Consider the following 69,681-nt stretch of genomic DNA (forward strand, 5'->3'; position numbering starts at 1 on the left):
AATGTGCTTGTCCCACAATATGGACATTTCAAATATTAATTATTATCATGATAATTGCTGTCATTATTGTTTTTAATATCACAATTGCTATTATCATTCTTATTATCACTTTTATTATTGATGTTATATTTGATATTGTGATTGCTATTATTGTTAATAATAATATCAATAATATTAATACTATTAAGGAGATTTAATTATTCACTGGCTGGAAGTGATTTCCTTTCATCCAATATCATCAATCAGTCCGTCCGTGAGTTTACAAATCGATAACTTGAATATTCTCAGTGGGATCGGTAGCCTTGAGAAGTTGGTAATTACAGCTGAAAGTAAGTAATTGAATCTGATCAGTTTTTTTTATCCAACCACACAGGTGGTTTATGAAAGTGACATTCAAAATAAAAACACCGGGGCCCCTGACTATTCTCACTATCCTTGCTATCCTCGCACGTTGCTTTTCGACTTTCACTGATTTGTACCCAGTGTTTGATAATCACTGACTGATTTTTGAGTTCCTGTTGTTTTGAAATCTAAAAAATATTTTCTTCAACATTTTAAAAGCATTGCATTTAAGGAAATTTCTTCCAACACATTTCTGATTATAAGTTGTTTTTTTTTAATAATTGAATGCATGTTCTTACTCAAATCTTACTTATCTTTATTTACTTTAGATGTTCTTCTCAAACATTTTATTTTATTTTATTTTATTTTATTTATGCATTGATTTTAATATTTATTAATTTTATATCAGAAATGGCGGAGCCTCTAGCCTGGAAACAGAAGGAAGGAGTAAAAAAGAAAAGTCCCTTTGATTGTAAATTAATCTCTGTTATTTTTTCCTCTTTTAGGCTCATATTTCCTGTCAAGTAAGAATTAGGCTGCTGCTCCTCTCCATGAATCACTGCGAGATAGAGATCGACAGTGAGGAGCTGTGGTTTCCTGTGACGGCGTTAAATCAACCGGCGCTTGTTTAGAAATCATGTTCTCGACAGCATCGGTGGCAGTTGTTTAACCAGAAACACACACACACACACACACACACACACACAGTGACACTTCAGGATACTGAGCTTTCATGCCCCCTTTCTTTGCTTTTTTAAATGATCCAAAATATTTGCACTTAAATATATGTCAAAAAATGTTAAACAAAACATAAACAATATATAAAAAGATATGAATTCATAATTACTACTACTGCTACTACTACTACTACTATCACTACTACTACTACTACTACTACTACTACTACTACTACTATTACTACTACTACTACTAATAATAATAATAATAATAATAATAATAATAATAATAATTTAAAAAAAGAAAAGTTACCAAAGAAGTAACCTAAAATTATGAAAGTAGTTGCCCATAAAAAATGGTAAATAGAAAATAAAATGCAGGAGACATGTCTCAAAAATTTGAAAATTGGAGGCCATTATGAGAAACTACAAGATCAGTGTATTTTTAAAACAACTAATTAAAAACACGTGAAAATAGTTTAGATATGTTAGGCTGCTTGGCTCTTAAATGGATATTTATTAAATAACATTCATATGAAATATCTGTAGGAAACCTTCTGCAGGAAGGACCTCATCGATGAAGAGGACAATAGTGACTGGAACCCTCGAGCCGGGTGGGGTAATCTGGACTCACGGCAGCATCATCTGCTGGGGTCGCACCTCAGACTCCCACCAGCCGGGACGTCCATCCCTCCAAGCTCCAGGGAAGACAATGACTGGAAGGACAAAAGACTCACCCGCCCACACTGTCCACGAAGAGGAGGCACAAACCGGCGAGGGAGGGGGGGTGCTCTGACATCACTTCCTTCTTATTCACATGGGTGGAAACACTTTTTCACTTAAAAGGTAATTTCTATTTTAACATTTCACGCTCATTAAATGTGTCGCTCAGTAGTTTTCATGGGATTTAATGCTACTTTCTGGGTAAAATCCAATTTTTTCTTCATTCTGGGATTTTTCTTCATTCATTGTTATTTGTTTGTGTTTTCCATTTTGGTTTATTATTATTGTCATAATTAAAAAAATGCTATTATTGTTACTAATATTTTTATTGATATATTACCTTTATTATTTTGCTATTATTGTGATTATCCTTACTTTTATTGTTTTTGCTATTGCTTTTTATTATTATTATTACTCTTATCATCATTGCTATTATCTATTATAATCCTCACTATTACTAGTAATAGTAGTATTGTTGTCATTGCTTTTAATATAGCTATTGATATTATTCTGCTATTATAATCAATGTTATTATTATCATTATTATTACTAGATTTCCTCCTGGTATTGAAGAAAGGTCTTTTTTACATTATATGCTATGTTTACAGCTACAAGCTATGCACCATTTTGCTGAATAAAAGTGTCTCTAATTTAAAAAAAAAGTTTTTAATTGATGCGAAGCACCTTTTTTCCAGAGACGTCTGGCTGGATGGAAAACCAGGAGCTGCTGTTTTTTTCACCGCATCGAGTGTCCGTGTTTCCGTGGTTTTTATTTTTAGGGCAGCAGATGAAGTGAAGTGTCTGTCAGACCCTGCAGCAGGTGGGGTTTGGGATGGGGGGGTTGCGTTGGGCAATTTTGTGCGACTGGACGTTCGTCATTGTGTTTTTACAGCCGGCCGTTGGCGAGCGGGAGCCGCTCCAGACATCTTGAGTGGAAGATTCCGGACTGGGCAGGACGGGCCATCTGCAGCGCCAGGCAGCCAAACGCTCTTAATCACGCCGTGGAAATGTTCTGCTGCCTCCCAGTTTTGGTTCTTTAATATTTACACTTCTTATTTTCCTTGCCTCGCACTGTCTGCCATTTCCCTCCCGTTCTCTCTGATATCTCCGCTGCTTGGGGTTCTCTCACACTGATTCTGCAACAAATTTTTCGCTGATTCTCCCCGAATCTCTCGTTTAAAGCTGCTACTTTTGGATGCCCTCTGCTAATTTCGACAGCAATGTCTCACTAATTTATACGGAATCCTATTGATCACAGAATACTTGCCAATTTCTTTAAACCGTTTTTAGCCTTGATTTGAATTTATGTCTGACTTAACGTTGTGAAAAATTTTGGTTTAAATTAGTTCAAAGTGGACAAGTTATTGGAGAAGCCTGTTTAAAAAAAGGAAATAATCAATCAAGTGATCGAAATGTTGTTGTAATGTAAGCAATGTTTCTCACAAATATAATTAATGGTTGAGAAGGCCTGCACTCACACACACTAGCCACATTAGCTCTGTAATAACCTGCTAGCTAGCAGCTACGATATCAGGACCTCAGATGTTAAAGTGTATGATTTTCGGCGTTAAAATTATTGATCATGTTTTTGCATTCATTAAAAAGTTTGATGGGCCAAAGCTGCGGTGCCGCTACCCTGTCAGTCAAGGCCCAGGGCTAACTCATTCCATCAATCATTCCCTGGGTGTCCCCAGCTTTTAAGCTAGCATCAGCTAATGTAGCCAAATGCTAGTTGGCCGTTTGTTGGACACGCGGATTCTGAGGCTGAGCCAATTCTGAGCTGCAGCCAGTTAATAATAGCTAGATGGTAGTTCATGCTTAACCTTACAGGCTAAGTCTTACGGTTGTATTGTCTTAAGCTAGCATCAGCTAATGTAGCCAAATGCTATTTGGCTGTTAGTTTGACAGGCAGATCCTTTAGCCAACCCTTAGCTACAGCCAGCTAGATGCTAGATGTTACTTCATGCTTATCCTGTCTGCTCAGTCTGATGTTTTGCTCGTCTTTAGCTAACAGCAGCTATTGTTAGCCAAATGCTAGTCTGCTGTTCTGACCCACAGCCCAATATTAGATACATGCTAGTTCAATTTCAACACCACAGGCCACCAGCGCTAAGGTTAGCTAATGTTGATAGACCTGCTCTTGCTCATTCCAGCACAGTTTCTGAGCATTAGCTAAACAAATAATTTTAGCCAAACTCTCGTTGACTCTTGAGATTTAGCTTATTTGGATACATTTGGGGAAATTTATTGTTCCTCTTAGGGTGTTTACCCTCAGATTTTGAGGTAATTTTCTTTGTATTTTTATGAAATGTGTGCACAACAGGAAAAAAAAAAACCTACCTCCTGGAACAATCTCCACCATGTTTCCTGACAGCAACATCCTCCAATTAAGCTGCAATAACTAAACAGTGAACCCTTTCACAGCCCCCGGTGAAGACTTCAGGTGCGGCATGTGATTCACAGCCTGCGACGGCGGCACAGGTTGTACGGGAGGTGGTGGCGTCGTCTCTGCGCCTGCTGTGGCGGAGGTGACACCTCCGACTGGCAGAAAGGTGAGAAGTGATTCGTTTTTCTACCTCTTGTATCGAACGTCTTGTTTAGAGGCCGGAAATGATGACATTAACAGTTTGTTTTGCGTCGTATATATGTATATATATATATATATATATATATATATATATACATATACATATATATGCAAATACGTGTGTGTGTGTGTTCACTTTTCATGTTATTCAGTTATTGTTTCCGGTTCTATTTTTAACCCAGCAATGCAATAATGGGGGTAATTTAATTGTGTTATTCAATCAAATGAAGTGGAGGAGTGATGGGAGTGATGTATTATTTTTTCATTTGGCTTAAATCATGTAAAGCGTCTGGTTAGTTTTTAAGTTGCTCTTTGATTTATTTCTTTTCTTTTGTGGGTCAATTTAACCTTAATCGTTAGGTCCTTTTCACAAGTGTTTTGGTTTTACACACAGATTTTGTGGTGATTTAATGATAAAAATTGTAAAATATTTTATTGAAATCACGCAAGTCAAACAGGACACCATACAGACATATACAATAAACAGATTTAAAAGGAACAATGAAATGGAAACAATAGAAGTGAAAAAGTGAAAAAATAAACATATGTATATTTAATTATATATTTTTATTATATAAAATATTATTTATTACATGTACTTGAATGTTATATTTATTTATTATTTATTTATTATATTTTGATTTATTGTTGAGTTTTAGGAAATTTGTAACTAATCTTGAGGAAATCTATCCCCAAAACCTTAACCTAAGTTTTTTTTCTGTTTGGGGGGGGATTTCTTTTTTTTGTTTTGTTTTGTTTTGTTTTGCATTTTAGGGGGGGATTTTTTTTCAGATATTTTTAATTATATTTTTAATATTTTAAAGAACAAGCACAAAGATTATATGAAAAGCAATTTAAATGCACAGGGACATTAGAACAGAAATGAAGCAATGTAAAGTAACAACTAATAAAAAAAAATGCATCTATTTAGCAGCCGGTATTTGCTCTCTTTTGCAAAAGTCATTTTCCAGAATCCTCAGCAGCTCCTGACAAGATGTCATTGGGTGGGGGGGGGCGTGGCGCTTTCCGATGACATCATGCTCTTGTCGATGATATCTCAGCGTTGCTTGGAAGCAGCGATCTCATGACGGTGATGATGATGTCATCGTCTGCCATGGCGGTAACTGAACGCGCAAACCGAACAAAAGCAGCAGTGGGATGAAATAGTTTGCTAAAAGAAAATAACATGAAATGATTTCAAAAATTTAAAATTCATAAAAAACGTGTAAATAAAAAAAAAAACAAACGTAAATATTTAATCCAACTAAAATTTGTCACAATCCCCCCCATTCCCAATTCTTAAATAAAAAGTTAGAACATATCATGAATAAAAGTGCTCTTTTGATTGAATTGGATGAGTCAATGTGTCGGGATGGGTCCGGGGGAAGGCCGGGTGCCGCTGCCGGCGGTCTGTGCGGAGGCTCCTCCGCTCACAGTGTAATAATAGTTGACATTTGGTGCGAAGTGAAGTCTGAGAGACGACGAAGTGGCTGAGCGTCGGAGCGAAGACTCCTGCCAGCAAGCGACGCTCGAAAAAGTTGCAACGGAAAGCATATGCACCGCAATCTGTTCTGTTATTTATTGACGCGCTAATCACCGAGCGCCGCTACATTCCTCCCGCTCTCCCTCCTCGCCGTCTGCACGAAGAGCTCTGGAAAGATTTCACAAGTAATAATTCATAGGCTAATCTCACTCCATGACTCTAATTAACGCGTCATTAAAAGCATAATTCAGATAATTATAATTTCTCACTTTTTAAATGAGGGACGGGGGGGATGGAGGGTCTGGGGGGTGCGGGTGTCTGAGGAGCCAATTTAGTGGGTGAAACAGATTCTGAGTCGGCAGGTGGGAGGAAGGAAGCGCAGACGCACAAAACAAAAGGCAGAAAACACTCCGTTTTGTTTTTTTTTTCGGATCGGTGTGAAGCGTCGCCTCGCGTGCCGCCATCTTTGAACACCTGATCCTTTTTGGTGTTTGTGCCGCGCGTTTACGAAAAACAGCTTCATGCATCGCTCCCCGCCGTTCGCTAGGTGCCATACGCATTGCACATGGCGGAAAGGGCCCCCCATTGGCAGGAGGTGGCGTGGAAAACATCGCCATCCATCCGAATTGACTGGTCAAGGCAGAAGGCCCCTGTACCCCCAGGTTACCATGAACATGGCGGTAATAAATAATCTATGCTAACACACAATGTTGTATTAGCGTAAACACAGCACCTGTAAAAAATACATTTGTACTTTTAACCATTTTCATATTTATATTAATATTTTTATTGTATCTCCATCATAATATTCATAAGTAGTTATTATTATTATCATTATTATTATTACTACTATTATTATTATTATTATTATTATTATTGTTGTTAGTGCCATCAAGGAGAAGTCATATGTCTAAAATTCTAAATAATTCCTAGACTACTATTATCTTTTGTTATTTTTATATCTATAGATTTATGTTCATATATCATTATTATTTGTATATTATCATTATTATTATTTTCATATTTATGCATTACCAAATTTTATTTAATCATTATTATTTTTACCATTGTTATTATCATTATTCAGCCCTAAGGCTGAACCAGTGGCAAGAAAGACATGGAAAACATTGCAATCCGTCTGAACTGACTGGTTGAGGCAGAAGGCCTCAGTGAAATGTGGATAACATGTAAACATGTTGTCAGGCGTTAAACGTGAAATATAGCAAGTAATCCAAAGTTTACTCGCAGAGGGAAATCTGTGTGTGAGCAGAAACAGATAATAAATTATCTATGCTAGCGTGTTAGCATTAATACGACGAAGCACAGATGTTTTTGTTTCCTTGTTTGTGTCGTCAGCAGAAGTCATATGTCTACATTACAGAAAAATTCAAAGAATATTTTTGAAATTAAATCTAAAAAAATTCTAAAACAGACGCGGTGATGGGACAGGAGGATGTTAAATCACCCTGATACTTTGGAACATTGGATTCCAGTGAGTCGAAAGAAAAACAGCAGCTTGGTTATCACTTCGTCTTGCAGTACAAAAAAGGGGTTTAACCTCAATTTGTCCATAAGTAACCTTAACACAGGGTGACCAAAGACATCACAGTTTTTATTTGTATTTTAGATTTTATTTTGACCATTCATCGTTTCTTTGTTCTTTTAAAATGCTTCATGTTGTAGTTTGAAAAAAAGTTTATGATTCACAATTGTGAGTCTTGGAAACCTCATCCCAGAAGGATGGATGAGGGATTTCAGAAAATGGCACCTTCAAATTTTCAGAGAAAAAATGTTGAATAAATGCAAAACTAGCTGAAAACAGGTATACTAAATGCTGAGAAGAAGGAAAGAAATGCCTCCGATCTATGAAAATAAGAATATTTCTAAAAAAGAATGAACAAGAAGAAGCGAAAGAAAAACAAAGAAAAATATCCGAACGACAAAAATAGTCCGTTTTTGACTGTCCTTAATCCGAGCGTCGGTTACAAACACCTGACCCTCCAAGTCCAGTTCGTCCCCGCGGCGAGAACATTTGAGCGAACCCCCCCCCTCCCCCATCCCGCTTGTCACAACAGCGGCTCCAAGTTTTGACTGCAGGGCAGCCATGTTTGGCGGCGAGCCTCGGTCCGAGCCCGCCAGGGAAATGAGTGGCTCATTTGCAGGACGTTAGACATGCATGGCCGCCGCAGAACAGGCCCACTGGAGGTGTAGGAGGAGGAGGAGGAGGAGGAGGAGGGTATGAAGGCGGCGAGTGGCGCCTCCGACCTGCTGCAAACAAGTTGCCGTCACGGCGGATCGCACTTTATCCTGATACCACCGTTGGAAGCCTGAACACAGACTTCCTGCCGGTCGGCGTCCGCTTCCTGTCGCCACCTGCACCGTTTTCTCTCGCTGAAATCCCCAATGACACGTTCGCTTGTTCAGATTTTAGCAACTTTCTTGTCGAGTCTTGATGGCCGGGTCAGCTCGGACCTTCCTGGGAAATAGAAAAACGACAAGGGGAGCATTGGGGGAGCATCGAATCAGCAAGTGGAGGAGCAATCCTCCAAATCCCCGGTCGTCCGGGACTCCTTTGTCCTTCACGGAGCTCCATTACCGATCCTCCAGCTCCGCCTCGGTCGCCGGCTGCCGTTGAACGTAACGGCGGCGCGGTGGCTGCGGCTGTCAGAGCCGCTAATTGTCGCAATATTCAGTTTTCCTTTGGTCTGGAATATGATTATCACCCCAGCGCCGTTGAAACCCAACTTTTTTTGCACTCTCGTCCCAGAAACCTGCAGGATTTCTCCATCCGCACCCCCCCAATGTAACACTTAGAAACAGAAAATAACCCCCTCCCTCGACGTTCCGCCTACCAACAAGGAAGAAGCGCCCACCCCCGGGTGTTAAAATGGCTGGAAGGTCCCTCGGTGGCGGCGGAGGCATCAGCGGCGGCGTCCCTCTCTGCGCTTTATGCAGATGAGCTAACATTAATTAGCACGACGGCGTCAGCGGATGCGGGCACCTGCAGGAGGGGTTTGACGAGCGCAGGTGCTCTAACAAGCTACCAGGAGCTCATTTAAATACAGATTGGTCGGTTTCTAGGTGGTTAATTAGCGACGCCAAGGAAGGATGCGGCGACGATCGAACTCTTTCCTCCCCAGGCGTTAATTTCTCCTACCTGGTAAATATAATTTTTCCACCACCACCTTCCCTTTATTTTGGCGGGATTGATTTGAGATTTGTCAGAATTCAAGGATTTGCAGAAAAATTTTAAATTATAGACTTAAGATAATGACCAATAGCTGCATTATATTAGCTGAATTAGCTTGGATGAAATCAGCAGAATTTATTAATAGCAGTCATTTTACTTCTTTTATTTTAGTGCGACCACATTGAAAATAAAAGGCACCGGGCGGGAAGAAATTTACCAAAATTCAATGATAACTGGAAATTTTCAAATGATAGTTTGGATCAATATGTGAACTAACACTAAATGAATTAGCATAGAGGAAATCAGCAGAATTTATTGATCATTTTTCCAACCCTTTTTGGCAAGATTGGATTAGAAAAAAGCGTCATTTTTCACCAAAATGTGAAAAAAGTGGAAGTGAAAACTTTCAAATTTTAGATTTGAAAAAGGATGAATATCTGCATTAAAAATTTGCTGAATTAGCTTGATGAAATCAGAAGAATTTATTAATAACAATAATTTTCTGACTTGTTTTATTTTGACAGGCTTGTTTGTCATTTAAGTTCAAAAGTTAAAAAAAAATTATGGGAAAATTGTCCGGAAAACTGAATTGTACCAAAGAGATCGGAAACTCCCGAAAAGTCCAGGGACTTTTTCCCATGAGGTCATGTGACCCCACATCAAAGAGGATGGTCCTTTGAATGAGCAGGCCTTTGATCTCCATCTTCACACGTTCACTGGTGTTTCATCTCCTTCCCGCCTTCCATCTTGCCTGTCCTCCTTCCTTCCTTCCTTCCACCTATTCCTTCCATCTTCCCCTGGCCTCCTTCCGTCTCCCCCCCGACTCCTTCATCCTTGTTTACTTCCTTCCTTCCGTCCTTCCTTCCGCCCTTACGTACCTTCCTTCCTTCCCTCCTTCCATCCTAACCCATCTTATTTCCTCCCCCCCTTCTCTCCTTCTATCCTGGCCTGTCCTCCTTCCTCCCACCTGTTCCTGCCTCCTTCCCTCCTTCCATCACCTTTCCATCCTTGTCTACTTCCCTCCTTCTATCCTGACCTTTTAGTTCCTTCCCTCCTTCCTTCCTTCCTTCCATCCTTCCATCTTCACCTGTCTTAGTTCCTTCCTTCCCGCCTTACATCCTAGCCTGTCTCAATTCATCCGTTCTTCCTAAAATACTTCTCCCTCCTTCCTTCAACCCACTCTTGCCTCCTTCCCTACTTCCTTCGCCTTTACATCCTTGTCTTCTTTCCTACCCTTTACTTCCATCCTCGACTGTCTTAGTTCCGCTCCTCCTTCCTTCCTTCAGCTTTTGCCTCTTTCCCTCCCCTCACCCTCGTCTGACTTCCTTCCTTCCTTCCTTCCTTTCTCCCTTCCATCCTCACCTGTGTTGACACCTTCCCTCCTTCCTTCACTTCTCCTTGTCTACTTCCCTCCTTCCATTCTCACCAGTCTTAATCCCTTCCCTCCTTCCTTCCATCTTGTCCTCCCTCCGTCCTCGCCTGCCTTCCCTCCTTCCTTCCATCTGCTCCTGCAACCTTCTCTCCTTCCGTCCTCTCCTGCCTTCCCTCCTTGCTTCCATCTGCTCCTGCCTCCTTCCCTCCATCTGCTCCTCCTTCCTTCCTTCCTTCCTTCCTTCCTTCCCTCCTTCCATCCTCGCCTGTCTTCCCTCCTTCCTTCCATCTGCTCCTTTTCTCCTCCTCTCCGCGGTAATAATCTGTCTCAGGTGTAATTAACACCTCCTCTTCTCGTCTTTAAGCTCCATTTTCACTCGAGACGGAAACAATCAGACATTTGTTTGCGAGAGAAACACGAAGCAGCCGCGGCGATGGAAGGAGAAGGAGAAGAAGCTGTGCTCGTCAGGACGCCATGTTTTTTTTTTTTTTTTTTTTTTGAACGCCGCCCACGTCTGCCTCGCGCTGCACACCGAGGCACCCAGCTCCAGATTTGGACCTGAAAATCAACAAAAAAAAAAAAAAAAAAAAAAAAACGGTCCAGAGAGCGTCCTGGAAAGAGTCGCCAAAAAAAAAAAAAAAAACGTTCCTCGCGTTATTCTGTAGAGTCTATAGATTCTATAAACATACTATGCATCCTGCAGATATTCTGTAGGTGCTGTATATTTCATAGATTCTATATATTCTATGGATATTCTGTAAATATTCTACATCATATATATTATATATATTCAATGGACTCTATAGCTTCTTTAAATATTCCATAGATTCTATAAATTAAGTCTGTAGATTTTATAGATGTTCAATCCATAGAGTCTATAGATTTGGGATATTTTCTTTGGATATTCTGTATATTCTGTAGGTTTAATATATTCAATCGATAGTCCGTGGATTCTATAGATATTTAATAGATGTCCCATATATTCCATAGATTCTGTATATTCTTTAGATTATAAACATCAAACAGATATTCAGACATTTAATGCTCCAAAATCTATAGACGTTCTTTTTTTTCCTGAAGATTTACTATATATCTTTAGATTCTTAAGATGTTCTACAGCTTCTATATGGTCTCTGTATTGGATAGATTTGACATATTCTACAGATATTCTATCAATACTATACTTGCAATAGATTCTATTGAATTCATAAATTATATCACTTTATTCTATAGCCTCTATGTGGTCTGTGTATTCTATAGATCTTATGTGCTCTATACATAGCTTTAAATTCTATAGATCTATAGAATATCCCATAGATTCTGTAGGTTCTATAGATTCCATATCGTCCCGTTCCTACATAGAATATCTGACTCACTTCCGGGCCTTTCCTTTCTCAGAGCTGCAGCGTCAGACGTTCGTCAAGCAGGTGTGCTGGTCACCGGTTGCCGTGCCAACTGGAAGCGGGCGTCCCGTCTGGGCAGGGGGACGGGGACGGGACGGGACGGGGGGGTTGTTGGCTGTTTGTATTTCAAACAGTCGTGTAATTGGTGTTTTCGGGCGTTGGCGGGTCTGTCAGGCCGAGAGAAAAACCCTCCTGTCAAATTAGTAACGGCTCATTTCCACAGGTTTCGTTTTGAACGATTTTTCCTTTCGCGTTGTTGCGTGTTTTTTTTCCGGTTCCTTTTTAAAACTCCATCACACAGAGATTTTCATTTCGCACTTTTTTGGAAAGACACAGTGCCTTTCTCTGAAGGCTGAGGTCCCATCATTTTTCATGCAAATTCTTGCGGTCAGCAGGAGAGGCTGATTTTTACACTGTTTGTTTTCCAAACAGCAACAGTGGATGTTTAGTGTCTCCCAGCTGTGAAGAATCCAGAAGTAAGAGGGGATTTCTTGCAAATTTGTCATGCTGTTTGTATTTGAAACACTCGTGAAAGTCGACATACGTGTGTGTGTGTGTGTGTGTGTGTGTGTGTGTGTTTGTGTGTGTTTCACGATTGTTAGAAACCTTGAATGTAACCTCAGGTGGATGATTTTCCAGAAAATGATGGCAGATTTTTTTTTTCCATTCAAATTTTCATGGAAAAATTAAAAAAATAAAAGTTTTCTTAAGGTTTCCAGATTTTTATCAGAAATGTTTCTTCTTCATCTCCAAACTTTCCCACTATTTGTTTGTTTAAGCACTTTTATGATCGCCAGGTTTTTTTTGTCTGTCTCAAAACAGGCTGGGTCACATTATTGCACGCACGCACGTGTGTGTGTGTGTGTGTGTGTGTGTGTGTGTGTGTGTGTGTGTGTGTGTGTGTGTGTGTGTGTGTGTGTTTGTGCGTGTAATGGTAACATTTTTCCCCCCTCTGTCCGTCACAGAAATCTCTCAATATCTTCCACATTAATTCCTGATCTTGATCTAGCAAACTGATCGGAATTGATTACTGAAGATCAATGGCTTGTGGTGAAACGTGAGAAACGTTGTTAAACATGAGATTCCTGGTGTTTCTGATCCGACGTTCTTGTTCAATCATGAAAAAGGCAGTTAAATCAAGCCACAGGGGTTTTACGACTTAGATAATAAAAACCTTACGCATTTTAATGCGAAGGCCCAGACACTGAAAAAGGCGTGTAGGTTCACGTTGTTGTTATGGCGAGGGGGGCAGTCGGGGCAAAACCCCCAAAAATGAAGATGCCACAAGAGGGCTATTTGGAGACGCCAACTTGAGATGAATAATCTTGACAAAGCGAGGGTCCAGAGGACAAAAAGAGACGTGCGATGTCCATGAAAACACATGAACTTTGTTTCCCAGGTGGGAAGATTTAGAAAAACGCCTCAGCCTCCATGGAGACGGAGAAAGCGCAACACTTTAATAAGCGGGCACGAACACTCTTGTAGGGCAACCATAACAACAATGGCCGCCTCCAGATAATTACTCATGCTCCCCACTGTATTGAACAGGAAGTATCTCTACGCATGCACAGGTGCAATGGCCAACTCTAGAGTACTGCAGAGTACTCCAGAGTACTGCAGAGTACTCCGCAGTACTCTGGAGTACTGCGGAGTACAGCTCTACATTCCCTTGGAATTGCCCCCCCCTTGTACCTCAGAGTCACTCCAAGCAACACCTCGTCCTCAATCTGTACAAATTCTCGATTATTCGCCACTGTTGATGTTTACACTCTGTCATCCCCAAACCATGACAGCGCCATCTACTAGCCTGGCACGTGCACTACGGCATCTTGGGCGCATCATATGGGCCGGTTTTGAAATGCCCCCCTTTTGACTGGATCTGTTTGAGAACGGCAACCAAAAATTTAAAAGGACCATAGCCATGTTGACGGGTGCAGCACAAGAAATATGACGTCAAGTTACTCAAACACCACGGGGGGATATCCGGCGAGCAGCAAGAGAAAGAAACAAAATGGTCGATAGTCGACCCAAAAATGAATTGGCAATCCTGCCTCCAAAGTAGCTTGAAGCTCCTTGACGGAAACACGATTACCTCAAACTCAATGATGGATTTCCTTAAAGTGGAAAGAGAAGGAACTTTACTTTCCTCATATGAGGAAGCAGGTTAAATCATGGAATCATTTCGGATGTTATCCTCATTTCCTCAACCAGAAGGAGCCCCTCCCCTTCGCCAGGAGACGGACGTGGGAACAAACCCGCAGTCGTAGCGCTGTCCGACCTGCGGCATTGAGGTGAAATTAAAATGTTTTGTTTGCCATGATTAGGTGTAATTATCACAATCAGGCCTCAGCAGGCGCCGATGTGCTTCATTAAAACACGCTTTCACACACACACAACCCCCCCCCCGGCCAATCACATCGAGCCGCCCTTGGGGTGCTGATCTGCGTACGGGAGGGTTGGCAAGCAGCGGTTGCTGTCATGTGATCCACCAGTAGCGTAAATGATGTTGCGAACAGGCTTTTCTAGTCCATAAACACCTCTCTGTTTTTAGCTGGGTTTGCCGGCGGTCGTAAATAAGACGGCTGGGCGTGTTGCCATGGCAGCACCATAGGCATGATGCCAATCAAATAGCAGCAAAGTTTGAGGCTAATCGAGGTGTTCAGTGCAAATTAGTCATCTCAGCACCACTTGAACTCCTGCGGGCCAATAATATGCTTTCTCAGGAAGCTGGGGTTAAACAACCAACACTTGGAATATGTTTTAGGAACACTGTCGAGTTTTGGTGTTTCACCTATTTTGTCTCCGCTGGATCAATGACCTGGAAAACTCCTTTGTATTTGGATTATAAGAGATAGTTTTGGTGAACTTGATAAATCATGAAATGGTCTGGACTGCTGATGTAGCGTTAGCTCATGTCAAATACTTGGTGTACATTTGGTCTTTAAATACTAAGCTAGCTGTTTTGTCCATGTATTTAAATAGTAATATATTCTTTTAAATACAAACTTCATATTTCATTACCTTGTGTAGCATTATTCGCTAAAGTTATCTCAAATCATCTACTTTGTCTATCTTGTTTTCGCGCTACAATGAATGGACACCTAGCAAATTATATCTAGTATAGGTTAGCAATATGAGGCACATTTTTATGTTGAAGTAGTACATTTGGATTGTATTAATAGCTTAATATAGCACCTACATTTAACTAGAATTAACAGGTCAAACATAGCAGTTTATGTGTTATTTACTTACTCAACTAGTTAATATAATTACCTCGCTTTAGATACCAATGGCATGTCTGGAGTATTAGCTGTTGTCATTTATGCCGTTTCAGGTTAGCCTGTGTTTAATAGCTCAAGAACAGGGATGGGCTAGAATTGTTTTTATAGCCAACCTCTTCAACCCCGCAGAGCTGGTTGATTGACACGTCACTGATATAAAGTTCGTTTGTGCACGCTTTGCTGACTTTCATTACCGCAGTGGATTGATAGCGTAGCACGGCTAATATTATCAACAGAGATCTACATTATGCGTAGATTATTTAGTTAGCTCCACCGACGCTAACACCCAAGCCAGCGACCACAGCTCTGCAGTCACGTGTAAAAGCACGTACACGTATGTGCATTTAATGACCAACATAATCATCATTACGAAATACTGAAATGCATATGTTATAACACAGGCTGGTCTTTTAGGCACTACATGATGCTAATTTGAGCTGCTTGATGGAGAGAGAAAGTTAAAGATCTAATAATCTTGTTTTGAGCGCCATGCTAGCATGGACTAGCATGTGCCGAACCCCACCACATTGCGTCACGTGATCAGGGCGCCACCCTGGGCGGGGAGCAGCCATCAATCATGTTGAAGGTTTTGGCAGTTAATGAGGAACCCGCTGTCAGCAGGCGTCACATAAAGTCCACATCATTATAACGGCGGTGAATCACTGACGTTTATAGGTCCTGCATTCCGCGCGTTCGTGTCATTGGTCACGTGATGGCAGCCGATGGCCAGGAAGTGACACTCGGACCAAGATGGTTGTTTGTTTTTATTTTTATTGAAAAAAAGTTTGCCTCCGGTAGATAGTGTCGTTCGTTTGGAGGGACTTACACAACTTGGTTAACCCCCCGAAACGCACAGCGCTAATGTTTTAGCTAGCTTATACCCTGTTATTAGTTCACTTAGAACTAGTTAACGCCCAGTTCGAGTTGAAACCACACACAGTTAGGCTGTGGTCTTACTGTCGTTCATATGAGATCTTCCACCTTCGGCAACCTCGACTTGCGACGTTTCGACTTTACGGTAGTAATCTCATAGATGATTGAAAAAAAATAACTCTGGACTTGAAAAAAAAAAAAGACGTAAAATCCGAACAGAAGAATACAAATGCAAGTCTTTGGGCGTCGTTTACCTCCGCTCCCTCACGTTTGTATTTTTTTTCATATTTTTTTCCCCTTCAATAATGCTCCCAAATATTTCGGACTCCTCGGAACATAAAGCCGATACATTAGAAGTGAAAATTCGATGTTATTAAGTTGACAAAGGGAGAAACACACAGCTATTTTTCAAATCTCCTGTACAAAATGTTGTCCTATTGGGGGATTTTCTCATTTTCATGTTTGCTTTTTTTAATCATGGTGGCCATATTTGTCTTTTTTCCAAACGGCAACATTGTCCCACAGCCCCCTTCTGTTTCCAGGATATCCACATGTGTGATTCAGGTTAGGTGAGGCACTGAGGCTATGCTAGCTCCAAAAATCACCTCGGGAACGGATCTCCGACGTAACCCTAGTTAACCCTAGATCTCCAACTAGTTAACTAGTCCACTTTCCTCATCGTTTCTCTCCGTTCCCAGCATGAACGCTACGGCTAGCATGCACTTGTGTGTGTCTTTGTGTGTGTGTGTGTGAGTTCAGCCGCGGTTACACAACAGATTCCTTGGAGTCAGTGGCGTGAGGTAAATGCCTGGGACGTTATTGTTTAGCCGCAATGCAACGCTCGCAACACTCGCACTCCCGGCGCCCGCAGCCATATGATTTCAACACAGTTTCAAACAGCTTATTAAGACACACTACCCCCCCTTCATCCCCAGAGGGTGGGCGGGGAGGGGTTTCCAGCACCTTCCCCGGGGTACCAGGGGTTCGAGAATTCGGTGTGTACCGCACACAAAGTTATGTGCTCGGGATGGGTCGTCAGGGAGCTTTCCGGGGGTCGGGGTTAGTGGAGGGCGCGAGAGAGTGGGGAGTTAATTAAAGTATTTATGAAAACACGGCCGTCTCGTTCTCGAACCCCTAATCAAGGCAATCAACGTAATTGCCGAGTGTTAAAGTAATTAGCATGAGAGCAGGTCTCGTGGCGCTGGAGCGGCGGCCGCTCCACCTCCGTCTGCTCGCGCTCAGACTGCCCTCGGGCCTCATCGAATCTGCGACTGCTGACCTCCCGCGCGTCTGACACGCTTTACCGCACGGCTTTAAGCACTTACCAATCCAAATGTAATTATTTTGTTATTTTCTCTTTTTTTTGGCACTTAATGGGCTAATTTCCTCTTTGAAATGATTTGAAGTCATGTTGTGATTTTTTGTTATTTTTCCCTCCTTTTTTTAAGGGTTTATGCTTAAAATGTATTTGTTGTACTTGTGGAAGTTTGTCTTATGATTGTGGAAATCAGAAAGCAAACGTGGCAGTTTTACAGCAAGCTGTGTCGCTGCAGGTTTACCTGTGTGTGTGTGTGTGTGTGTGTGTGTGTGTGTGTGTGTGTGTGTGTTCATGCCTGCGTACGTGTGTGCATGTTCTACAGATGAATAAGTCAACAGTAAAGTAATCCCACAGTCCCCTTATGAAGACATGTCTTTGAAAAACCTATTGTCCAAATTGTTATATGAATATTCACATGGATTTGTGTCTATGCGTGTTTTTGTGTGTTTCCCCTTATGAGGACACGTCTTCACAAAACTATATATATAAAATACATGTGTGTTTTCTAAAGATGTCCACGGACCTCTTATAAGGACATGTCTTTGCATTACCACCTATTGTTCAGTTTCTTATATTCTTATATAAATATATGTTTGTGTCTATGTGTGTGTGTGTGCGCGCGTTTGCGTGTGTGTGTGTACGCTCTAAAAATGTCTACATTACAGTAATCCTAATGTCCCCTTATGAGGACGTTTTTGCATAACTGCTTATTGTCCAAATATTTATGTATATTTTCATATATAAATATACACACGTTTGTGCGTGAGACTGTTTTTTTTTCCAAACTCCTCATCAGAAGGCTGTGATCAAGATTCAGGCGGAGGAAGTGAAAAGTCAGATTGCAGAATAAAACCAAAGTTCATGTTTTCATGTTCATGTTTTCACATCCCAACTTGTCCAGGTTCTGGGTCTGGGCGTTGGGGTGCAGGGCCCCCCGTGTGTCTGGACCGCCTCCAGATGAACGAGGAGGAGCCGAAAAGACGTGATAATTTGCCGGCGTCAGTCCTGCACCTACACGCTTCGCACCATCTGTTATTTCCCTTCAGCTGCCGCGTGTGAATATATTGATTGGTTTCCATGGCAACCGCCGCAACACACAGGCAGGTAGCGGGCGACGCGGCATTCCTGCACGCCGGCCCAGGCGGCCCGCCATGAGGAGGAGCTCGCTCTTCATTGGGGGTCGTCTTCATCCAGGAGCTCCAAGTCATTGTACTACCTGTGCACGGCGCCGCAACCTCATTGGTCGATTACACTTACCCGTCAAAGTCGACTCTTTTTTTCTACTGCTCAAGTGGTTTGTGCTGTTACCGCCTGAGTTCTCGCTGTTTCTTCTCTCCATGCTCTCCCGCCTGGGTTCTCTCCAGGTTCTCCGTCTTCCTCCCACAGTCCAAAACCATTGAAGACTCCGTAGGTGTGATTTAGAGGGTGAACGGTTCTGTGATTGACAGCTGATAAGCCCCGCCCCTCAGCTTGGATTGGCTATGACAAGAAGTCACATTAGTTTTGTTCACATTAAAGCAGTTTGTCAAATGGAGGATTTTTTTATTCATATTCTTTTGGTCCCGTTGAGTTTTGATTTTCTTTTTTTTTATTTTTACATTTTTTCCTATCGTTTTTTTTTTTTTTTTTTACAGGATTCTCAAACCGATCAGGTCAGTTCAGCCACAGCTTTTTAATGTGGTTCAAAAAAAAGAATAACACACATTCTAATTATACAACAGTTACAGTATTCGTCACAAGACATGACAAGAAGAAAAAAATATGTATTTCTTTTTTTCATTTTCATTTTATTTTTAATTTTTCCAAAAAGTGAACACAGGAAGTACAAATGTTTTTTCCACCATGTTTTGTGTGTGTTTTATTTTTTCCCTCCCATTTTCACAAAAGGAAAGGTTACAGTCAGTGCATTCATTCCTGAAAATGATGAAAAAATAGCTCTATGGAGGAGCAAGAGGAGGAGGAGGAGGAAGAGGAGGAGGAGAAGTGCTACATCACTTGGAGGAGATGAGGTAAATCGGTCCAGAAGGAGAACCCGAACGCAGGCAGACATCACACAGACCTCGGTATTTACACTGCAGATGCATAGAATTCCTCACGTTCCACCACGAGAACATCCAGCTGCTCCGGGGCCGCATTCATCCGCTGCAGAAATAGTCCCCGCCTGGACCTTTCTTTCTCTTTCAGTCGACCTCCTTTTAATCTGGAGAAACAGATGCTTGAAAGTTCACATGTTCTGTCTGCTCTGGAGGTGGTTCCTCCCTGGCTTGAAGGTCGGAGTCCTGCAAAATCTGCTCCTGGATTTTTTTCCTTTTTTTACATTTTTTCATTTTCATTTTTTTTTTCCACCCTTCCGTGTTTCTCAAAAAGAAGGAGACATTTTCCAGAACCAGAAAAACCAAAGCAGAAAATCTTGCTCTGTTTTTCCAGATGTTTAAAGGTCCAATTGAAGAGTGAGTTGACCGGGTTTCAGCCCAAGCAACTACAAAAAAAAGAAACTGAAAAAACAATTGGAAAAATAAACCAAACCACATTGAAATGTGAGAATGTGGAATTTGCCATAAAAATAAGTAAAAAAAAAATCTAACATTTTTTTTTAATCTAAACATTCGCAGGAGGGAGCGACTAGTTGACAATAAATAACCTGAATATCAGCAAATAATTACAACAATCTGCATGAGTGTACAGGAAGAGCCACCCGGATCAAGGAGGAGATTTAAAAATAATGGAACTGGAATTTCTTTGGAAAAAAAAAAAATTAAATGACAAACGTCCGTTACTTCAGGAGGGGTTCTTGAACCTGGGCATCCATGGGGGCAGGTTTTGGGAGCTGATCCTGTTTTCTGCGTCAGCAACGTCTCTCCATCGTCTTTATTTTTTTTTTCTTCCCCAGGAGCCTTCCCTTGGCCCCCCCAGGCTCCTCGCCGTTGACCTCTCCACCGCTGCCGTCTTTGACACCTCTTGCACCCGCGCTCGACGTAAACCCGAGAGTTTGGCTTGCAAGCAGAGTGGAAAGACAATGAATCTGAAAAAAAAACAGGTAGCTAGCTGCAGAAATTCCTCATATATTATTTTTCATGTGTTCACATATGTAGGCTATTGTAATTACACATTTATTGTCGTTTTCACATATTGCCTATCTGTGTTAAAGTGGATCGACAATCAATACAAAAAACAGGGATCTAAACAGTTAGAATAAAATATTACTTTTTAAATTAACTCCTGAATTTTATTGCAGCACTACGGGTGTAATTAAACCTATAAATTGTTGTTGCTAACTTTGGGGTATTCATTGTCAGTCCATTTTCCCCTGCTTTGACAAATTAAATCACCGAAAGTGACGTTAATTACAAACTTGAGAATCTTGTGACAATTTGAGATTCCTCACGACTTGTTAGTTTCTCATTAACATCATTTTGTTTTGACACAATGTCCTGTTAATGCAGGGTAATGGTCATTAGCGTTCCCCCTGCTATCAGGCTAATGAACAGATTGAATCACGGCGCAGAGGTTCGTCACGCGGTATCTTTTAGCGTAGCCAGCTAGCAGTCGGACAATTTTGGCGCATACGATCATTTTATCCCGTTTGGAAGTGCAACCTCGGTCTGGCAATGCAAAACAATTTAAGCGCATCCCACTTATTTCCATTGTGAAGCTAACATTTAATGCTGTTTGACACGCTCAACTTTTATTTTAAAATCGTTTCATTGGCCGAGAGCGTCGCTCGTGCCTCAACATTTTTCCCGACAACTTTATCCGCTAATTTGCAGCCATTCAATTTTGAAAAAAGGAGGAGCTTTCCGCCTGCACAGCTAACATTATTCACATAATGAGAATTGAAAGCGCAACATTGATTTTTGCTGATATCCAGTTACTTATTGCTCGTTTTCTGTGACTCGCTAGTTTCAGGTAAGCTGGTTACCGCAGGCCAATGAGTCCATATTTGTCTTTCCACACCATTTTGTTTTATTGTGACAATATTTCCTGTCAACTTGCCCTGAAGGCCATTAGCATCCTCACGCTAATGGGTGGATTCAAATGTTTTGCTGAGTTTCATTGTGCAGTCCTGGGGCGTTGAATTTTTTTAGCGTAGCCGTCCAGCTGCGAGCCAGCTACGATCCAGAGGCGCGGCGTCTTCGTACACAAAGGAATTCTCCGGTCAAACAGGAATTTCGGGGTGAATTATTTCTTCGTACACCTAGGAGACGTGGGAGAAATATTTGTGGAGCGTTTTTTTTCCGCTCCAAAACATTTCCTAAACATTTTGACAACGGTTAGCTCGACCAGTCTGTGAAGGTCTGATGCTGTGAAGCCTGTTGCTAGGCGACAAGTCCCTGCATCACGACTCATAAACAACAACGTTTTTTGTTTTGTTTTGTTTTTTTTTTACATCCATCATTTTCAGGGAGCTGAAAAGTCCTCGGGCGCCTCGTCCCTCAAAGTGTCTGGCGTCGGCGGCCCGGCAGCGCTAGTCATCGCTGACAATGTCCACATCGCTTGCGGCGGCGCCAGGGCTCTGCTGCGTGGCGGCTCGCCAGCGGCTGACGTGTTGGCTCCCCTTCCTCTTCTGCTGCGCCTCCGGAGACCCCTCCTCCAGTTTCTGCCGCTTGTGCTTCGTCCGGCGGTTTTGAAACCAAACCTTCACCTGGGAAAAACAAAACAAGGGTTTCCGGTTAACGCAGCTCAAGAAACGACGACGGAATATTCCCGCGTCAGCTATCGCAGTATGACATGGTCGGAAACTGGTTCCTGACGGTGCTGACAGCGATGGGCTGCGATTGGTCCACGTCGGTCACATGTTTGAGTCAGAATTTCCTGTAGTTTAGCAGGATAAAGGGAGGGAGCTGGGATTGACTCCATGCTAGCTAGCATTTGCCAAGATGGCGCCTTTAAGTTTCCAGAATCATTAACGATGGCAGAACTGTAACTATGAAACTGTAATAAACATCATTTAAAATGTAAAAATGGACCGATAATTAACTTAAGTTAATCGTTTAAGTTAATAGTTAACTCATAGTTAACTCATTCTTCCTTCAGGTGAAGGGAATATTAAAATCTTTGTACTTTTTAAGACCTTAAAACACTTTATAGCCGTGACTTTGACACTTTATGGTTTTATTTGTATTTCTTATTCTCCCTCCTTCCTACTATTATTCATTATTGTCATGTTTTACTTGAATCTCTGGCATTACAATATCCTTCGGGATATATAAAGTTGTTCTTATTCTTATTCTTATAGATTGATAACTAGATAATTTTTCTTCTCAGGTCTAATCGTATATTTATTAATTCAGCCGAGCTTAAATCTTTATACATTCAAGTCTAATTTAACCACCCACTCAACCAGAGGCGGGTTAGTTAAGGTAGGGTTTAGGTGAGTTGACTCTTTCTGTCTTCATTGCATCCATTGTATCCAGCCGAGCTGCAGGAGCCGTTTGGTACACTCAGTGAGCACCAAGTCAACCTGCAACCTGCAACATGCAACATGCACGCCACACCGTGCACGGTGTGCCACGGCTGGCAGCCTGTTTCCTGCAACACGTTCAAACACGGCGACGACATTAATCAACCCGTCAGTCGTAAAGTGTCAGAATTCAAGTCTGGATATACAAGAGCCAAAGCCCTGAGGAGGAGGAAGAGGAGGATGAAGAAAGGAGGAGGAGGAGGAGAGAAACCAGGAGGTCCAGCCAGCGAAGGTCCTATTCTGAAGGGACTTCCTGTCGGAGCTCCTTCTACTATTTCACGTTTGTTGACGTTTAGCGTCCTTTTTATTCCAGATTATTTAATTTCTGCCGCTGAGTCCGAAGTGGGCGGAGCCTCCCGGAGGCGGAGCTTGATGTTCTGAGACGAAATTAAATAATTTTACCGGGACGAGGGTCTGATTGATGGACGGCCCATAAACATCGGCAGGCAGATGAATCACGACGCCTCGGTGGCGTCGCACCGGCCGTTGCCGTGGCAACCGTGGCAAACACTGTCAGTCACGTCTGAGAAAAAGCTCACGGTTGCTGACTCACTGCCGAGTCACTTCCTGCTCCCAGAGGGTTTGGATAGCAATTTGGTTTACTTTACTAGGAGCTTCTATCACGGGTTTATTTGGGGTTCCTATCATGTGTTCCATCACGAGGTTCTATCAGACGGTTCTGTTACGGTTCTGTCACAGGGATCTCTCGTGGTTTCTGTCTGTTTCTGTCATAGATTCGACAGGGAGTTCGTTTAGGAGCTTCTATAAGGAGGTTCCATCACACAGTTCTGTCCGAGGGTTCTTTCAGCGGTTTCGTTCGGGGGTTCTGCTAGTGGTTCATTTAGAAGGTTCCTTCAGGGGTTCTGTTTAGCTAGTCTGTCATGGGTTTGGTCAGACAGCTCTATCAGGAGTTACGTTAGGGGGTTCTGTCATGGTTTCTGTCTTGGTGTTCCATCATACGCTTCCATCAGAGGCTCTGTCAGGCCAAGGGTTCTTGGGGGGTTCTTCTATAAGGGGTTTCATAAAGGGTTCTGCTAGTGAGTTTTTTCTAGGACAGGGGTGGGCAATTATTTCGTCTGGCGGGCCACATTTCTTATTTAATTTTTTAAGCGCGGGAAAACTGGGTATCATGTAAATTGGACAAAATGAAAATAGCAATTTAAATATTTAATTTTTTGCCTTTTTTTTTTTAAACTTCAAAATCATGATCGTATAAATGTACCCACTTTATCTTGTATGTAATTATCCATACAAAATTAGACGAAATGAAAAAAAAGTTTCTAAATTCAATATTGATTGAAAATACTAATTGATATATTCAAAGCAAGTTGTTTGGCAGGCCGGATAAAAAAGCATAACAGGCCGGATGTGGCCCTCGGGACGTAGAATGCTCAGGTCTTTTTTTAGGAGGTTCGGTCCCACCTGGGTTTCGGTGAGGCACAGCCCGCTGGCCAGCTGCTTCCTCTCGGCTCCCACCACGTAGTGGTTCTTCTCAAAGGCCCGCTCCAGACGCAGCAGCTGGGACGGGGAGAACGCCGTGCGGATCCTCTTGGGCTTCCTGGAGAACGGGCCGTGCAGGAGGAGGTTCTCCGGGCCGCCGTCGTCCCCTGGACCACAAACAGAGGGTTTCTATGAGACCTTCACACAACGGTGGTGTGTGTGTGTGCTTTTGTATGTGTGTGCGCACTGAAAAATTTCAGTCATTATATATATTATATATTTAAATAAAATAAATTCAAAATGATAACTAGATTAAAATAAGAGTCTTGTTTTGTTTTGGTTTTAGTGATCATCAGGGTTGTTATTACAGAATAATAATGTTTAGTAAAGAACATTATACATAAATATAGCGCCATGTTTTTTTACTACAATGCTGAAGAGGAAAGACAAAACAGGCTGAAGGAGAAACTGATGTTCTGAAGGCTCTGAAGGTTCTCGAGTCTCCATCTGATGATGAAGTTGAAAATCGAGGCTCTTTACTTTATAGGCCGGAAGAAAAAAAATTGAAATTGAAATTAATTGAATTGAAATTTAACCTTAGGAATAAAAAGCTCCCTGAAATCCCTTTGATTTTTAGGAGAAAAAAAATCAGCTCAACTTTAAAAATAATTTGAAGTTATGCTGATGAGGAAAAATAAATGAAAAAGAATTAAGAACTATGATGTTTACACTTGAGCAGAAAAGCTGAGGATCAAAGAAAAAAAATGCAGAATTCCTTCAAATAAATTCCTTATCATCTGATCAATTCCTGTAATTTTACTTTTTTATTTGTCTGAAAATTCAAGATAAATGACCGTCAAATCTGCAAGAAATGGATATGCAAAAATCAGTTGACAATAAATAAATAAACCCCTCCTATCAAAATAATGAAAAACACCTTGAAATATGACTACCCATCAATAAATAATCATCATCAATCAATAAATTACCTCAACATCACCAGTATATCGCAAAAACATAATGTATATCATCAATACATAAATTAACTAACTACCACCAATAAATCATCAGTCAATTTCATAATACAGAAACTTCACCGAGCACATTTCCTAAATCGCACCAATAAATTAGTTCACACCACGAATAAATCAATCAATATTACTGATCAATTATCCTAAACATGGAAAGTAATTCAAACTGATTTTTGATCCATTAACAATCATCTGAAAAAAATCTGCATTAAATGATGATCAAAGATCAATAATCACCTAAATCATCGAATTACACCACATTGAAATGCTGAAGCAGAAACTGATCAAACTGATCAAAGTGATCAAACTCACGAATAGAACTAATCACCTCCAGTTCAATGACCATTCATCAAAAATTAACAATGAATTACGTTTAAAAATTGGTGAAAAAAAGAGGAAAAACATTCAAATGTTTAAAATGATTAAAAAGGGAATTTGATCAATAGAAATAAGAATTTACATGATATGATATGGATATCAATTACATTTAGAAAAATATAAAGGTAATTAACTAAAAAATTAACCTGAAATACATAAAAAGTAAAAATAAATAAAAAAAGGAAAATAAAAATAAATTTATGAATTAAAGATTCTATTAAAATGGAAATAAATATAAAAAAGGATACAATCAGCTGGGAAGAAAAACATTAAAAAAACAATTAGCAAAAAAAATGTTTTTAATCAAAATCAACTTAAAACTGGAAAAAAGGCCTAAAGATAATCAATTGTTACATCTTGTGTTCTTAATAGATAGCTGAAAACTGATTACATAATCAATAAAAACATAAAACCATGAATTACCCAAAAAATCCCAGAAAAGGGGCAAATAAAATAATTCAAGTGAAAGTCAAACAAAAAATGAATTCCTGAAATGTTGGAAAACAATTCTTACCTCAGAAAATCTGCAGTTTTTGTTTTTTAACATAAATAAATATGTATAATCAAATAAATCATTTTTCCTCATTTGAAAAATAATCAGCAATTTATTTGATATTGAGCTGATCAAAAAATGTGCAAAAAATAAGCCAATGTTTGGAAATATTTTCATAAAAACACAAACCAGAAAAGCATCAGATTGATCATTTAACGATTGATCAGCAATTATAGAAAATCCTCAATAAACGCCCCCCCTTCACCAAATCTAATTAATGCTACAAATCAGCAAGGCCCAAAAAAATTGGGAAAAAGTGCAAAAAATCATTAATTATTGAAAACATTCATCATTTAAGGCTTCAAATGAGCAATAAATCCCAGAAAGAGATGAGACTTCAAACTAATATGTAATCAATAACGACCCAGTAACTCAGCAGGAAATAGAATGATCAAGAAACTAGATAGAAAATCTCAAAACAAAGGAGAAACTCAGGAGACACAAACCAAAGCTCACCTATAACTCACTGATAATGTCACAATAAAATATATTTCAAACTATGAATGTTTAAACTACAAAACTAAAACACAAACTGGCCTGATATGATTACGAGATTTAACTGGTTGCAAAAAATCACAATTAATTCCCAAAGCGGCGGAATCAATAAGTGATAATCAAAGAAAAGATGGATTCCAAAGAGCGGTTTGCACGTGTCTGTTGTGCGTCGTCTCCAACATCACGGCGGCGGCTGATTTGTTTTTCTCCTCAGACATTATTGAAATCCCAGCCAGTTTTTCTGGAGGTCGTTTACATGATAAACAAATTGCGCCGCCGCCACGGCCGCCACGTCACGCCGCACGCAAACATGGCGGCCGGCCGGCCATTTATCTCCAAACTGATATTCAAATTTCAGGTAACGACCAGAGATGCGCTCGTGTGGAAGGAGCCACCGTGACCTCTGACCCCAACGTCCGCTGCCCGTTTCCTACAGTGATAGGGTTATCTTTGACATGGGGCTGTGATTTTTTTTTAGTCTCATTTTTTTTTTTGTTAGATTACTTGATTTAATAAGAATAAATAAATAAATAAATCGCTAAATACAGGCGCTTTTCTTTTTTAGGGATTTCTTTTAATGTCATTTTTTTTTTTTTTTAATTTTATTTCTAGGAAAATAAAAAAGTGTGTATCAGACTATTTAAATCGTCCTTTGAAATGCTCGTAAAACTTTTATATTTGAAGAAATATTCAGAAATTGTTTTGTTTTGTGTTTGGGAGCCGGCTCTTTCCTGCTGTGCTGTCTGATTGATTTCTATTTTTTTTCTAAATAGACTTTGATGAAAAAAAAAAACTTTTCCTGCCACCCCCCCCCTTCCAACAAAAAGCATCAATGCTGGTCAAATTTTAAGTATTAAAAACCCGCAAAAGTCTGAGGATGAAGGAGAACAAGTGGTGCCAAATTTAAAAATAAAAAGGAAATTTAAGAAATAAAATGACAAAAGACAAAGCAGTTAACAATAAGATGACAATACAGAATTAAAATAAATTTAATCAATTAAATCCAAAGCCGGAAAGAGTCAAAGAATCCTTAAGAAGCAGGACACACACACACACACACACACACACACACACACACACACACACGCAAGTATTCAACTAGTTGACAAACACAAACACATTTTCATTATTTTTATAATATAACAGTGTTACAAACATGTTATTACAATCCAGTATCTATTGGGGTTTTTTAAAATGTCTACTTAAAAAAAAAATTAATTTGAAAATATTGATAAGAATCTCAGTAGCATTTCCTTTAATATATAATTCATCATCTTATGTTGTTATAACGCGTGTAATCACACAATCATTGATCATAGACATATTCGCATATAAATAATTATAAAATTATTTCTAATAAAGGTATTTAGTTGCAACTAGTTTAAAAGTGCCTACATCCTGATGGCATTTCGTTTAAACCGTCAACGTCTTTCTGACGGGAACGTTTCACATAATCTGTTTGAGTACTGTCACAACCAAACATGTAATAACAGTGTAATAAATCTAACGTAAGAACGTGTCACACATATATATATATACAACAATATAAGGATTATTGCAATAAAATAACTGATATAATGTGGTCATAAGACCAATATTTTCTTTGTAAAAATAAACAATTTTGTTACGACACGCTACCTTATGTTATTAAATTTTACAACCAGTTGTCTTAGATGTTTTAAAATAATCAATTTTATTTTCTAACAAACGCTTTGTTCCGATTGTTGTGATGTTTTCATTTCTGCATTAAAATTAACATTTTTAAAAAAGTGTGTTAATTTTGTCAAAATGGAACAAAATTATAAAAAAAACACTGAGCTGCTGCTTGTCCCTCGACTGTCTAATATAAGAACCCCATTGTTTTATTTATATTTACTTATATGCTTTTTATAAGATCAAGAAAATCATTATAAAGTCTTTCTTTTATATAAGATCTAATTAATCAGTGAAATATTTATAATTGTTAATAATCTAGCTTTTTTGTGTTTCTCCTTTACGGACCCGTCGGGCTGCTTCTCCTCCTCATCTTCATCGGTTTCCTCACTGAGACGACAAACTGTGGTTTTTGAGGGCCGGGTTTGTTTAACGTCCTGATTCGTTAGCGGCACCGGCCACGGTAATAACATTGTAATAATAGCGTAACGACAGCAATGGCACGATCACGGTGTTCATTAATGTATCAGTGATCTGAAAGCACTCATTCAGTTAATTTCACAATAAAATGCTCAAACTTTATAAATGGTACATCCATTTAAAACAAACTGGTCGAGGATTTTAAATGTGTTAGGAAACTTCACTTTCTGTTTTTGCACTTGATTTTTTAAACTGAAGAGGAAGATTTTTAATCCTTTTTCCTTCTAGGAAGTCAATATCAGACCTTCATCCTTTTCAATCAAGTAAATAAATGTAATAAATGAATTACTTTGATTTGATTGATCAATAATCAAATTTTATTCCGACAATTACAGCTCTGATTACTATCATTATCAGCCAATTACGCAACCTTCTGCATTTATCCAATTAACACGAACAATTGGGAGAATATAAACAGTAAAATAACATTTCTTTGTATGATAATTTATTCACTTTTTTATTTCCGATTTGAAGTCAATAAATGATCAAATGTTTGACCCACTGAGTGAGGGGGGGGTCAAAGGTCACTGATCAGCGCTAAGGAGGTTCAAAGGAAAGGTTGGAAAGAAATTAAATTAAGAAAAAAAAAGAACAAAAATAGAACAAAAATAAAAGCAATTCATTCGATTCCCGTATGTGATAAATAGGCTTTTATTTTGAAACAATCAATCATAAACACTTAATCATATTTTTACACTTCTAATAAAAATGACGGGGTAATCGATCACTTCGTTCTTTGTTTTGAAACCCTTTCCATTTCGATGTTTTCATCCGTTTTACTTTAAACTGTTTTTTTTATTTTCTTTTTTTTCTCGCGATGACTGATTATTGACAATCGAACGATGTAATAAAAACCCTAATCGATGATCGGAACCCCTGCAAGCTGCAGGGATCGAACTTCGGTCGTTCTGCGGAATAAAAAACGCGCTTCGGATGAAACTGAAAGATTTCCGGGGCGAATAATATGATCTGGCCGTGAACCCGATAATCGATAGGGGGGGGATCTCGTGTTAATCGATCTGTGTTTAAACTTCTCTCTCTGACTCCCGTTAAAGCTCTTCCGTGATTTAAGACGACTTTTGACGTTTAAAAAAATCCAAAAAGGGGAACGGCTGCGCGCACCGATCGGATCAATCCCCACATCGATATTAATCTGATGTTTCGAAATGTAAAAACAAAAATAGAAACGAATCGAATTCTGATGCGCGTATTGATCATCGGAAGTGACGTCACCCACCCGAACTTCATCATAAAAAAATAATTATTTAAAAAAACAAAAGTTGTGCATTTCTTCTAACGAATACCAGTAATTCTCTTTAAATCTGAATGGGAGTTGAGTGATTGATTTCGATTGTGATTATCGATCACCTGTTTTTTTTTTTTTGTTTGTTTTTAAGAAATAACGGAAATAAGTCCATCGAATATCGATCGGAAAAGTTGATATTTTAAAGAGGTGGAGGTGGGGGTAAAATAAAAAATAAGATAATAAAAAAACGGTAAAAGCGGTCGGAGGTGTGGCTGCCTCACCTTGAATGCGGTGTCCGAGGTAGCGGCCCCGCAACAGCCACGGGTAGAAGCCCAGCGCGTCCCCGCGGTGTTGCGGCGCGAACACGCTCTGCGGCGGGACGTGCAGCGCGTGCAGCGGCGCATGCGCCCCGGGCTCCGGCGCGCCGGGGTACAGGGTCCGCGCGCCGCTGCCCTGGAAGCACGAGCCCAGGAGCCCCGCGGCGGCGGCGGCGGCGGCGGCGGCTGCGGGGTGGAGGGAGTCCGGGAAGCGGAGCGCCGTGGGCCGGATGGGTTCCTCTCCGCCTCCGCCTCCGCCGCCGCTCCCGTCCTTCCCGACTAGGGACTCGATGGTGAAGCACTTCTTCCCGCCGGCGGGCTGGAACATGGTGGCGGCTCGGTGCCCGGTGCGTCCGGCGCGGTCCCGGTCCCGGTCAGCGGGCTCAGAGTCCCTCGTCCCCCCGGGGAGCCATGAGAACCTGGCCGAGTCGCGGCTACCCGCTCACCTGGATCCTCCCGGCGGCGTGTCGGCTCCGGTGAAAACGTCCGGTCGCGGCTGGTTCGGCTCGGTCGGTCGGTGATTTTTTACCCGTGCCGCCGCGGATCGGAATGGGAGCCGCGGGTCCCCGCCGGCCGCTCATACCTGACAAGCCCCGCCCACCCGGGCTGGAGGTGCGCGGCGCATGCGCGGAAACGGCCGCGCCCTCGTTGATGAGGAGGGTGTCAGTGGGGAGACGACCGGAGCCTGACCTCTGACCCCTGACGTCACAAAAAAATAATAGTCCTGATGGCTAATTAGAGGTTTTATTGATTTTATTTCGATCCGTTATGAAAACCTATGTTTAATCGAATAGCTTTTTCTTACTTTGTTCTTTGTGACATTTGAATTAATGTGTTTTTGGCAATTATCATCCTTATCTTCTTTTTATTTAATTTTATTTTATTTTCAATGTATGAAAAATCATCCTTATCTTCTTTTTATTTTATTTAATTTTATTTTCAATTTATGAATCGTATTGCAGACTGTTTACCAACCAAATTTTCTGCTGGTAGTTTATTTTAAATTGAGGATTTGAGAGAGGTTAATTGAATATATACATATATATATATATATATATATATATATATAAATAGATATAGCAAGTCACGAATCTTGGTGTTTATGTTGATGCTCGTTTTCTGTGTGATTTTGGGGTTTCTGGGAATTTTTTGGGTGTGATTTTGGGTGCAATGAATTTTGGAGAGTTTTGCCTGGATTTGAGTGGGAACAGTTAGTTGTATTCCAGGCTTTTGGGGCGTGGTTATGGCCAACAAGAGCTATTGCTAATTAAACAGACATTTTAGCATCAAACCAGACTAAAATGGGAGGTGGGGGGGCACAGTCCAGTGTCTCACTGAGCCTGTCCCAATCCCAGATAAATGCAGTGTTTCGTCAGGAAGAGCATCCAGCGCAATACTTGTGCCAAAACCAAATATGCAAATCAAAACCTAAGAATCTCATCTGGGTTATCAACGACGCCCATTGGTGCCGATAACCCACAGGATACTAGTGGCAATTGGGCTAATGTGGGTCGATAAAGGAGAGGAGGAAGGCTTGTTCCCAAGCAGAGAGCGGAGAGAAATGGTAGGAGTCTGAGACTGAGAGTAGGGACTTTAAATATCAGGACTATGACAGGAAAAGGCAGGAGAGAATGATCTATACAGGTTGGCAAAACAAAGATAAAAATGGAAAGGATGTACAACAGGTCCAGGTAATTAAGGATAGAGAGGGGTATGTATTGGCAAATGCTAGAAGAAGAATGATGGGAAGATGGAAAGAGTACTTTGAAGAGCTGATGAATGAGAAAAATGAAAGGGAGGGAAGGGTAGAAGAGGGGACTGGTAGCAGAGATCAGTAAAAGTGAAGTGAGGAAGGCATTGTAGAGGATGAAGAGTGGAAAGGCAGTTGGTCCTGATGATCTACCTGTGGAGGTATGGAAGTGTCTTGGAAAGGCAACAGTAGACTTTCTGACTAGATTATTCAACAGGATCTTAGAGAATGAGAAGATGTCTGAGGAATGGAGAGGAACTATGATGGGGCCCATTTTTATGAATAAGGGGGAAGTGCAGAATGTTGGCAACTACAGAGAGATACAGTTGATGAGCCATACAATGAAGTTATGGGAAAGAGAAGTGGAAACTAGACTGAGAGCAGAAGTCAGCATTTGTGAACAGCAGTATGGCTTCATGCCTAGGAGGAGTACTACATATGCAGTATTGTCAGAGAAGTACAGTGAAGGCCAAAGGAAGCTGCATTGCACTTTTGTAAACTTAGAAAAATCTTATGGCAGGGTCCCAAGAAGGAACTCTGGTATTGTATGAGGAAGTCTGGAGTGGCAGAGAAGTATGTTAGACTGGTGTAAGACACGTAAGCTAGCTGTGAGACAGTGGTGAGGTGTCCTGTAGGTGTGACAGAGAAGTTCAAGGTGAAGGTAGGACTTCATCAGGGATCACCCATTTTGTTTGCAATGGTGATGGACAGGCTGACAGATGAGGTTAGACAGGAATCTCCATGGACCATGATGATTGAGGATGACATTGTGAACCACTGTGAGAGCAGGGAACAGGGAAAATCTGGAGAGGTGGAGGTATGCTCTGGAAAGGAGAGGAATGAAAGTTAGTCGCAGCAAGACAGAGTACATGTGTGTGAATCAGAGTGACCCGGATGGAGCGATGAGGCTTCAGGGAGTGGAGATCAAGAAGTTGGAGGATTTCAGGTACTTTGGGTCAACAGTCCAGCGCACCGGAGAGTGTGGAAAAGAGGTCAAAAAACGGGTTCAAGCAGGTTGGAATGGGTGGAGAAAAGTGTCAGGGGTACTATGTGATAGAAGGCTATCAGCCAAAAGGAAAGGAAAGGTGTAGAAGACATTGGAGAGACCAGCGATGCTGTATGGACTAGAAACAGTTACAATGACGAAAAAACAGGAGCGAGAGGTCGCAGAGATGAAGATGCGAAGGTTCTCTTTGGAAGTGAGCAGGATGGGTGGGATCAGAAATTTGAGTCAATCAGAGGAACAGCTCATGTTAGATGTTTTGGAGAGAAGGTCAGAGAAGCCAGACTGAGATGGTTGGGTCATGTACAGAGGAGAGAGAGTGAATATATTGATAGACGGATGCTGGAATTGGAGCTGCCAGGAAGGAGGTCTAGAGGAAGACCAAAGAGAAGATTTATGGACGTAGTGAGAGAGGATATGAAATTAGTTTGTTTGAGAGAGGAGGATACAGAGAATAGGGTGATCAATAAATAACTGAAGTTATTTGAAACTTTTCGCCAGATCATTACTGACTATTTATTTCACAATACATGATCAAAAGAGGTTAAATTGAATAAATATATAACTAGAAATATAACACACAATTTACCCAAATATCAACACACAATTTACCCAAATATCATTAATTACCAAACTTCCTTTAAACTTTTCACCAGATATTTATCATGTTGCTATAACATATTTTTTTTAAATCATAAAAAGGGAAAGAATAGCAGGGATAGGCTCCAGCATCCCCCGTGACCTTGAGTCCAAGATAAGCGGCAGACGATGGACGGATGGATGGATGGATGGATGGATGGATGGATGGATGGATGGAAGGATGGATGGATGGATGGATGGATGGATGGTTGGATGAAATAGTGAAAGGTCAAACGTCACGGTCAAATCTCTCCACACAGATGCCCACCTGTTCCGTCTGGCGCCCCTAGTGGTCAAATAACGAAACTACACAAGACATCGAGTAAACAAATGACTCAAAACAGCCTCAGTGTGTGTGTGCTTGTGTGTGTATGTGTCTGTGAGTGTGTGTGTGTGTGTGTGTGTGTGTGTGTGTGTTTGTGACCCTGACTGACAGGTCAATTGACAAAGAACAAAGCGCCGTGACCCCGGGGGCCAAAGGTCATCCCAGCGGGTTTTCAGTGTGTGAATCTTCGCTCGTTATTTAAACAAATAGTTTGAATCCCTGAGACCTGTTAACCCCCACCTCCCCCCACCTGGATGGATGGGGAGGCGTGTGAATGTTGCCTACACACACACACACTCACACACATACACTCACACACTCAAACACACAGTGTTCATTAACTGGTGCTGGCAGCCATTAGCCTGTATTAATCTGGTGTTGGCAGTGCCTCAGAGGGGGGGAGACGGTGCCAGTCTTTGTATGCGTGTGTGTGTGTGTGTGTGTGTGTGTGTGTGTGTGTGAAGGGGGGGGGGTCTGTCAATGGGGGGGGGCATCTTTTATTTTATTACAACAAAAACTATTTTTAGGTTTTGCAGGGTCAATTTGTAATTCCGACAAAAATAGGAAATTAAACTGCCGAAGCTTCAGGTGGATTCCTTTGATGGACTTACCTCCCTCCCAGTTCCCTGGGGGTAAGTCCTCCATTTCCACCCATCTTCTCTTCCTTCCATGCATATTCCCCTCGCTTTCTTCCCCTCTGCTACTTCCCCGTTTCCCTATGTTGTCCTCCTTCCTTTCCTCACTCCTTACCTTCCGTCCTTCCTCACCTTTGACATGTTTCTTCCTCACTGTCAAGAACCTTCCTCCTTCTTTCACTTTATCTTTCTTCACCTCTTTCTTCCTTTGCCCCCAACCCAACCCCCACCCCATAATGTCTCCAGGTGGTTACTAGTCGGCATGGGGATATTGATGTGACGCAGAACAAACACTCACACACACACACACACACACACACAGCTTTAAAAGTCTGGAATTCAGACTTCAAATTAAAAAAAAAAATCTATATATGAATAAGATTTAACTGTATAAGGACAATACAAAAAATAAATGAATAAAAAGTTATAATAATGAAAACATTTGAAGACCAAAGCACAAGGGAATTTCCCCTATGGTGATCAATAAAGTTTATCTGATTTTCTTATCCTATCTTGCCTTACCTTAGCTGAGAGCATGTGGTTCTGGGGGCTCTGCTGCCCTCTAGTGGTCAAACTATGGAATCATACCCACCATTATGGATTTTTTTATTTTTTATTTTATCATTTAAGTTATCAGGAAATGATCAAGAAACTCCAACTTAATCCAGGAGAACTGAGCCTTTTGTATCAAGGCGAGTTTCCAACCCATTTTAAGATAAAATCCCATTAAGCGCAGCAGTGCTTATCACGTTATGGCACCTCTGAAGCCTGGAAGGAATGAACCCCCATCTTTGAAATACAGTTTAAAATTAAATCTAATCTTTTAATGCAAGAACAAATCACTCCTGGAATGAATACCCCGGATCTCGTATGGCCTGTCGCTTACTCGAAATCATTTACTTTGCCTTAAAAAAAGAGAATTAAGGGTTGACTAAGAAAACAACAGCATATTGTGTAGACAATCTATATTTCGGATAACAGTACATAGGACATAAATAAGATCTGAAAAAAATGGGACAGGTTAACAAAGAATCCCAGTTTATTTAAACTGCGTCCTGATATGACCAATTAGCAACAATGTTGATTTTAACCTTATGCAGGTCATTTATATTCTTATATTATATACAACAATTACTACTTATAATAATAACAATAATGATAATAATACTACTTCTAATAATAATAATACTGAAAAGGTAAAGAAAAGTTCAAAGAATTCTGGTTTTGTGAAGTAAAATTGGAAAGCAGTCAAAAAAGCCAAATTGTCAACCCCAAAGGAGAAATAAACAAAACAAATCTCTGGATTTTCTCTTTTTTATTCAGTCTAAACAAAAAAGTAAGAGATTGATGTTTGTCTTGAAGGCACCAAAACCCAGCAGACAGGATAGAGGGAAAATGTTCTCCTTGCGGAGGGAATTGAACAGGGGGAAAATAAACCAGTGGGTCAAAGTGCCGGTGCCTGGCTTTGAGTTTTCTTCATTTTTTTGGCAATAACAAAAGTTACCGAGGGTAAAACCATCGTCAAATACAAAAGTACAAGAGTAAATCTCAGCCTGGCAGGTTCTTCTTCAGAAAACATCGATCGGTGGTTTTAGACAGGTGAAACGTTGGAGTCTGAGGTGTCAAAGTCGGCGTGGAACCTCTGGGAAATACTCAGGTATTCACTTAAAAAAAAAAAAAAAAATACAATTAATGATTTCCTGTCACAGAATGACCGCTAACACGCTACATGCTAACCGCAATGACAACTGGGGTGATCTTTCACCAGAAACATCTGGAATTTAAAATGATGAGAGTAGTTCACACTAGGAGCCATAAACGTATTATTTTCAAATGCTAGGTTGAGCAAGTGGCAATAAAGCAGCCGTTAGCCTGGATGACATCCAGATTTATGCAACATCATGAATCATAAAGTTGTGAAGCGGGTATGAAATCTTCAAACCTCGCGACTACTGTGAGAAAGACAACCTTTGAGTTTGTGCTGCAGACCCTGATTGCCCAGGTCAGCTAACATAATACTCCACTTCACGTTGCTAGAAATGAAATAGTCTAGTTCGAAAGCTAGCATTGCACTTGTCGGCTTGTCGGTTAACGTACCTGACCTCACGCATTTGTTTCTGCAACAATGAGGCACTGAAGTCCATGTTAGCATCCATGTTAGCATAGGATTAATACTGCAATCCCCCCCATGATTAATACTGCAAAAACTGAAAATGACAGTTAGCTAAGTGCTAACATTGGCTATGCTAATGTGCTACTGAAATACAACCAGACTTAAGAAACCGACTGTTTGGACAACAAAGATATTTGAAACACGTTTTTCTGTGAAGAAAAAGGAGACGTTTGTCCATCAGAAAACAGACAGGCACGTGACACACGAAAAGAGCACAGAGCGTGTTAGCAGGATGCTAACATCCCCTCATAGAATAGCTTTCGAAGTCCCTGTCAGTGATATTCTCTCACAGCACCAAAACAGAGAATTTTGTGATTATACAAGTTGACTCATTGAGAAGCCTCCCCCACTGCCGTGTCTCTGTGCACAACAGAAAACTGTTCGCTGTCTGTAAACCTTGGACACAGGAAGTGTGTCCACCCCCCTGTGGAAACAAACTGGTGCTAATACTCCAGACACAGGGACGTCCCCAGCCTCCGCGTCTTAAATGGCTTGTTTTCTGAGTGGAGTTCTGTGTGGGGAAACCAAAACGAAGGGGGGGCTCTGATTGATGAGAAAACGACGTCCCACGACAGAGGGAACGCCGTTTTCTGGCGAGAGGAGTGTTTCGGATCGTGGGGACGAGCAGTCAGAAGACGTTACGTCTCACGCGTTCAAAGATGACGGGCATCTCCAGGCTGGAAGAAGACCTTCCTTTGGAAGACATGATGTAACAGCAATCGAACCTGACCTCCATCAGTTCGAGCCTCGGACGTGTGCGCCACCTGGAGGTCGAGCGTCCATTTTCACGTCTGAGGAATTAAAGCTAAAAACAATAGGATAAACTAATAACAGGAAGAGGCGGGTCAGATTGGACCGGAAGTGACATCAGCAGCTGATGCCCCTTCCCCCTATGACTCCAGCACGGTTCGTTCTTCTTAGGCCGCTGGCGGGCGTCACGACGGCGAGACAGCGGCGAGCTGAAGGCTTGGGCAAGAGCCCCTGTGTCGCAGCTTGAAGACTAACTCCTCTTTCTCCTGGGAAAGATTACGGTTGACGGACATCTGCCTTTCCAGCGCCACCTGGAGGTCCTGCTGCTCCTTGGACATTCGCCTGGAACAGATGACAGATCCAGAAAGTACTTGATTACTTTTTTGTCAAGGTGGAAATACTGACAGGTCCTTAGAAGATGATCTGAGGTGAGAACTTTCACTTTGCATGGAGAAACTGATATTTGTGGAAAGAATTAGTCTGGACTGCGGTTCTCAATGCGTCCACAGGGAGGCGCCAGTCAGCGAACTCACTGGATGAGGGTCTGGCTGTTCTGGTTCCGGACCTTCAGGTCCTCGTTCTGCTGCAGGATTTGAATAATCTGATCCTCCAGAGCCAAGTTCTTCTCCACCTGAGGACAGGAAGAGGAAAACTGGAGGTGAAGACCCAGAGGAAGCCCTAATGGCTGAAGCTGGAAATGCAACAAGGCGATACCTGTTATTCAACAAAATGATTAAATAACAGAATGTTGTCAACTCAACTCTCGTGAAGCTCAATTATTTTATAAAATTACAGATTAAAAATAAAGACATTTAAATAATTGAAAACTTCAATAATGCGACAGTTCCTCCGGGTCTCCTACCAGCTCCTGCATCTCCTGCAGCTTCCTGCTCTGCTCCTGCAGACGCTCCATCTTCATCTCGATGACGAAGAGCAAAGACTCCTGCTCCGACTCCCAGAATGCTCCCGGGCTGCCGTGAGTCTGGGGGGAGGGGGGCGCGGGGGGGATTTGACAACAGCTTACGTGGTTGTGATAATGGTAATAACAATAATAATAATAATAATAATGATAACATTCCACACCTGGATGTTCCTTTGCAGGTCCCTCTTGAGCGTCGAGGCCTGGACCCGAGTCTTCAGCCGCTCGAAAACCCGCAGCTCCTCCGTCAGCTCCCCCACCTTCGCCTTCATCGCACAAACGCAATTAGAAGTTCAGCTCGTGCCTCCCGGCCACCGGGGGACAGCGCCCGCCAAGGCCACTTTACCTGCAGGACGCGCTCCGACGCCTGGAAGCTCTCTGTCAGCCGGCGGGTTTCCTCTTGGTGGTTATTCTGCAGCTCTACAGGTTGCGGAGGGATGGAAAGCAGCAGAGGTCAAAGGTCAACGCTTCATTAGCAACCTTAGCTATAAGACTGGGGACTGAAATCAAATCTGTCAGAGAACCACAATGATGAAACCACAGTGAGGGAACACCCGACGGGAGGACAGTCCTTAAAACCCTGGGGGACAACTTTTATTTATAGGACCAAGGTGAAAACCACAGTAAGAAAACCCCGGTTACCGATCAGCTGTCGCTCTTGTTCCTTGGCTGCGCTCCGACTCCTCTGCTGGTGCAGAGCGTTCAGCTCCACTGCCGTCTCTGATTTCACCTGCGGACCAGGAGGAACCTCAGAACCACACAGGAAACCCCATGCCCCACCAATCTCACACACACACACACACACACACACACACACACACACACACACACACTTCCTCTTCACAGAGCGTCAGGTAAGCCCACCTGGTCAAGGATGCCAAGCACCAGGGCGCACACCTCCTCGTCGGCATGCTCTTTAAGGAGCTCCGCCCTCGCCGGGTTCCCGCAGGCCGACAGAACCTCCTCCAGGATCCGGAGCTGCCACTCAAAACGCTCCAGTTGCTTCTGGAGACACAGGTCAGAGCCATTGCCTAGGAGACAGGGGGGGGGGGGGGGTGATTTTAAAGTCAATTAAACTGAAAGTTCATAGAGCTTGTTGATATTTCATAATATTTAGGTGGTTTTGCTTTCAAGATAGATCAGAGTGATGTGAATTCAATACTAAAGACTATAGACCCACTCTTTTTGTAAGGCCTGTTTAAGAACCGTGCAATAACCATTATTAACCGTCCTCATCATTCCATTGGTTTTTCTCATTTCATCTTTATCGGTGCTGAAAAATCACCCGGAGCGACCCGCCGCCTACCACATCCTGTTTTTGAGCTTCACATGAGATTATGTCAATAAAAGGAACTTCTTCCTGTCACGTCGTCGAATTATCACATTCTGACAAGCATGGACTGGACCAATTTAAAATAAGTTATACATTTAAGAAAAAAAAAAATCTGTTTAATTTAGAAACTTGACCGTGATGAAAATATAATTAAAAAAAAAAATTAATTATTTTCATGAATAAACTTTAGAGCTTTCCTCTCCTTAAAGTCCTGTTGTGTACGGCATGCATGGTGGCCTCTAGTGGACAATCGCTCAATGCAGCGGCCCTCTAACAAATCATTCTTTTTCTATCAGGTCTTCTTCACGCTGAAGATAGCTCCCATTGACCTTGTCTGGATGTTTGGGCTTTGCGTCCAGCTGCAATCTTACGGTACTGGACGATAGAGGACAGCACTAGTCCCAACCAAACCTCCAACATCTAAAGGATGTATCCCGCCTTTTGACCAATCACATGGAATCACCACTAGTCACATGACCACAAAACAGGAAATGGAGGAAAAACCTGGTGCTACCTGGGAAATGTACTGACAATTTAAGTCTCCTTTCTTCCATTTATTCAAAATAGAACACACACACACACTCTGACCTCCATCTCTCTGCTGTGCCGTCTCTTTCTTCTCTCCTCGCTTGCTCTTGCTCTTCTTCTGTGAAGGACAGGAGGAAGAGGAGGGCTCAGTCACGGTGTCAGCCTCAGGCGCCACAGGGTTAAAGGTCAAAACGGATCAGCTGATCGGAGACCAATCACAAACAAGCCTCCCTCACTTCCTGGCGGAGCACTATTTGGCAAGAGTCAAACAGGAAATTAATTTTCAATGGAAAAAAGTGATTAAAAAATGCTTCAATAAAAATTAATTTCATCTTTTTTTATGTTTTTTATTGCTCATAAAAATTTCACCTCTGACAGAAAAAGACACACAAACAAATACACATGCAAACAGATAGACAAAACTCACAACATACACACACACACACACAAAACCACATTCCAACAAACACACACATGCAAAAGCACATACAGATAAAATTCAGACACTAAGGCATGCACAAAAACACATTCAGACAAATACACATACACACTCACGTGTTGCACAAGGACATGCGAAGGAAAACCTCACATTCACCACAATGTACAAACTCACTGTGAGGCCTCACATTGCCCAGAGTTGAGACACACACACACACACACACACACACACACACACACACACACACACACACACACACACACACACACACACACACACACACACACACACACACGCGCGCGCGCGCAATAAACGCCTCTAAACTCGTCCTGCAAACGACAAAGAAACAATAAATATCTGCCTTAAACACGCCAGGAGAGGAGACAGAGCAGCGTGTGGTCCGGGGAGTGTGTGTGCTGTGTGTGTTTGGGGGATGTTGGTCTTTAAAAGACGCCATAAATCATGGTGGTGTGTGTGTATGTGTGTGTGGGTGGGGGGGGTGTCAGGGTCTGGCGGCTCCTGAACAACCTGGACGTCCCAGGCTGCAGATGTTTGCTGATATCCGGGCCTCTGATTGGCCGATTCAAACCAAGTGGGTGGAGCCAACCAGGTTCTCCCACTAAGACGCTAAATGTCGACACGTGAAGCTTCGCTCTGCTCGGCCTGCTTCCCGTCTGTTTCCCGTCAAAGGGGACTTCACTTTTGACGATAAAACACCCGAAAAAGCAGACGGGCGAGCCAGAGGATTGTCCAAAACGATCGTAAATCCTCCGGCGATCAATATGTTAGCTATTTTTCAACCCCTGATGTCTAGCCCGTCAATCAATGGACAACAGTCACCCTCCACGTCCTCCTTACACTCAGGGCTTTTACCGTGAAAGCTCCTCCTTCCTTCCATCTTCAACCCGATCCACTGATCAATGACCTTATCAAAGTCCTACTGATCGATCAGAACAACAGACTTTGGCTTCCTGTCAATCAAACTAGTTCAAACATCAGTAATCAAATAATTGCTACCATTTAAGAGTTAATGAAATTTGAATGAATTCTTTTTTTTTGATCATATCAATTACTGATGATGATTCAAAGAAGTTTATTGATTTCTTTTTTCATATTTTTAAAGGAGCCCTTGGCTCTGCCCCTCCTCCTTCATGATACCGTCCATCTGCTCCCTAGCAAGGTCTGTTTTTTTAGTGGCAGGAACAGAAGTATCTTCAGGAGGCTCAGGAGACCACCCGAATCCTCCCCTTGACTTGGTCCAACCTGAGGACACTGAGGAGGTCCAACATGAAGACCAGGACCAGCCTCAGGGCCTTGATCAGCCTGAGGGCCAGGACTCTGAGGAAGTCCAACCTGAATATTGGGACCAACCAGAAGACCAGGATCCCGGAGAGGCCCCACCTGAAGAAAAGGACCAACCACAGGTCCTGGACCGACTTGAGGAGGTCCAACCTGAAGACCAAGACCAACCTCAGCCGTTCCGGACCATCAGCAGACCCGCTGGAGGTTTCCGAGGGGGCGGCCCGTGTGATGTTTCCCCATTGCCATGGAAACAGATACAGCTGAGTAAAGTCACATGAGACGAGAGGAGGCGGGTCCACGGGCCCGACTGAATGTTTTGATTCAGAAGCTCCGGGAAAACAAACATCTCATCTCCAGACCCTCATTCTTCTCATTTCAACCTTCAGAAATAGATTTTATACGTTCGCTCATTTTCTGGCTCGTTTCTGCGAATCCCCCGGACATAAGCAACGGTCTTGTCTCACGGCGTTTATAAATAAAGCCGGAGTGAAACCGTGACAGCAGAGGAAGTCCCGGCGCCGTGGGTCTCGTGGAGACCGGCGGCAACCTTCAACCATCAGAACCTTTCATCTACCTTATAAAATCCAACATGTGACAAAACAATTCATTCATTCATTATCTATACCACTTATCATAGACTCAGGGAGATGTGGGGGTTGAGCCTATCCCAGTCGTGATTGGACAAGAGGTGGGGTACACCTTGGACCAATCACAGGGCCCCTTATAAAGACATAGAACCATTCACCCTCTCATTCACATGAAATATAGATGACCATTACATGCAACCATTCACTCACTCATTCACATCTCGTATAGACAAACACACACTCACCCTTTCATTTAGACATTTTATCGAAACAGAAACATTCACATGAAACATAGACAACCATTCACTGACATTCAAACTTAATTTAGTCGTCCAACCATTCACCCTCTCATCCACACATTAGATACACTTTCACCCGCTAAGTCACATGACATATGGAGACATACAACCATTCACTCACTCATTCATTCATTTAAACCTCCTGTAGAAAGACACAGTCCCCTATTATTCACAAATCAAACAAAGACATATAGAGACACGTGAACATTCACCCTCTTATTTACACATCTGGACACTGTAGGGTCTTCATTGAACCTCCTGCATGTTTTGGACTGTGGGAGGAACCTGGAAAACCCTGAGGAACTCCTGGCAGCCGCAGAGAGAATGTGAAGATTCCACACAGAAGGGCGGAGAATCCAACCTGGGACTGTGAAAACAATCCCTTGAATTTTTCTTTTAAAATATATAAAAATAACCCGAAATGAGGGGAGAAAACTCTCATCGCCATCAGAACCAAGGACATGTGACCTGAATGGACCAATGAACCGCCATTAAATTTCTTCATTAAAAAGCAGAGAGAAATTTATAATTAAAAACTTCTTAAAATAAGATTCTCGAGATCCGGATCTCTGGAGCCTTCAGTCTAGGTTGGAAGAGGATGTGACCCCCCAAACCCCCTTCAGCTATGGGTCAAACTAAGACTTTCATATAAACATTTCCCACCATGACCTCTGACCTCAAACCCGCGCCGGAATCTTCCGGAACCCACGCGGACGGACAACCATCTGGAATTCACTTGAGCAGAACCCCATTTATAATTTAGGGAATTTTAACTCAACAGTGTTTCCAGCTGCTCTTCGGGACGCTTCTGCTCAGGAAACCCAAAAGGGTTGTTGCGGTCATGTTCGGCTAAAGTTCGGTGAAAGTTATGCAAAAGTTATTAGCATTACATTAGCAATCCCCCCCCCCAAAACCTGCACTGAACACCTTGATGCCGGAAGTGCTCCGGTTCTGGTCGGAGCTGAGGATGCGTTTAAGGACCGCTCAGCGCCCGGGAAGGGAGGGGAAACTCGCCCAAAACGTCGACCTCCCGCACCGGGGTTTTCAAGTTAAAAGCACCGCAAGTCGTACAAAAACAGAGTCGGGGGTTCGGAGTGCGTCACGATGGGGATTTGGACGGCGCTTTGAGGGGGAGGGGGACGGGGCCGGAGACCCCGCGCACACCGGGGTACGGGGCGCAGCGTCCCGGCAGCAGCGTGGGAAAAACACACCACGATGCGGATTGAAAGCAGATGTTTAGAGGGGGGAAAAGAAGTTTGAACCTCCGGTACCGACCGACACCTGCAAGAGTGGGGGGGCTCACCTTGCTCTGGCCGCAGCCCATGCTTCCGCCTCCGGCCGTGGGTTCACCGAGAAGCCGCCCGTCGGTCCGCTCCGCCGTCTGGCCGCTTCTCTCTGTTGACAAACTTTCAAATCGTCTGGACGTGAACGCACCGCCCGGCTTATCACTGCTGCGTTCATGAATAACTCGGAAAACCCGGCTTCACATAGACCCCCGCTGGATTTGGCGGGTTTGGACACTTTCCGGGAAGTTTCACATTAACAAGAAATAAGAGGATAATTTGTCTAAGTTTGTTTGATTCAGAACCAACAACTTTAATGGAATTAATAATAGCCACTTTTCACTCACTGTGCAAAGAAGCGATCACACAAACACACCCACACATAGACACACGTTTCAATCTATTTACGGTGTTCATGCGATTGAACCAGCGAAAGGGAAAGAAATATATATTTGTCTTTTTCAGCAATAAGATTATAAGTTAATCATTTTGAAATGTTACTCGCTTAACTGAATCACTGGGGTGTTTCTAAAATTAAGATTTTCGTGGGCCTTCACATGTTAGAGTTGTTATTTCTGTCCGTCCCTGAACGTATCAGCCTGTCATGCCGTGACATGCGCAGTAGCTCCTCTATTGTCCGTGATTTTCCTTTTAACGGTCAGCGGGAAACGAAGCAGCAGGTTTATGAACGAAAAGTTTTCGTTTGTTTTGTTTTTTGTTTTTTCTCATCCTGATTTTGCTCCGAACTTTATTTCAACTTTTTTTTTTCAATGGTTTTGTCGTCCGCCTGTTTGGTTACTGGGAACGTTTCGTTCCCACAAACGTTCCTACAGCTGCTCTGCAGGGTGTTTTGCAAAAACAGACTTCAGTTTTATCACACAAACTTTCTTATTTACAAATATCTGTTTCTAAGATATTCCGGTTGTTCCTTGAATGTCCCGGTGGATTTAAAAAGAAAGGAATCAGTTTGACAGAATCTCGTTTTCTATCAAATAAATACTTTTTTAACAAATAAATAAATATAATCAAGGAAAACACAACCTAGTATTTCAACAGGAAAAAAAAAACACCAAGCGGTGTATTTATGCATTAAATTATTTGGATATTCAAGAATCACCTATGTTCCCAACTCTGGGCCTCTTAAATTCACGTGACCTAAGAGTCGCCCAAAGATAAAATGATATCATATCATATCATATACCATTTTTATATCCAAAAAAACAACAGCCTAATGTTTAAACATGCAGGTGGGCGTCGCTTCGATGACATCAGCGACCATGACACTATTACATTTCTGCACACTGATGTCACACACGTGCATGTCAACATGTGTTCCAGAGTGTGTGAGTGTGTGGGTGTGCGTGTGTGTTTCTTGGTCTGCCTCTGAGTGTGTTATTGTCTCTGAGAGTCTGTGTCAATGCCTGAGCATCTGCATGTGTGTGTGTGTGTGCCTCAATGTAACCACATTAAAAGTTTCATCAGGAGTTTCAAATGAACATGTTGGTGGTTTCTTGATTTCCCGCTTCCGTTTTATAGCTCCAGGAAACACACACACACACACACACACACACACACACACACACACACTCATGCTATGAGAAATTGGCAACCCCGATTAAAGTTTTTTTTTTTTTACATAAAAAACAAGGTAAATGTGGCCTGTAAACAGTGGTGATGTCATCGGTAAGCCCTCTCCTGATAGGACGATAAGGGAGTGAGAAGCAGTTGCTTCACGATGGAAACTTTGTGTGACAAAGAGACAGCTGGGTAACAGGGTACGTGTGAGTGTGCATGCATGTGTGTGTGTTTGTTAACACAAGCACACTGGAAATACACTGGAAAACATTAAATTAGCCTGACTGATCTTTTATTTTGTTTCCTCCCATTGATCGTTGAAGATTCCCTCACAAATGAAAACAAAAACTGCAAAGCATCTTTACACTTTTATTCAAGTGTCTATTTAACTCATTACTGTACTTACTTCCTCTCTCTCTGTCTGTCTCTGTCAAGTGATGTCATGCTAACTTCCTGTTAACCCTTTTTATTTTTTCTCCCTTTCCAGGACACGTTGTCGGCTGACTTCCTGCACCATCCCAGGTTGGCCTGTGAGCTCGGTGGGTCGAGGCCAGTGGCCCCGCCAGCAATAAAAAGGCTGAGCGTCTTTATATAAACGCACCTATAAATATCCTCCTTCGCTCAGCAGCAGATTAGAATCCAGACAAGCCGCCGTGGGAGCAGCTGCTCACACTTTCACCGACGCTTTATCTGTGTGGTAACCGGTCGCCATGGCGACGGCCTATCAGGATTCCAAAGGGGAGCACGCCGAGGCTCGGAAAAATGCACCAACATATCACACTTTAACCCCCCCCCCCGTCTTATTGGATTTTAATCAGGAAAATAAAAATACAGACCTTTATCGTTATTTCACTCCCACAAGTTAAGTATTTTCTGGCCCCTTGTTTCACTTACTGCTCAGTCTTACCCTTAACTTGAAGGGGTTTTGTAAAGATCAACAAATTTCAATTAAAAGTATCATAAATAAATGTAACTATATGTTCACATTATTTCTATTTACTTTTTTAGACAATTAAGATGGAGTTAAATGTACTTTTTTAATTTTGTTTTTCCAGTAACTGATAACATATAACTCCACAGCGCCCTCCGATGGTCTGCAGCTCATGGTGTCAAATGTAGTCACATTTTAGACTCAGTACTTCGAAACCTGGAGGCCCTCCAGCGTCCAAAAAAGTCCAAGGAATAAAATAGGTGCAGTAGATTTATGTGTGTGTGTGCGTGTGTGTCTCCAGGCTGTTGGTCTAATGATCATCACATGTTTAGATGTTAAATTCCACCTTTCTGGATCATATGCTGCTGTTCCCTGATTCGACAAATAAAGTTTTCCGTGTTTGAATAAAACAGGAAGCACAACCCTTGGACTGGTTTTTCTTGTAATTTACCTCCTAGTTCTCCGCTAGCTCGCCGGCTCGCCTCAGTTAGCTTAACTGTTAGCCTCATGTGCACATTTTAAAATTCTAGCTTTCATTGGCATTTGTCGTTATGTAGCTGCTGGTTTTATGCTAACTCACTTGTTAGCCTTAGACCCTTGTTTAATTGTAGATTTAGCTGCTGGTTGTCTAGCTCATCTGTTAGCCTTGCATGTTTATTTTAAAACTCTAGCTGCTAGCTGTCTGTTAGAGTGCAAGTTAGAGTCGTGTTGTCATTTTAAAACTATGGATGCTAGTTGTTAGAACAACTGTGAGTCTCAGATCCTTTAAAAAGCTGCAAGTTGTCTATTGGCGCGCCAGTTAGTTAGCTGCTCAAAAACATTTTAGCTCTTCATTTTAGGTTGGAGCTATTTAGCATCTGATTCACAGCTGACTATTTTAGCTCACCAAGGAATCCTCTCATTTGCTGTCGCTAACTCTTTAAGCTTCTTATTTCAGCTAACATTCAGCATGCCTTTTTATTTAAGCTAATCTTTTCATAACTCACGTTGTCGTTAATTTATTAATTCCTAATCATGCTGTCTGTAATGTTTTACCATCAGGTCAAGTTATAGCTAAAAGTTTAGCATTCTGTGAATAGCAGCTAACATTGAGTCGCTGTGCTAATAGTTAAGCCTTTTGTCATGCTGCAACTAAAATTGGAAATTTAACTATTCTTATCACTCAATTTGTCATGGCTTACTTTTAAAATGAGGAAATGAGGCTCTGAAACTTCTAGCTGCAAGCTTCATTTTATTGTGTTTTCCTTAAAAGTCTCCTAGTCTCGCCTTGGGGTTTGGCCCAATCTGGTTGTCATGGAAACCAGCAGGTCCAGGTCCAGGTCCAGGTAAACCCGGCAGAAGGAGCCAAAGATGCCAAGGCAGGAGCAGCTGATGAGGAGCCACAGAACCCAGGCACTGAAGTGGAGCGGTGCCAAGCTGAGGAGGAAAATGAACATCGGGAAGCATCTCTATTTTAAGAAAGGCCATTGAGCTGGTTCAATGCATTCATTGATCACCGATCAGAAATGTCATCTGGTGATTATCCTACATTTCTGCACCCTCTCTGCATCAAAATGAGTTAATCAAAAGAGTTGTACAAAACATTTCCATTGATTTGAATCAAACACTAAAGAAACAATCATTTGGAAAATTTATTTATAACATTTTCTTCTCTAGTGATCAGCTGATTACGTCAGCTTTTAAAAAAACAGATTTAGTGAACAAATAAGACGGATTAAATCATCAATCAAAGGATCAATAATTGATTGTTTCAATCACCAACCGTCTCTCGGGAGATTGACAGTATCCATGAAAGTAACGCCAGCGGGCCACCAGGTAGGCCACACCTGAGACGAAGGATATGCCTGCAGTAAGCGAGCGCACACACGCGCACACGCACACACACACACACACACACACACACACACACACACACACACACACACACACAAAGATTAGTGTGCACATCTCAGTGCGCTGTTTGTATTTGCACTCCACTTGCCTGGGCTGCAGAAGAGTCCACAAGTCCAGAGGACCACAATGAAGAGCGGGAAATACTCAGAGCAGTTTACTCTGAAAACAAAAAAAAAACATTGCAAACCCACTCGACCTTTGACCTCTGGCTGATGCCATTTGATCATTTGGGTCATGATGGTCTGTCTTCTGTTGGAAGGAGGTTGACCTTTGACCTGCACTTACTGTGCTCGGAGGATTCGCTCGAACTGCGGTGGTCCAGCAGTGGAGGGCGGGGCCACTGAGAACTTCCTCCGGGCCTGGATCACCTGCATGGAGAAATAGGCTTTGTGCGCACGCACACATACACACATTTAAATTCACGGTAACCATGGTGATCAGGTTATCAGGACCATAAAAAGGCTATTAATCTAATTCCAGATAAATCCTCTTCAGTTTGAATCAAGGTTTTGTTTTCCTGGGACAAAGACGCAGGAAAAGCCGTCACTGATTAACTCCCAACGCCAGATACTTTGTTTAAATGCAAATGAGCCGCGGCGACGATCAGACCAACACAAACCAACGCTTCAAATTAAGCTAAATCTAGATAAAAACATTTACAGAAACCTGTGCAGTTCCAAAAAAAAAAAAAGCTCCAACATAAAGTGATGACCTCACTTCCTGCTTAACGGCCTCACGGATCTTGGAACTATCTCACCTTGCTCCACTGCGCCAACCACTGTAACGGCTGCAAGTCCCAGCAGGTGATCCGGCATGTCTGAAGAGTCGCCGCGGGATGAGACACACACCTGTAAACACCACCTAAAGGGGTGGAGCCACGGCAAAAACCAGCAGTAGTTGCGGGAGGGTCGTGATCTGATGGGCGAGCTCCACCTGACCAGGTGTGGAGGTTTAACAAGGCTCCAGAGATATTGGGACTTTCCCCCGACACACACACACACACACACACTCAGAAAGACACAGGTGACCAGTGAGTCGTTTCTAAAGAACTATATTTACATAATACTCTTGTTTTACAGAGAACCATATCAAAAGTATAAAATACTTACAAAAACTCGGCTGCAATATATAAAAATATCTTCTATCTCGTCCAGATCATTAGGAAAGGTTTACGTACAAAAAATATATTTATACATTTACACAGACGCTGTAAAGCGCTGGGAAGCGGCGCCTAGGGAGGGGACGTGGCCGGGGAAGCACGCGCTGTCCTGAGCGTTTGCATCGCCACGCAATCAGACAGGACAGGCAGTGAGACCGGGGCCAAGGTCAGTAGATCAGAGCAACGGGTCACGGTTTGCGGCCCTTGCCGGCGCCAAATTCATCCTCGTCTCAAGTTTTATCAGAAATTTAGAGAGAGCGTCTATCAAGGAGGGTTTCAGGCGCCGTGAATCGATTTTGGTCACGTGGTCGTGAGGCATGGGGACGCCACTTCAAACTCCATTCAGTAAAATAACTGAAGATTCTCGTCTGAGATGAGTTATGTGGCGGATATAAACTATCCACCCTACAGTGGAATCCAACCGGATAATCAGAAAGTCTGTTAATGGGAGGAGCCTTTTAAGGGTTTTCGTGAAACTGACTGGGGTTTGGAACAGCACAAGGCCACGTGCTGGGACTTCGTTTCATCTTCGCTCAGATTGTGATTCACACGAGGTGCTTCAGCTGAACCTCCTACATGCTCTTAATTCGCGCACGCACGCACGCACGCACGCACGCACGCACGCACGCACGCACGCACGCACGCACGCACACACACACACACACACACACACACACACACACACACACACACACACACACACACACACACACACACACACACACACACACACACACACACACACACACACACACACACACACACACACACACACACACACACACACACACACACACACACACACACACACTTCCTACTGAGTCACCGACCCTCTCACTTCCCGTTTCGACTGACTCATTACCTTTGCCTCAGGTGTTTTCCTGGCTCAAAGCTAATGGCCTCCCTCCTGTAGGGGGCGCCGTGGGCACAGACCCCTCACCTGAACACATGCTTTACCGGGGGGGGGGGGGGGTCATTTCTTCTTCTCTGAGAGCTTTGGTGACCTGCTGTTACTTTAGCCGATTCATCTATTTCATATTTGCAAACATGATGATGAGGTTTTGGATCGATTCCATTTCTGATCAAATCTTTTCAAGGTGATCCTTCCATGCTGGCCTCTTTGCTTGTGATGAACGAAAAGTGCATTCTCTCCCACGCTGCCCCTTCCCTCCACCGAGTGTGACCTTTAACCTTTTACCGAATGGAGGTTACAGGACGGGGGGTTGCCGACGGCAATGATCAAACCGGCCCGAATCTATTCTGCCGGGGTTAAATTCGGCGTTGCGCTGATTCAGCGCAGAGACCCAGTTCTGATCTGACCGATTTTGGCGAGTGATCGGGTGACCTGTCGTCTGACGCCGCGAGTGTACCGACTTCCTGTCGGCTCACGGGCACCGGGCGGGGGAAGCGCCACCTAGTGGTGGCTGGCAAGCAGCTCGTCCAGGTCGGCCATCCACTCCTGCGTGCTCTGGCTCTTCAGTAGCGAGTCGACCAGCTCACTCTCGGCAGCAAAGCTCCCCGACGCCACGTTGTATCCAAAGGACACCTGCTGCTGCTGCTGTTGCTGCTGCTGCTGCTGCTGGGCCGCCGTCCGGCTCACCTGGTAACCCTGGTTACACTGCAGCCCCTGGCGCCCGCCGCCCTGCTGCCCGAACGCCGCCAGCTCGGGCAGGACAGCCGCGTTCTGATTGGCCGGCTGAGTCTGTTGTTGAGTGGCCATCGGCTGGCCGAGGTTCTGAGAGCTGGGCGGCACCCTCTGCTGGGCGCTCGCCATGTTCGTCTGCATCATCTGCTGCTGGGTCATCCCGCCCATCGGGCGTCCGCCAGGGTTGCCGCCGAAAGCGCCACCAGGCATCTTGGGAATGCGAGGCTGTTGCATGTGGAAGGCGTTGGGGGGGTTGCTGAAGGCGTTGGGTGGCAGGCCGGCATTGTTGGCGGGGGGCTGGGCGGCGAGCTGCTGCTGCTGCTGTTGCCAGGAAGCGCTCTGCGGTAGGTTGGTGCCCATGCTGTTCTGCATGGCGCCTGGCATGCGGGCCGCAGCTGCCATCTGCTGCTGTTTCAATATGGCGGCATTGGGCTGCGCCTTCAGGTGCTGCTGCTGCTGAGCCATCAGGCTCTGCCTGTAGGGGGCACTCATGGCTCCAAGTGGCTGCCGCTGTAGTGTGGCCTGCTGCGGCGCGTGGCCCGGGTGGGTGCCATGGATGTTCATGTTGTTATACAGAACCTGCTGGACGTCCACGCCAGCCCCGCCCCCTCCCCCGCCGCACGCCGGCAGGCTGAGGTCGGCCTGGCTCGCGGCCTGGGGCGCAGCCACGCCTCCCGTGGGACCGCCGCCCTGAGCCAAGCCCATTCCCATCATGGCCTGGTTCTGGGGAAACAAACGCTGGGGTCCGGGGGCGGGGCCTCCCAGGGAGCCCACACCGCTCATTGGCTGAGAAGGAGCTGTGAAACCACAAACACGCACACGTTATCAACATGATTGATTTGTCTATTCATTTGTAATATGGTAACAGACTCTTTGAAATCTATTTCTACTAATGCTAACCTGTAAACTGGCTGACGGGTTGCTGGGGGAAGGGGCTCTGCCCGGCCTGCTGCCCCTGCTGATCCTGGTACTGTGGGGGGGGCCGGGTCAGGTGTCTCTGCAACTGCTGGTCCTGCTGCCGCTGTTTTTCCTGGACACACACAAATGCAAAAATCTCAGGAGATGTGATGTGCTTTCAAGCCTTTTCTGAAATTTTAACTGACTCTTGGGCCTTGACAAGGATTGTTGTGTCTTATTAGCGCCCTCTGGTGTGTCAGATGAGCACTGACACAGCAGCTTGATTGTGAAATGACATCCGCCTCCACACTTTAAATCTGTAATAACCACTGAACAAACTGTTTTTTAACCCCCAACTGGCCCCAGTACCTGCTCAGCTATGAGCTGTTGCCTCTGCATGAACTGCTGCTGCTGCTTCTGCTGCTCCAGGATCTGCTGGTGCTGCTGCTGCTGCTTCAGCGCCGCCACCGCCTGGCTGCTCAGGTACGCCGCATTGCCATGGTTGCCTGCCATGACTCCGGGCCCGGGAGGCACCGGCATGGTGTTGCTTCCAGCCGTGGACGTCATGGCGTTGGCGGGGCCCGGGCCGTGCGGGGGAGCTGGATAGGAATTCTGGTCCTGCACGTCAAGAGGGTGGTTGAAGATGATGACAATTAATGACCGATCAATGTTAAAGACAGGCTTATGTCCAGAGCCGGACGTTTGTTTTCACAACTGTGCCCTCATCTGTGTGTGTGTGTGTGTGTGTGTGTGTGTGTGTGTGTGTGTGTGTGTGTGTGTGTGTGTGTGAGTTGTGTGTAGCTGAGTGTACCTGAGTGTACTTCCAATCAAAATTTTATTTCCTTTCTAATTATGTTTATTTTCTAGTCTTTTTTTCCATGATTTTAGTCGACCCCTGTACTGGATCTATTTTGACATTTTCTACTTTAAAATTAGATTTCGGCTGATTTACTGAATATGTGTGTTTGTGTGTGTGTAGGCAACATTTGCACCCCACCCCATCCATCCAGGTGAGGGAAGCTGGGGGTTAACAGGTCTCAGGGATTCAGATTATTTGTTTAAATAGTCTATTTGCTTAAATAAATCTGCCCCCCGCCCGGTGTGCGTGTGTGTTTTAGTCTTCTAATTGTTTTAGTCTTCTAATTGTTCCAGTTTTGACCCACCCGGCTCTAATGCTTTATCACGTTCCAGAGTTCTAGTGAGGAGCTGAGAGGGGGACGAGGGCTCCCACTAGCAGCAGCTATATTTAAATACACTCTGAAAGAAGGCTTTGTCACACTGACCCTGCACCCCCCCCTCCCATACCAGCTGCCACACACACAGAAAGGGGAACACACGCACAAAACAGACAGAAAAAAGCACACACAGACACACACTGAACACAGGCCTCCACAAGGTGCAGGTGGAGGCCAGTGTGTTCATCCAGTGTGAGGCTTTCAGGGCCCACGGGACATCTGAGAGCCTGTGGGTGAAACTCTTCAGTGGCACTGAGCAGAGCCATCTCACAACCATCTCTGACTGGCTAGAGGTCAAACTGGGTCATTCTTTCAAACCAGCCGGTGTGTTGACAGCTGTCAATCACACCAGGAGTGTGTGTGTGTGTGTGTGTGTGTGTGTGTGTGTGTGTGTGTGTGTGTGTGTGTGTGTGTGTGTGTGTCTGTCTCACCTGCGTGTGGGGTAAATGCTGCCTGAAGTTCATGCTGTTCTTCTGCTTCATCTGATGCTGCCTGAGCTGGGTCACCACGGCTGCTTTGCTCTGGTTCTGGGTATTTTGGGGCCGGGGGGGCCCGGGACCCGCCTCAAAGTGCGACAGAGGTTTGGTGTTGTTGTAGTTCAACATGGTGGCCTGGCCCGGGGCCCCCGGCGCCGGCGGGTGGCCGAGGGGGCCCAACATGTTGGGATGTCCGCCGGCCCCTGGCATGTAGCCGCCGCTGCCCTTGGGGGAGCCCTTGTTAGGCTGCGACATAAGGAGCTGCTTCTGGGTGGGGGGATTGAAGTCTTGTGGGTACAGGGAGGGGCTGGCCGGCTTGTCCATACCGAAGGCACCCCCTAGTGGGCTCTGAGAGGGGTTGGCCATCTGGGGCCAAGGCGGAGCATGGGGGCCCTGGGTGTGGAATTTGGCCACTGGAGGGGGCTGCTTGTGCTGCAGCTGGCTGTGCAGGTGCTGCGCCCGCTGCGCCGCCAGCTGCTGCAGCTGCTGGGCAGGGGACAGGTCTTTGGGGATGGGAGGCCCTGGGGGGAGGAGGTGATTGGGAGGAGGCTGGTGCTGCCTTGGGGGAGGAGCCGGCTGGGAAGGCGGGAGCGCTGGGGAGGAGGCGGAAGAGGAGGCGACAGGGGAGCTGGTGGGGTGCGGCGGGGGGCCAGAGGAGGCGGAGCGCACATGAGGCGACCCGGTGCGAGAGTCCTGTTCGAACGCCGCAGAGGCCGGTGAGAACTCCGCCTTGACGCTGCTCAGGTCCAAAGAGGGGAGGCCCTGGGACGACGACCCGCCGGTGCCCACCGCCCCGCTGCCTGCCACCCCCACCGGGTTGGGCGTGAGTTCCAGGGGGTCTTTGCGATCCTCAAAGCCGTCGTTGAGGATGTCCTGGATGTCCTCGTACGCCACAGAGCGGTTGAGCTCCTCCATCAGCTCTGTCCACTCCTGCTCATTGAGGTTTAGGTCGGGGAACAGGCTGTTGTTGTTGCCCCCTGCCGATGGTGGCATGATGGGCAGGATGTCGTCCGGCTCCTGCTTCATCTCTTTGCGGTGGAAATCGGTCCCTGAGTCGCCGCCGCCATCGAGCCCCTCGCCCGGCGGGCCGTGGGTTCCATTGGATGTTAGCGCCTCTCCGATGCCAAGCTTGGAGTCCAGCGGCGAGCCGTTGGTGGCGCCCACGTCCAAACACGCCTTTTTGTTGGGGGGGAAGCTGTCAGCAAAGCCGTTGACCTGATCCCTGCCCAGCGGTGAGCTGGCGCTCTCCAGTTTCCTCTTCACTGTCTCCTGCAGCTGACGAGAAAAAACGAAAGGCAAACATTCAGACAACGCCGATACTTAACTTTAGGCATGTCAACAAAATTGGCCAATCAGGCGGACGCGTCAGGGAGAACTTCAGGGTGAATATAAATACTTGAGGAACTGGACTGACATCCCGGAATAAATAAAATCAGGTCAACACTCGCATTCAAGATACAGGAAGTCGGTCGGATCCTCAGACACCTTCCGACTCGGACACGAAGGCCTCCGATCTCATCTGAGAAACAAACAGCTGCTGAGTGGTGAGGCTTTCTGCTCAAGAGTCTGCAGCGATAGGCGTTCAACAGCAGGGGGTGCTGTGGTCTTCATCGGCAGCAGCTGTGGAGGTTAAAGCCAAAAAACAAAAAAAAAACAAAAAGAAAAACAAAAGGGTGGCGTGTTTGCCGGCTGCTGCTGTTAATAGACAGAGCTGCAGGCGCTCAGCATTACGTAAGAGACAACAAAGAGCTTCCTCAGAGGGTCCGGGCCCGGACCCGCCGGATCTGGTGGAACTGCTTCCTCCGCATCAGCTGATCGTCACACGATGATCCATGCTCAGCACCTGCAGGTCTGGCACACCGCAGCCAAGGGTCGGGGGGGCGGAGCCAGACATTTTCATTCTCGACCCCCCTGATGAAGATCTTTAACAAAGTGACTTGTTTTCTTTCAAGTCACACACATACAAAAACTGAGCAGGGAAAAGCAGGTGGAAACACACGCCTGTCTGCGCGGTGACGAGACATGACCTGACTCAAATTACTATGTTAGATATTTGATAAAAATGGACAGGAAGGTGTAGACTGTGTCAAACTAAGCCTTTGGATGAAATGGATGATGATAAAGGGATAAACAAAAGAGGCTCCTGGCAGTGAAACCCAGGTTCTTCTCCCAAGGAACAGCATAACTGGTGTTTCAATAACTGACACACGTGCGCACGCACGCACACGCGCCTACACTGTGAAAGTCGACCTCGCCTGACTGAGGAAGACTCGAGAGGAATCGGGGCCCAGAGACGACACGGCGGGACGACGCTGACGTCCTCCTCCGAAATATGTGGAGAATTTCCTGATTAGGTCGACACGGCCTCTGTTACTAACGCTTCACACGGCTGGATGGGGGGGGGGTGCAGGCATGCACGCACACACACACACACACACAGGTTTGATGTGGTTTCTGTCATGACGTGCTTCAGCCTCCTAACAAGAACGTTCCTGAGGGGATTTTGCTCGGGTTCTCTATGTGTGTTGAAGACACTAAACGGCCTGTGGATGTAAATGGTTGCATTTCTCCACAAGTGGCCCCTACGATCCAGGTTCAACGTAATGAATGAAAAATGATGGCTGCCATCGGCCGTGTGGGAGTGACTGTCCATTGACGGTCAGTCAGGACACAGGAAGTGGGATCGTTGTATCAGGACACCAGTGGAACCAGTCTGTTAAACAGCTGTTGTGTGCCATTGGGTCAACAAACACTTAATCCTATTTGTTAATATAAACCGTCAAACTCAACCCCCCCCACCCCTTCAAGTTAACTATAACCACAGTCTGACATTTAATATATGAAATTTCTGGAGAGGTTGTGAGTGATAACACACATGCAAACCTGAAATACCTGTCAGTCCCTTCCCTCCAGTTGTCGTGGTTACACACCTGGGTGGGGCTTGGCCACCACAACATAATTGGCATTCTGGCTATTCTGCGCCTTGTTATGACCCCTGTGACCCACCACGCTATTCCTTCGCAGGTTAACTTAAGTCTGAGCTTTGACAGATATCTTAATGGCAATCTAAAACCCTAAACCTGGTTCCTCAACCTGAGCCTTCCCCCAGATGTTCTCTGCCACCCAACCCAGTGGCCAACAGCTTTCAACCAGATGTTTGATAAGCATCAGGCCAAGGTTTCCGACATGTGATCTCGCAGGTTGTGTCGTGAGGATGACGGCATGCTGCTTGTCCAGCAGAGGGAGCTTCTGATTGGTTCTTTACCAATAGACCCTCATCAACTGTTGCTGTGATAACTTGATAGCTAGCAATAGCATGGGAAGCTAACCCGAGAGCAGCGTTCTAGACCGTTCACTGAGTCCAAGATCCCGGATTTAACTCTAAAGGTCAGCTGTCAATCGCAGGGACATTTGAATTAAAAAAAAAAACTGAAAACAAGGAATTGTGAAAAACAGGTTTTAGCTGAGAGGTTCTCTTCCCTCCAAATGATCAATGCACACCCTCCCTTTTTGGCTCCGCCCCCTGAGGGGGGGGGGCACTTCACACCAGGCTCTGAGTTTGTTTGCTGTTTCCAGACAGACACTTAATTCTAGCTGCTATTTTCACCCAAGGCTCAATTCACGTGACTCTGCAGCGTTTGGACCAGGACTCAAGGCCTCTTGACGCCTGGGCAACATTTATGATATTCTCAAGTCGGGCGGGCACACGCCCCGCCCCGACCTGCCCTGCCCCGACCGCTGTCCCTGTCTACCGGTGAAAGCGAAGGGGTGATGATGTCACGGCGCAGCACAGCAGATACTGGAGGCCTTTGTTTGGGCTGAATCTACTTGGAGTTGAGTTAAATAAATCACTCAGAGGCTCCACAATGAGCAGCTCTGGATTCTTTGGCTCCGGTTTATCCACAAACATGTGCGGCGGCCATTGTTTTTCTTATCGGCGCCGTGTTTTTCAGCTCTGGAATTCCAACTGTGCAAAAGTGACATTTTATTGTGGCTGCTGTTTATCTGCTGTGAGACGCTGACCTCCCGCGGGATTTGCATAAATCCAGGCGGTTCCGACCCTCCAAGCTCCTGGTTAGACTTCACAAACTTGGCGGTTTCTAATACCTGAATTTTTTTCTTCAATGCCATATGCAATTGCCATAGAGAGTCACTTGAAAACTCAAATCAGTACGGCCACCTATTTCAGTGAATCCCATTAATCAACCGTTTAATGTATCCATCAGCTATGGAAATTGGCCCAATCAATGAGGTGGACAGGGAATTACCACAGGGAAACATCATTGTGGAGATCCATGCATGGAGCTGCTTCGACGTGAAACAAGCTCTTGCACAGACTGCAGCTTTTAGCCTTGTGGCTATGAACAGTTCCATTACAGCTGGATACAGCTCATTAGCCTCCAGCTAACATGTTAGCGGAAGGGACTAGGCTGGAATGGAAACCACTTTGATGAAAATAAAGCAGCGGGGAGGAAGAAATAGGAGCTGGAGATGGCCCTGAAGACAATGTTCCACCTGGGGGGAGGGTCTGCTGGGGTTGACAATGTTTGCAATTGCTCCGTCGTTAGCGGAGGAGGAAACACTTCCTCCGTCACCTCTGTGGAAACTGTTGGTGACCACAGCCGTCAGAATCTAGGCTGCAAAACAGTAACTTCTTTGAAACAATGACGTTTCTTCTGAACCAGTCTGCTAAGAACACCATGACCTGATGCCACCACGGACAAAGAGGAAGACATGGCCCCACCATGGACAGAGAAAAAGACCTGGTCCCACTACAGGCAAACTAAAAGACCTGGTCCACCTTTGGACATCTTCACAGTTTGATGGAGGAAGTGGTGTATCTACTTCTCCACAGATCAAGCACACTTCTTCTAAACCTGCCAGGCTTTAAGATATTCCTCATGTTTGAGAGAAGATCCTTACATTTACCTGATGAATGGGATTTCTATTTCATATCTATTACAATTCATGATTTAGCTTATTTTTTTTTACATTTATTTTGTTCTTTTTTTAAGGCGATAAACAAACATGAAAAACACAAGGCGGCGGTTTCAATCTGCTGCATCAAGTGTTTGACCTCCATGAGCGACGACACAGCCAATCACAGCAGTCTGGGGAGTGGCCAAGGGAGCGAGGCGCCTCCCGAGCGACACACACACACACACACACACACACACACACACACACACACACACAGACACACACACACACACACACACACACACACACACACACACACACACACACAGCGGTGAGTCAGCTGTGAAGCTGTGAGGGGGCAGACGGAGGGGGGTTAAAACTGAGTCATGGCCCAGAACTCAAGCTCCTGTTGGTGAGCTTGATGATTCAGAGATATGGAAATAGAAATATTTATGACCTGGTGTGCCATTGATTGTTGTGTGTCTACTTTTATCCAAATCCTTAAGTCAATAAGCTTAATATTCTTTCATTAAGATTATCATCAGATACTTTCCTGGGCCTCTTTTTTGTAAACTCAAGTCTTGGTGATTTTTACCAGATTTTTTCTTTTGAAAGCACTTTAATGCCAACTTATTTTTAGCTGTTGGGTTACTTTATTAGCATTCACTGCTTTTGAAGCGGTTTCGCAAATGCTCAGGGGATTCTTGCTGGTCTTCAGGTACATCCTCTCAGTCCCCCTTAACTTTAAAGGTCCAGCAGGTGTCTCCTTGTTCTCCAGACATTAACATTTGAGAGGTTCCAGGTGAAGGCAGGTTCAACTGTCTAACCTGCAGGCTGTGACTATTTGCAAACCCAGGCTTGGGTTCTGTTCGGGCCTGCAGCAGACCTGAGGTTCTGCTGAATCCAGCCGGCAGGTGTTTACAGTGCACCTCATTGCTAAAATGTCCATAGCAGAAGGAGACAGGAAACTTCTCCAACCTGTTGCGGAATGTTGTCTTTCACGTGGAAATAGGAGGTTCTGTGGCGGGGGGAGGGGGGTCCCTGACAACCGGTCTGAAGTTTTAAGCCTCTGGTCTGAGGGCTCAAAGGTCGGACAAGGTTACATCAATAAACTCAGTGGTCACTTAAGTTTCTTGATTTAGGAAAAAAATGGTTCTGACCCTCCTGGCTTGACTTTTTTAGTTCAAAGTTTGTTTGTTCAGCATAAAACTTTCATTTTTTGGTTTCATAATGGACATCTGTTTTACAGACTCTTAATGCTGACACACGCACACCAGCATCAGGACCAAGCAGTGGTCAGGTGCACCAAAACTTTCACATCAATCCACCCTGTTTAGTGATCCACTTCAGCATCTTTTGGACTTCACCATCCAGTACTAGACAGGACCCCCAGCAGGTCCAGCACCAGGACCTGTAGCTACTGAATTCCAGTATGCACATCTCTGTACTTAAACTCCACCTGTCACACCCCCTCTCCCTAACAACGAACACGATGCTCCTCATCAGATGGTCAGTCTGAGGACCAAAGTCACGTGACACTGAAGCAGTGTCCGGATGAGCAGACTTTTGAAAAGCTTTTGTATTTTGTAAATAAAAAAACAGCCATAATTTTAGTGAACTTTCCACTTGATTTCTTTAGGGAACTTCAAAGTCGGTGGGGATTTAAAGAAGACGCTGAAAAGTTCTGTACCGACATAAATTGCACGACGGAATAAACATATTCAAGTTAAATGCAGGACTATATTTTGTCTGTTAACACCACAACTTCCTGGACATGGAACGGGTAGGAGATAATATCTTGAGAAGCTTTAACAGTGTTTCAGCTCTAACCTAGTGGCCCCAGCCGAGGAACAATCTGACAGCATAAGCGGGGAAACCGGTCTCCTCGCTGGACGGCCGTCCAAAGTGCCCAGCGGGTTGAGTGTTTCCTGCTCCCCTTTAGGAGCCACTTCCTGGTTGCCTTCAACCCACCCATCTACGCCCACGCCCTTATGTCCAGGTGTCCACCGTGAGCACGCTCCACAACAACATACACGGTTTCAGGGGTCGTGTTTTGGGGATAGAGAGTAAAGTAACCCTGAAGGCCAAACTCTGTGGAGGTATGTTTCCTACACACTGAGACGAAAATTTAGAAGAAACTGACCGATAAGAAAAAATTGGGGGAATTAAGCAAAAATCGAAGGAAATACAAATTTCTTTTTTTTTTTCTTAACAAAACTTCCCTAAAATTCACTGGAACTGGAAAACTTCTAGACACAACTTGTTTGCAAAGATGAACTTCGGTCTCCTCACAACCCACCCCAGTGTATTCTGACATCTGGAGTGACCCGGGGATGGCCCCAAAGCTCCCCGGAGAACACCTACAGTTAAAGAGCCTCACAGATCTAATCATTCATTCATCCACCCGGACTCACCGCAATCAGCGTGCTGTTCCGACTCTGCTCCGCCGCCGTGCCTCCGCTCTCCGCCAGCTCTGCGCCGCCGCCTCCTCCTCCTCCGCCGCCGCCGCCGCCGTGCGCTCTCTGCCCGCCGGCCTGCTCAGCGCTGGGCTGGGGCTGCCGGTGCTTGTTGGAGCGTTTGGCCTTGGCCTGAAGGCAGCGCTGGTGCAAGGCCAGGGTGTGCTGCCGCTCCAGCTCCAGCCGCTCCAGCGTTGCGTTCTCGTAGCGGCTCTCGCAGCTGTTGTGATGCTGCCGGAAGAGCTCGATCCTCCGGCGGAGGCGCTCCATCACCGCGCTGTGTCGCGGTGTAACAAAATCCGCCATCATCAATAAAAAGGACTCGTAGTTTAAAAAAAACCTCCCGGCTCAGGTTTCGTCCATAAAACGCTGAATTCTGGCTCTTTTTCTTTCTCACTCCGGGTGTCTATACACCCCCCTCGCCCTTTACAAAGCCTCTAGTGCGGGCTCCATGGAGGCGACCTTTGTCTTGCTAATGGCCTTCGGTCCCGGCGGCACTCACTGCCGGAGAGGGGAAAATTCAGGATTTTGGCTGCAAATTCATTCAGTCGGGTCACTTTTGAAAGCAAATAATTCCGCCGAGAAGCCCGTTTAACGCCGAACCGTGCCGCATTCCGCCCCGCCTGAGCCCCCCCCCCCAAACGCCCGGCTCAACCCCGCCGTCCGGAACCAGGAGCGCCGCGGCTCATGTCCCCCCGCCGAACCCCCGAACCTCTTTCCCCCCCCTCGGAGAGCGCTCTAATCCCGCTCACTGAACCGCGTCGCCTCGCTGTCGGGAGTCGCTCCCGTCCCGGCTCGCCAAGCGCATTCCTCCACTCACTGAAATCAAAGTTAAGAGCGTCGAAATTCCTTTAAAAAAACACCGCCTCTAAAGTCGGGTTCCGGGGGTAGAGGGGAGTGGACGACGACGCCGGAGCCGGTGGCCTCTCGCCGGCCGTCCGCTGCCTCTTCACCGGGGGTCTCTCATTACACGTGAGGCGCCGCGGCGGCTCCTCAACTTATTTCAAACTTTATTTTGCCCCGACTATCGCTCGCTAGCTAGTTTAGCCCACAGCAGCTAGCAGGCTAACAACTTGGCTCCTCCGCAAACTTGGCAAAGCGAACCCGAAGTAAGAGAAAAAAACACCGGTTTCGTTATACGAGCGGGGGGCCGGGCAACGCAGGTGTTCGCACACCGCAGGTCTTAAGCGGGTTTTGGGGTTCACTTACTGTCGAAGTGTCGCGGTCCGTTCTCCCTACAGCATCTGTTCACCCAACAGCTGATCCTCCGCCTCCGTATTAGCCGCTAGCCGCTAGCTGCTAACGGTCTGTTTTGGACGGGCTAGCTAGCTTGGTGGCTAGCAAGAAGCGTTTAAATGGAGCATGCTACTTTTAAACTAATTTCTCCGAGTGTATCGGCGCGGATAACCCCCCACCTGGTAGAGCCCGAGCCGGGGTGAGCGCGGCGCACGGCGAGTTCGTCAGTGTCAACGGGCTAACTCGCTCCCTCTGTTCTGCTTCTATTGTTTTCCAGCGGACAGGCAGGTTGACGCCGCCATTTTGGTAACTTTCTCTTTTTTTCCTTCAGCAACGGGAGGAATGTCAATGCCCTCCGCCCACTTGTGATTGACAGCTGAATTAGCCAATAGACGGCGTGCGCTTGGTAATGACGCTATTGTACCGTGACACACTGAATAGAATGGAAAATTGATGCGCTATACTGTAAATAATATCTAAAAGTTTATTTAGAATTTCGAATAATATATCTATATAACAAGCCAGCTGTCCTAAATGTGGGGCGTCATTGACTAAATTTGATTTAAAATATTTTTTCATTATCTTAATTCAGAAAAGTTTAGTAATGGAAAATACAAAAGTTTGTTTTTAAATTATGCCTCTTTCATGGTTTCAAAAACATGTGTTTTTCAGAATTAACAATAAAAACTCAGATTTTTATTTTTACAAGTGTTTTCACACTGCAGTTAATGGTCTTCTTTGTGACTTTTTAGAAAAAAAAAACAGATTTAAAAAAAAACATACTTTGGTTGAAAGCTATGTCCATTCTGGAATCATTGCAGGTTTTTTACTTTCTCAAACTCACAATCCTGAGATGTTTATCGGCCCCCTATAGAATATATTTCGACAAAGTATTGGAAATGGACGAGTTTCGAAGGTAAGTGGTTCAAGTCTCTGCTTTACGGGCTCAATACCCCACCTCTGTGGTCACAGGTGGAATTACATGTTTTCGGAGTCGCTGAAAAGCTGAAATAATTTTTAAGACTGGATTAACTCCCTTTGAGAAAGGAAGGCTTTTACTTATATTTCAATTGGTAGTTTCATTTTATTCAATTTGCTTTAATAAAAACAATTCTAAAAAAGACTATTCCAATTAAAAGAAACCCAAAAGGCATATAACACCTTGTGTTTCTACACATTTTTCAAGCTCATAGCGCAAACTAATATCAGTTTATATAACATATAAATGCAGTTTATCGTGTCTCTGAGTCATTGTTGCCACCCAATTAATCACATTTCAAACCAAGTTTAAAGTTTGTAAAAGGTAATTCCGTTCCCATTCGTATTAAAAACACTCAAAAGTTGTCCTTTCAATTTCTGATTATTTTATAAAATGAAGTTAAATATTCAACAGATTTCTGTTTGCCACGTGTGTGTGCATCAGCTTCCATCTCCAGGATGGTTGTAGTCCATCCGCAGTACCTTCATCACCTGCTCGAGGGCATTGTGAGGGACCCATGTTGGAGGCAGGGTCCTTGAGCTCCTCCTGTCTAGATAGCTATTTGCAATCTGTGCAGTTTCTTGGTTTACATTACATTAAAAGTCTAAAGCTATTATCTGTGAATGTCTCTTTTCAGGGGATTTTATATAGTTTAATTTGCCTGGTTTTGAAATTAGCAAAGTTGAAACTAAAGCTCCAATTCACACACCTGGAAACGCGATGGAGGCGCAGGGAAGAAAAAAAAAACAAAAAAAAAAACACCTTCAAACCCCTGTCGATTCCATTTGGCCTTTTTATTCATCAAAAGAAGAAGCCCACCAGCTTCTCTTATCACAGTTCATCCAGCCGAAGTCGCGCCTACCTGCGGCCTCGGTGCCGCCCCTGTGTCACAAACGGCCGACACATTTACGTTTCAACACAAAAAAGTCCAAAAAATAAAACTGAACAAAAACAGACAGTGGAGTTACAGAGTCGAGAGCAGGTACAGTGTTCAGTCTAAGTCTCTTCATCTAGGCAGCGTCAGCCAAACAGGAACCAGGAGGTGGGGGAGACGAGGCTTACGGCGATGGCTCCTCCTGGAAATCAGGTGTCTCGTTTTCCCGCAGCAGAAGAAGAAATGACTCGAGTATTTTACAGCCAAAAAACACCAGACTGAGTTTAGTCTAAGAAGAGGACTTAAAAAAAAAACAAAACAGGTTAAAAGTTCATCTGACACAAAGCCTCCGGTCGCCTCCGGGCCCCGACTGGATGCCTCCCGCCCGCCTTTCACTACTCTCACCCCTCCCTCGGCCAATCAGTGCAGAGTTTCGTTGTCCCGCCCAAGAGCTTAGGAAAGGTTTCGTCTCCCCGAGATGACAAGACAGTTTGGTCAAAACGCTTCGGAAAGGGATGTCTTTAGTGTCTGCATTCATGATTATTGACAGCTATAGTGGGGAGAGGGACGTCGGCCAGGGAGAGATCAGGGGTCAGAGGGAGGGGCGATTTGACGAAGGTTACTTGATCGGCAGAAGAAAACACCCAATAAGAGGACGCGGTTCTGATGGTGTTCTAACGGTTTTGGAACCATTGACAGGTTTGAAGCAGGGAAGGTTCAGGTTTGATTACATGGAGGTTCCATGACGCTGAGGGAAGGTTTCAGGAAGCTGGGAGGGTTGGATGATGGCAAGGACATGTCGAGAGGAAGGAGCAGCAGCTTATGGAAGACGTTCAGTCGAATATTTAAAAAAAAAAAGACAAAAAAAGGACCAAGAGGGAGCTGTTTGGAGTTTTAAGGTGAGAAACCGCAGGTGTATGTTTGACCTCTGACCTCCCGGATGCCATCAGTGTGTTCAGTTAGAAACTCACGACTGCTCACTAACACTCCCACACAGAAAAATCGTCACACCAAAGTTTGGAGAAAAAATAAAAAACAAACAAAATAAAAGTCAGTTAGTAAAGCTGGATCCTGTGAGGGAAGAGAACGTTTCCTGAAGCGCCTTGGGCTCCTTCAGGTTGCCGACGGCAGCCAGATGAGAAGAACCTGCACGACTCTTCTACGTTTAGATACAAACCGCGTTCTCCTCGTTCAGCTAATGGCAGGCTAACCGGCTGCTTCTCAGCCAAAGCGCTTCTAGTTGCTACGCGGTTCTTGTTGCCGAGGTGTTAGTCAGTGGCTCAAAACTAAACAAACAGGTTGTGTCATATATATTTATCCTGGTTTTAATTTGGATGTCTTTTGAATTTATTTTGAAGTGCAACATCCCCACGCTCATTTTGTTTGTTTGCCAACAGTTGGATATTTAGCAGTTAGAAGCCATATCTTAGCCAAACAGTCGCCACCCTCCACTCACCCCAATTGCTGCATTGTTTGCCTCTAAACAGACTTGGTGGTTGTTTGCGTAGCAGGTAGTTAGCTTGTTTCCAGTCGTATTAACTTGTAATCCAGAAGGATGTTAGCTCAGTGATCCAACCGTTAATTAGTGGGTACTAAAAGTTAGCTAACAAGGTCAGTCTGATGTGAAAGAGGGGGATTTGTCGTCCACCGTCCTGGAAACAGCCGGGTTACATGGGAACTAGTCAGAGGGCTAACAGCAATCAATCATCAGTGTCCAACAGGCTAATTAGCAGTAGCTTGAGTTGAATTGGCCCAATGACGCTGCAAGCTGGAGGAGGAGGTGGCTTGGGGGATGGGGGGCAGGGGGTCCCCAGGGGTTGGAGTCTGAGCAGGTGTTGAAGGAATGATGCAGGAAGTTTTAGTTAATCTCTTTAAAACGCACTAATGGAGTCTGTTAACTCTGGAATCATCGGTATCTTCGTCGTCCATGTTGGAGGTCGTGAATGGGATCCCGTCGACTTCCACGGCCCACGGGGGATGGGGAGGGGGGTTGGGGGCGCTGTTGCCTCGGAGTGGAGGAGTAGGAGAGGGGAAGGGGGGCTGTCCATCAGACTCATCAGTCCCTTCTGACCTTCCTGTTCCTGGGTGATCTCCTCAGGATATCATCCTCCTGCTTCTGGGAAGCAACACAGGAGGAAGGAGAAAGAAGGTCAAATAAAAAAAAGGGAGGAAACATGGAGGGTGGACATGGATATCGCAGAGGGAGGGATCAAGTGAGGGAAGGAGAGGACAGAAGGAAGGAGGACCGAGGGGATGAGACAGAACACGTGTAGGGAAACTGACAGAATAACCTCCATATGAGCTTTTAAATCCATGCAATTTTTCTTACCTCCTCCCCATCCTTCTCTTCGTCCTCTTCTTCCTCCTCCTCTTCCTCCTCGGGCTTCTCCTCCTCAACCTTCTCCTCCTCCTCCTCCTCCTCCTCCTCCTCCTCCTCTTCTGCTGCTGGTTCCTTGTCTGCAGGACTCTCGTCAAGGTCGCTCTTCTCTGCAGCTGGACATGTAGATTACCGTCAGACAAACAAACCCAGACACCAAAACCTCCATCAGGCCTTTATTGCGGTGCCTCACCTGGGCTCTTCTCCTCTTCCTCCTCCTCCTCCTTCTCCACTTCCTCTTCCTCCACATCTGGTTGAGGCTCATCAGTCTTCTTGTACTCAGCAGCGGGTGTGGCAGTGGTCTTCTTCTGCAGAATGAGCAGGAGGACAGCTGGTTCTTAACCATGACTGACTCAGGTTCAAGATATTGGATGGTAAAAAAAAATCCAGCCAGATTACTGGACATTTGGTCAAACTCATGTTCCACCATCTTGATACAGCTTTGGAAACTAACGGACCCCCAGATCCGCCCAGTTCCCCCCACTTTTTCCAGATCTGTTAGGTCAGTCTAATTCACAGGAACAAGATCGTGCAGCCCTGAAATGTCATGCACAGATCATGTTATGGGAACCCAATGTGTCCTGTGAAGACCAGGACTTGGTGTGGTCGTTGACTTGCGGCCACAAAATGAACAAGGTGCATGAGCTGCACTTCACAATGTGGCCACAAGGAGGACCCACTTCCCAGACCTTCAGTCCACCTGCGGCCAGGAGATGGATTTATTCGGGTTACAATGGCGACTACAAGAAGCCATAAAGTCACTAGATTTAGCCTCAAAGTTCTGGAAGGAACCCGCAGGAGGATGTCTAGGTTCTGGCTAGCTCTACTGTCAGTCCGAACCAGACTCGTGACAGCAGAAGGGTTAACTAGGCTATAACACCACAGATACACGGCACTGACACCACACAGGACGGGGCGGCGGTACTGATGGTGCTCTAACAGTGGCGTTGGTGGGGGGGCGGTGGCAGCATCCAGCCTCATTTAACTCGTCCTGTAAGCCGTCAAGACTCAAATGACCCTGTGAGTCTGCAGACGTCTGTGGACAGTCACACACGAGACGTGAGGGAGCTGGCTTCAAGCCACCGGGCTCAACCAACAAAACTTCATGCACATTTCAGGAATTGAAATCACCAATTCTTCCACACCTTTGAATAGAGCACGGAGAGCTCACAGGGAACTACACAGTAAGGACACTTTAATGATTACTGTCACCAGCTTGAGACTGAAACTCGGCGAGTCGCACTTCCAGTATGAATGTGTATGTCTTACCTTGCCGGTGCAACAGAAGACAACTATGAGGACAAGAGGTAACGCCACGGTGAGGACGTAGACAACCCACAGCCATGGACGCTCTTCTGCAGCAATCAGCATCTGAGTTGCCAGGCCGGGCTAGAAGCAGCAAACAACATCTGTTATTGTAGCCGGACCGGGACAATACAGGGAACTGCAGCTAAAAGCTTTGAAAACACAGAAAATTAGGCAAGGGAGACACATGCCCCTGAATGCAGTGTCTCCTCCTCATGTCAAACCCAGATGAGTCTGTACTCACAGGAAGGAGGGAGGTAAACCCTCTGTGAAGTGATAACAATAAATAAAATTATTCTTTTCATCTACCACCCTACCGTTGATGCCCTTTGTTAAATATCAGCCAACTGGTTTATAATCTTAAAAAAAAAAAAAAAAATGGCTGCTGTCATTTCCAGAACACCAGGGGAAGACATTAAGAGTTTAGGTACTGAAACAAGGTGTTTTACCTTTGGATTCTTAAACTGGTGATTTAAAGTTGAGCTCTGTTACTAAATGATTCATCACTTAAAAAGAAATTGTCTAGATCTGCTAAGATGGTTACACAGAGGATAAAAGTGGAATGCCCGACTTTGACAAACGTGGTAAACAGACCTCTGCAGCGCCCTCTGCTGCCTTCTTCAGCCCCCAGCCGTCAGTGGCCCAGCGGTCGGCCGTGTTGCGGTCATTGGTGACGAAGAAGTTGTCAAAGAAGATGTCAGAGGTCATGGACCAGAGCTCCAGCCCCACAGCGCTGAATGGGCTCATCCTGAATGGGTGCAGGTCCTCAAAGAAGGCCGGGTTGGGGATCTTCCTGGGCTTCCACACACCCTGAGGACAGAGGCGCTCTCAGTGCTCCAGCCCCCCAGAACCGAGCACAACCAGGAAGTGACATCACCAAACAGCTCACCTGGTAGTTGGGGTTGTCGATCATGGGCGCCTTCCACTTGCCCTTGTAGTTGGGATTGTCGATCATCGGCCGCTTCCAGGTGCCGCATCCTGGTGCCGTCTCACAGGCCGGATTGGGAACCTGCGGCGCCTCCCACTCGCCGTCCATGTCCTCGTCCCTGATGGAGATGGCAGTCCACAGTGAGCCATAACCGGCGCCATGGGAGCAGTGGGCAGGGCACGCTGTAGCAGCAACTCACCAGTCCTCAGGCTTGATCGCGTCAGGGTCTCCGATGTACTCAGGCTCGTCGTCCAGCCAGCCGTCAGGTTTCACTGCGTCGTCGTCAGCGATCTGAGCGGGAGCGTCCTCATCCCTGCGCACACATGGCCGTAATTTTTTTTTTTTTTCAGCCTGAATCCACAACCTGTCAATCAAACTAAGTGTGTTCTACTAATGTTGTCCTCTAGGGGCGCCAGAGCTACACAGAACTGTGTAGCAGAGGAAGAAGAAAATGTTTTCATTCATACGAGAAGCCGGACCATATTTCTGAACCCCCCCCCTCCCCGCAACAGTCTCCATGAGTCCGC

The 69,681-nt window shown here is 44.5% G+C and overlaps 5 protein-coding genes across 10 annotated transcripts in view; all 5 read right to left on the reverse strand.

Annotated features, from left to right (window-relative positions):
- Window positions 1-19,044: 19,044 nt before the first annotated feature.
- Window positions 19,045-30,838, reverse strand: emx3 (empty spiracles homeobox 3). Its single transcript, XM_086139260.1, has 3 exons — window positions 30,268-30,838; window positions 24,133-24,317; window positions 19,045-21,891 (listed from the first exon to the last, which is right to left on the reverse strand). The coding sequence occupies exons 1-3, from the start codon at window positions 30,629-30,631 to the stop codon at window positions 21,715-21,717; spliced, it is 726 nt and encodes a 241-aa protein (XP_085995386.1). The 5' UTR covers window positions 30,632-30,838; the 3' UTR covers window positions 19,045-21,714.
- Window positions 30,839-35,955: 5,117 nt separating this feature from the next.
- On the reverse strand, window positions 35,956-44,408 carry ccdc69 (coiled-coil domain containing 69). 2 transcript variants are annotated; one of them, XR_015109225.1, is made up of 10 exons: window positions 44,289-44,408; window positions 40,419-40,476; window positions 39,362-39,528; window positions 39,140-39,227; window positions 38,844-38,917; window positions 38,662-38,763; window positions 38,441-38,560; window positions 38,112-38,209; window positions 36,753-37,920; window positions 35,956-36,319 (listed from the first exon to the last, which is right to left on the reverse strand). XR_015109225.1 is itself a non-coding variant. In XM_086178736.1 (9 exons), the coding sequence occupies exons 1-9, from the start codon at window positions 44,307-44,309 to the stop codon at window positions 37,764-37,766; spliced, it is 885 nt and encodes a 294-aa protein (XP_086034862.1). In that variant the 5' UTR covers window positions 44,310-44,408; the 3' UTR covers window positions 35,956-37,763. The 2 variants fall into 2 exon arrangements, 1 of the variants encoding a protein (XP_086034862.1); XM_086178736.1 differs by having other exon boundaries at window positions 35,956-37,920.
- A 3,444-nt stretch (window positions 44,409-47,852) lies between these two features.
- ltc4s (leukotriene C4 synthase) lies at window positions 47,853-49,564 on the reverse strand. Its single transcript, XM_086178738.1, has 5 exons — window positions 49,425-49,564; window positions 48,953-49,052; window positions 48,756-48,826; window positions 48,537-48,618; window positions 47,853-48,190 (listed from the first exon to the last, which is right to left on the reverse strand). Exons 1-5 carry the CDS (start codon window positions 49,480-49,482, stop codon window positions 48,031-48,033), a joined length of 471 nt encoding a protein of 156 aa, XP_086034864.1. The 5' UTR covers window positions 49,483-49,564; the 3' UTR covers window positions 47,853-48,030.
- A 139-nt stretch (window positions 49,565-49,703) lies between these two features.
- On the reverse strand, window positions 49,704-62,999 carry maml1 (mastermind-like transcriptional coactivator 1). Of its 3 annotated transcripts, none has more exons than XM_086178735.1 (6): window positions 62,665-62,999; window positions 61,414-61,732; window positions 54,035-55,354; window positions 52,738-52,986; window positions 52,372-52,501; window positions 49,704-52,268 (listed from the first exon to the last, which is right to left on the reverse strand). In XM_086178735.1, exons 2-6 carry the CDS (start codon window positions 61,723-61,725, stop codon window positions 51,241-51,243), a joined length of 3,039 nt encoding a protein of 1,012 aa, XP_086034861.1. In that variant the 5' UTR covers window positions 61,726-61,732; window positions 62,665-62,999; the 3' UTR covers window positions 49,704-51,240. The 3 variants fall into 3 exon arrangements, with proteins under 3 accessions (XP_086034861.1, XP_086034859.1, XP_086034860.1); XM_086178733.1 differs by having other exon boundaries at window positions 61,414-61,956; XM_086178734.1 differs by lacking the exon at window positions 62,665-62,999 and having other exon boundaries at window positions 54,035-55,348; window positions 61,414-62,098.
- A 1,446-nt stretch (window positions 63,000-64,445) lies between these two features.
- The window catches only part of canx (calnexin), a 13,749-nt gene continuing 8,513 nt past the window's right edge, over window positions 64,446-69,681 (reverse strand). For 2 of the 3 annotated variants that reach the window (XM_086178666.1, XM_086178665.1), the window contains exons 9-15: window positions 69,354-69,467; window positions 69,116-69,272; window positions 68,821-69,036; window positions 68,191-68,310; window positions 67,115-67,229; window positions 66,874-67,037; window positions 64,446-66,660 (exon numbers count right to left, since the gene is read on the reverse strand). In XM_086178666.1, the coding sequence (XP_086034792.1) occupies window positions 66,601-66,660; window positions 66,874-67,037; window positions 67,115-67,229; window positions 68,191-68,310; window positions 68,821-69,036; window positions 69,116-69,272; window positions 69,354-69,467 (946 nt within the window). In that variant the 3' untranslated portion in view covers window positions 64,446-66,600. The remainder of the gene's footprint in view (window positions 66,661-66,873; window positions 67,038-67,114; window positions 67,230-68,190; window positions 68,311-68,820; window positions 69,037-69,115; window positions 69,273-69,353; window positions 69,468-69,681) is intronic. The other variant, XM_086178667.1, reaches the window with a different exon arrangement.

The sequence above is a fragment of the Fistularia commersonii genome, chromosome 31 (assembly GCF_037954325.1).
Source record: "Fistularia commersonii isolate RoL2024-O1a breed Wild chromosome 31, RoL_Fcom_v1.0, whole genome shotgun sequence".
NCBI lineage: Eukaryota > Metazoa > Chordata > Actinopteri > Syngnathiformes > Fistulariidae > Fistularia > Fistularia commersonii.

Coding starts and splice junctions, on each gene's coding strand:
- emx3 (XM_086139260.1), bottom strand. CDS start 30,631: ATGTTCCAGCCCGCCGGCGGGAAGAAGTGCTTCACCATCGAGTCCCTA. Junction 24,318..30,267: donor CCTCGGACACCGCATTCAAG/GTGAGGCAGCCA, acceptor TTTGTGGTCCAG/GGGACGACGGCGGCCCGGAG. Junction 21,892..24,132: donor TGTGCCTCACCGAAACCCAG/GTGGGACCGAAC, acceptor TGTTTTTCCCAG/GTGAAGGTTTGGTTTCAAAA.
- ccdc69 (XM_086178736.1), bottom strand. CDS start 44,309: ATGGGCTGCGGCCAGAGCAAG. Junction 40,477..44,288: donor TGGGCTGCGGCCAGAGCAAG/GTGAGCCCCCCC, acceptor TGTCCTTCACAG/AAGAAGAGCAAGAGCAAGCG. Junction 38,918..39,139: donor ACAAGAGCGACAGCTGATCG/GTAACCGGGGTT, acceptor CGCAACCTGTAG/AGCTGCAGAATAACCACCAA.
- ltc4s (XM_086178738.1), bottom strand. CDS start 49,482: ATGCCGGATCACCTGCTGGGACTTGCAGCCGTTACAGTGGTTGGCGCA. Junction 48,619..48,755: donor TGGACTCTTCTGCAGCCCAG/GCAAGTGGAGTG, acceptor CGCTTACTGCAG/GCATATCCTTCGTCTCAGGT. Junction 48,191..48,536: donor TGTCAATCTCCCGAGAGACG/GTTGGTGATTGA, acceptor TTTCCTCCTCAG/CTTGGCACCGCTCCACTTCA.
- maml1 (XM_086178733.1), bottom strand. CDS start 61,764: ATGATGGCGGATTTTGTTACACCGCGACACAGCGCGGTGATGGAGCGC. Junction 55,355..61,413: donor GGAACAGCACGCTGATTGCG/GTGAGTCCGGGT, acceptor TTTTCTCGTCAG/CTGCAGGAGACAGTGAAGAG. Junction 52,987..54,034: donor AGCATTTACCCCACACGCAG/GTGAGACAGACA, acceptor CTTGACGTGCAG/GACCAGAATTCCTATCCAGC.